At 42.6% G+C, this 61,783-nt stretch overlaps 2 protein-coding genes and 1 long non-coding RNA gene across 5 annotated transcripts in view; 1 reads left to right on the top strand and 2 right to left on the bottom strand.

Moving 5' to 3' along the window:
* Positions 1–6,430: 6,430 nt before the first annotated feature.
* On the bottom strand, positions 6,431–14,900 carry LOC125467096 (apoptosis-enhancing nuclease-like). The gene is made up of 4 exons (XM_048562517.1): positions 14,791–14,900; positions 12,683–13,486; positions 10,225–10,425; positions 6,431–6,634 (listed from the first exon to the last, which is right to left on the bottom strand). Exons 2-4 carry the CDS (start codon positions 13,454–13,456, stop codon positions 6,431–6,433), a joined length of 1,179 nt encoding a protein of 392 aa, XP_048418474.1. The 5' UTR covers positions 13,457–13,486; positions 14,791–14,900.
* Positions 14,901–15,433: 533 nt separating this feature from the next.
* Positions 15,434–48,735, top strand: LOC125467120 (kelch-like protein 25). 3 transcript variants are annotated; one of them, XM_048562551.2, is made up of 3 exons: positions 15,434–15,531; positions 39,613–41,628; positions 47,933–48,735. In XM_048562551.2, the coding sequence occupies exon 2, from the start codon at positions 39,652–39,654 to the stop codon at positions 41,581–41,583; it is 1,932 nt and encodes a 643-aa protein (XP_048418508.2). In that variant the 5' UTR covers positions 15,434–15,531; positions 39,613–39,651; the 3' UTR covers positions 41,584–41,628; positions 47,933–48,735. The 3 variants fall into 3 exon arrangements, with proteins under 3 accessions (XP_048418508.2, XP_048418506.2, XP_048418509.2); XM_048562549.2 differs by lacking the exon at positions 15,434–15,531 and adding an exon at positions 22,925–23,035; XM_048562552.2 differs by lacking the exon at positions 15,434–15,531 and adding an exon at positions 39,446–39,514.
* A 7,340-nt stretch (positions 48,736–56,075) lies between these two features.
* Positions 56,076–61,783, bottom strand: part of LOC125467114 (uncharacterized) — an 8,690-nt gene continuing 2,982 nt past the window's right edge. The window contains exons 2-3 of the long non-coding RNA XR_007250573.1: positions 59,928–59,977; positions 56,076–56,524 (exon numbers count right to left, since the gene is read on the bottom strand). This is a non-coding gene — a long non-coding RNA (uncharacterized LOC125467114). The remainder of the gene's footprint in view (positions 56,525–59,927; positions 59,978–61,783) is intronic.

The following is a 61,783-nucleotide window of genomic DNA, read 5'->3' as shown; positions in this document are numbered from 1 at the left end:
ATGAGTGCTAGCAATTCTTAGAAACCAAACCACGTAAGTGTAGCCAGGCATGGTGTTAGTTTCATCCACCTGGATAATGTGGTTATACTTACATTGGTTGGAATAAGTTCTAAACTGGTTTTGCATGTCTTCAACTTAAAGTAATAACCTAAAGAAAACAGAGTAGTCTATGCTACAATTAAGTTTGAATGCTTTTTTAAAAAAAAATTAGTATTTTAATGATAGCAGGAACTGCCGATGCTGGAGAATCTGAGATAACGTTGTCTGAAGCTGGATTTACACAGCAGGCCAAGCAGCAGGAAAGCTGACGTTTTGGGCCCAGACCCTTCTTCAGAAGTGGGGGAAGGGAAGGGGATTCTGAAATAAATACGAAGAGTGGGGGAGGCAGATAGAAGATGGGTAAAAGGAGAAGATAGGTGAAGAGGAGACAGACAAGTCAAAGAGCTGGCGTCACAGCCAGTGAAGGTGAATGTAGCTGGGGAGTTAGGGAGGAGATAGGACAGTCCAGGGAGGATGGATAGATCAAGGAGGTGGGAGGAGTTTAGTGGGTAGGAGATGGGAGGAATGGTTAGGGAGGTAGGGATTAGGTGGGCTGGTTTTGGGATACGGTCTGGGGAGGGGAGATTTTGAAGCTTGTGAAGTCCACATTGATACCATTGGGCTGCAGGGTTCCCAAGTGAAATGTGAGAAGCTGTTCCTGCAGCTTTCAGGTGGCATTAGTATAGCAATGCTGGAGGCCCAGGAGGACATGTTGCCCAAAAGAGGGGGAGTTGAAGTGGTTTGCAACTCTGAGGTGTAGTTGTTTGTTGCAAACAGAGCGTAGGTGTTCCACAAAGTGGTCCCAAAGCTTCCGCTTGGTTTCCCCAATATAGAGGAGGCCACAACGAGAACAGTGGATACAGTATACTACAGTAGCAGATGTGCAGGTGAACATCTGTTTGATGTGGAAGGTCTTCTTGGGGCCTGGGATGGGGGTGAGGGACGAGGTGTAGGGGCAGGTCTAGCACTTCCTGCGGTTGCAGGGAAAAGTGCCGGGGGTGGTGGAGCCAGAGGGGAGTGTGGAGCGGACAAGGGAGTCATGGAAAGAGTAGTCGCTCCGGAAAGCAGATAAAAGGGTGGGGAGGGAAAACTGTCTTTGGTAGTGGGGTCAGATTGCAGAAGGCAGAAGTGTGGGAGGATGATGGGTTGGATTCGGAGTTTGGAGGGGTGGTACGTGAGGACGAGGGGGATTCTGTTTTGGTTGTTATTGTGGATAGGGGTGTGAGGGATGAGTTGCAGGAAATGTGAGAGACATGTTCGAGGGCATTTTTGACCACTGTGGAGGGGAAGTTGCGGTCCTTGAAAAACTAGGACATCTGGGATGTCCGGGAGTGGAATGCCTCATCTCGGAAGCTGATGCAGCGGAGGCAAAGGAATTGGGAATAGGGGATGGCCTTTTTGCAGGAAGGTGAGTGAGAGGAGGTATATTCTAGGTAGCTGTGGGAGTTGGTAGGCTTGAAATGGATCAGTTTCCAGGTGTATGCCAGAGATGGAGACAGAGAGGTCCAGCGAGGAGAGAGGGGTATCAGAGATGGCCCAGATGAACTTAAGGTTGGGGTGAAAGGTGTTGGTGAAGTGAATGAACTGGCTGAGCTCCTCATGGAAGCATCAGGCGGCGCTGCCGAAACAGTCATCAATGTAACAGATGAAGAGGTAGGGGATAGGGTCAGTATAGGTATGGAAGAGGAATTGTTCCACGTATCCTACAGAGGCAGGCATAGCTTGGGCCCATGTGGGTACCCACGGTCACCCCGCTTTGTCTGTAGAAAATGGGAGGAATTGAAAGAGAAGTTGTTGAGGGTGAGGATGAGTTTGGCAAGGCGGATGAGGGTGTTAGTGGAGGAGGACTGGTCAGGCCTGCTGAACAGGAAGTAGTGGAGGGCCTTTAGGCCATTTGTGTGGGGAATGCAAGTGTATAGGGACTGGGTGTCCATGATAAAGATGGAGTGTTGGGGACCAGGGAATTGGAAGTTTTGAAGGTGGTGGAGGGCGTGGGTCGTGTCACAGATGTAGGTAGGGAGTTCTTGGACCAAGGGGGAGAAAATGGAGTCGAGATAGGTGGAGATAAGTTCGGTGGGGCAGGAGCAGGTAGAGACAATGCGTTTGCCAGGGCAGTCAGGTTTGTGGATTTTGGGAAGGAGATACAAACAGGCGGTGTGGAGTTGGGGAATGATGAGGTTAGAGGTTGTGGGTGGGAGATCACCTGAGGTGATGAGGTTGTGGATAGTTTGGGAGATGATGATTTGGTGCTGGGGGGTGGGATCATGATCAAGGGGGCGGTAGGAGCAGGTGTCAGAGAGCTGGCATCTAGGCTCGGCGATGTAGAGGTTAGTGCGCCATACTACAACTGCGCCTCCCTTGTCCGTGGGTTTTATGGTGAGGTTGGGATTGAAGCAGAGGGAGTGGAGTGCTGCACGTTCTGTGGGGGAAGAAGTTGAGGCGATTGATGTCTCAATGGCAATTAGAGATGGAGGTAGAGGGAGGGTAGGAGGCCTTGGGGTGGTGTCCAAGAGGAGGGGTTGTGTTGGTGGGAGAAGGGGTCAGTAGGGGGAGGGTTAGGCTCACGGTTAAAGAAGTAAGCGCAGCGGCAGAGGAAAAACTGTTTAATGTCCAAACGTGAGCGGTATTCGATGTTTGGGTAGGGAGGGACAGAGGTTAGCCCTTTACTGAGGACTGACCATTTATCCTCAGTGAGGGGGTGGTCGGGGGGGGGGGGGGAGGTTGCGGACGGTGAAGACTCAGCAGGGCTGGGTTCTACATAGTCTCCTCTGGAGCTGCTGGCTGTGGAGGTGGTGGGCGGAGCGACGTCAGCGGTGGGCAGAGCGACATAGGCCGGTAAATCTTTGACGTTGGTGGCAGCGGCGTCCTCAATGTCTGTGTTGTCGGCCTCGGAAACGGAGACGGCGGCTTCGGCAGCAGCGACGACGGCGCAGGCTGTACCGGGAGGGGCATACCGGGCGCCGGCAGATGTGACGCCATCCATGGGAACCATTGGTGCTCCGAATGGCAGCAAGCACATGGTGGGGGAAGGTCCTGGGTAGGCACCGGTAAGTTTAAAGTACTTTCGGTTTTTCGTGTCCAATAAAGCAGAGTAGAATTGAGAGTTCAGGTTGTGGATCTTACGAAGAATAAAAAAAACAGAAGAGGTCATTTGCAGGTCTGGGAGAGGGAGGCTCTGAGCTGGGGCAGGTTTAATTGTAGTATCTGGAGATGCCAGCACATTGCAGCAAGTGTATGTTTCGGGAGTCGCAGGGAGAAATGCTTTTGAAGGATATCAATGCTCGTCGCAGTTGGGGCCAAATTGGGAAGGCTTAAATGTAGACTGTAGTCCGTTGGGGATGATCCGGTTCCATAGGCAGGTACTCAGAAAGGCAATGTGGCTGTAGTACCTGTTTTGTTTTCAGGGAGTGGTCCCGCAGTTTCAGGGCCAAAGACATTACAAAGAGGGTTGCAGCGGGAGAGAGATCCAGAGGTCTTTCTGGAGGGAGGAGGGTAACTTTAAGATGGGCATCCTTAGAAGAGGCTTCGCAGTGGGGTTAAAATTGTTACAGAGACAGTAGGAACTGCCGATGCTGGAGAATCTCAGATAACAAGGTGTGGAGCTGGATGAACACAGCAGGTCAAGCAGCATCAGAGGAGCAGGGAAGTCACCATTTTGGGTCGAGGCCCTTCTTCAGAAATGGGGGAGGGGAAGGGGATTCTGAAATAAATACGAAGAGAAGGGGAGGCGGATAGAAATGGATAAAGGAGAAGGTAGGTGGAGAGGAGACAGACAAGTCAAGGGGGGGGGGGGGGGCGGGTAGGGGGTTTAGAGCCAGTAAAGGTGAATGTAGGTGGGGAGTTAGGGAAGGGATAGGTTGGTTCAGGGAGGATGGACAGGTCACGGAGTCAGGATGAAGTTAGTGGGTAGGAGATGGGGGTGAGGCCTGAGGTGGGAGGAATGGTTAGGGAGGCAGGGACTAGCTGGGTTGGTGTTTGGATGTGGTCGGGGAGGGGAGATTTTGAAGCTTGTGAAGTCCACATAGGAATCCTGCAGCCCAAGGGTATCAAAGCGAAATATGAGATGCTGTTCCTGCAGCTTTCAGGTGGCATCATTGTGGGAATGCCAGAATAGTATTTCATAGATGCTTTCATAAACTTAGCAGGTCCCAAACTGCCTCATGGTCACTGAAGCACTTCTGAAGTGTTGTAATGAGGAAGTGCACCAACTAGTTTCTGAATAGCAAGCAGCAATGTGTAACACACAGTATTAGACAGGGCACCAAAAATATAGCGCCATAGGACCTTGAAATCTCTGGAGCAGGACTATGTCTGTCACCTGAATGTGGGCAGTTAAGAATACTACTGCCCGATGTACCATAGACATCCCAAAGGAAGCTTTGCATTTTCACTTCTCTCTGCACTACTTTAAAACTCTTTACATTCAGTGAGTTATTTTGATAATCAATTGCTGTGTTCTGACAAGTAATGGCAGCCACTGTGTGCACAAGAAGAAGCTATATGACAAATTGCCAGTTAATTAATTTGCTTTTCCTCTCTTCTCCCGTTCCTCAGCATGTTTTTTTCCAGAACACAAAATTTAGCCAAGATACTGGATGAAAACTCCTCCCTCCGTCCCTTCTTACCCCCACCCCTGTTCTTTTTCAAATACTGCAACAGGATCTTTAACATTCTTCTGAGGCAGACAGGCTCCAACTAAAAAGAGGTGCCTCTGAGCACGTGACTTTCTCAATAAAGGGGTGTCGCAATAAATGGGATGGCACAAGAGTGGTTAGAGTGACCAGAAGAGGAATCTCTGTTCCTGTGTGACAGGTTCTCAGCATGAGTCTGTCCCTTCAGAAAATATGAAGATTTTTGGGACATGGGAAGGGACAAAGAGAGATTGTTTCTGGCCAGATGGTTTGGGTCTTATTTACATTACAAACTCAAACTAAGTGAGAGAGCACGCCTTCACACAGTTGCATTTCTCCCCCTCCCGAGCAAAAGGGGTGAGCAAGCACACACACACACACAGCTTTCAGACAAGTTTTTAAGCTGAAAAATTACTTAAGTAGGGTAGCAGTGATATTATATCTGTTAGTTTTCACGTATTTTGAAACCCTTTGCAGCCAATAAACAAGACAGTGAAACTAAAACATAGAATATACATGTCTATGAACCTGTAGACAGTTAAGAGAAAATATAAGTTGAATTCAAGGCAAAGTAGTTTAAAGAAGGAAATGAAGAAACTGGGATTATCAAACTCTAATGATGAGCTAATAACGAAGCCAAGCAGTTTCCAGTTGACTGAAATGCCCATTGTTAATCCACAACACAGTGGCATTAAAGTGCAGTTAAAAAAGTATCAAACAAAGCCAATTTCCACACCCTCCAAAACCAGCAGATCCTCATCCATTGTGTTAGTTTAACATTTACTGAAGCAACTGGACCAGTACACTTACTGCTTTCTGCATCATGCTTTTAGTCTGAATTATACTGTTAAGACAGCCTCGAAGTAGACATTTTGTATAGAACTCCTCTCATATGAGATCATCAAAGGGGAATAATACCCACAAACCACTGCCCCAATGATGTCACAGGGGGAGGAGCAAACAATCTGCCTCCATTCAAACTGCTTATATTGAAAGGAATTGCAGAGTGGAGAATGATGACGCCGTGTTTCTGTTTTGCATTGATACACTCTCAGCACCACAGAGGTCAAAAGGGAAGGACGAATTTAGAAGACACACATTAAAAGTAGAAAATAAGGTATCATTTTGGGCAAACATACAGGGCTTAAACTTATTTAAAAATTTAAACAACAAGACAAGTGTAAAATAATTGGCAGCATTGGCCTGGTTGGATGAGGGGAAAGTGTGGCTACAAAATGCAAGATTCCTCAACTGCGCCCAACTATTTACCTCAGGAATTACCACAGGACAGAGAAAAATATTTCTCCCTTCCCCGTACAACAGCCTCCTTTCTTTGAGCAATTTTATAGTTGCCCACCATGCACAGCATTGGGACTGTACTAGGTCTGAATTTTTATCTAGGTCTCAGGGACGTAAGACTAGGACACAATGTGACATCCATTCTCCTTTATTATGTTCACACACCCTAGGTGGCGGACAACACCGTTTTGCATAGCACTGAGCCACAAATTACAGGAAGTTCCGATGAAGAACTCCAGACATAAGCTGAATTAGCGAATCTCAGTCTGTGACCATTAGCCATTGCATTGGTAAAGATCACAGCGGTGTGGGAGAACTAACCATGTGTGGCATTAGTTAGCAGCTACAAAGACTTGAGAACAAAGAAACCAAGGGAATGCATTCATGACCTCAAGTGTTTAAACTGCCGCAAAGCTTCATCTTTGCTGGTGATTTCTATAGCTGAAGAATACATGCTCACATCATTTACTGTCCTTCTGAAGATCAGTGGGCCAGTATTGGTCATCCATATATCGACTGATTTCAGAGTTTGTTTCAGAAGCCACTTCTTCATTTGCCATCGACAACTGATCGCACAGTTTTTGTTCCCACTGGCTCTCCACTCGTTGATACAACTCCATCGAGGTGCAGGCATCCTCAACAGAACAGTGCCCATCTCTACCAATCTGCCACAACAAGAACAAATAAGACCATAAGACATAGGAGAGGAAGTAAGGCCATTTGGCCCATTGAGTCCACTCCGCCATTTAATCAAGACTGATGGGCATTTCAACTCCACTTCCCTGCAACCCTAGATTCCTTCTGAGATCAAGAATTTGGATGTGAGTTTGCTCGCTGAGCTGGAAGGTTAGTTTTCAAATGTTTTGTCACCATTCTAGGTGACATCATCTGTGAGCCTCCGACGAAGCGTTGGTGTTATGTCCCGCTTTCTATTTATCTGGTTAGGTTTCCTTGGGTTGGTGATGTCATTTCCTGTGGCATCACCAACCCAAGGAAACCTAACCAGATAAATAGAAAGCGGGACATAACACCAACGCTTCGTCGGAGGCTCACTGATGATGTCACCTAGAATGGTGACGAAACATCTGAAAACTAACCTTCCAGCTCAGCGAGCAAACTCACATCCAGAACCTCAACCTGAGCTACAAATCTTCTCAAAACTCGCTATCAAGAATTTGTTGATCTCTGCCTTGAAGGCATCTAACGTCCCGGCCTTCACTACACTCTGTGGCAATGAATTCCACAAGCCCACCACTGTCAGGCTGAAGAAATGTCTCCTCATTTCCGTTTTAAAAAATTTACCCCCTCTAATTCTAAGGATCTGCCCATGAGTCCTAGTCTCCCCACCTAATGGAAACAACTTCCCAGCATCCACCCTTTCTAAGCCATACATGATCTTGTAAGTTTCTATTAGATCTCCCCTCAACCTTCTAAACTCTAATGAATACAATCCCAGGATCCTTAGCCATTCATCGTATGTTAAACCTACCATTCCAGGGATCATCCGTGAGAATCTCCGCTGGACACGCTCTAGCGCCAGTATGTCCTTCCTGAGGTGTGGGGCCCAAAATTGGTCACAATATTCTAAATGAGGCCTAACTACAGCCTTATAAAGTCTCAGAAGCACATCACTGCTTTTATATTCCAACCCTCTTGAGATAAACAACAACATTTCATTTGCTTTCTTAATCACTGACTCTACCTGCAAATGGACCTTTACAGAATCCTGGACCAACACTCCCAGATCCCTTTGTACTTTTGCCTTATGAATTTTCTCACTGTTTAGAAAATAGTCCATGCCTGTATTCTTTCTTCCAAAGTGCAAAACCTCACAGTTGCTCACGTTGAATTTCATCAGCCATTTCCTGGACTACTCTCCTAAACTGTCTAAATCTTTCTGCAGCTTCCCCACCTCCTCAGTACTACCTGCCTGTCCACCTATCTTCGTATCATCGGCAAACTTCGCCAGAATGCCCCAGTCCCTTCATCCAGATCATTAACATATATAGCGAACAGCTGTAGCCCCAACACTGAACCCTGCGGGACACCACTTGTCACTGGTTGCCATTCCGAAAAATAGCCTTTTATCCCAACTCTCTGCTTCTGTCAGACAGCCAATCCTCAATCCAAGCTAGTAGCTCACATCGAACACCATGGACCCTCACCTAACTCAGCAGCCTCCCGTGAGGCACCTTATCAAAGGCCTTTTGGAAGTCTAGATAGATGACATCTACTGGGTTTCCCTGGTCTAACCTACTTGTTACCTCTTCAAAGAATTCTAACAGGTTTGTCAGGCACGATCCTCCCTTACTAACCTGACGCTGCACTTCCAAGAATTTAGAAATCTCATCCTCAACAATGAATTCTAGAATTTTACCAACAACTGAGGTTAGGCTAATTGGCCTATAATTTTCCAACTTTTGTCTTGATCCTTTCTTAAACAAGGGGGTTACAACAGCAATTTTCCAATCATCTGGGACTTTCCCAGACTCCAGTGACTTTTGAAAGATTACAACCAAAGCCTCTGCTATTTCCTCAGCCACCTCCCTCAGAACTCTAGGATGTAGCCCATCAGGGCCTGGAAATTTATCAATTTTTAGACCTTCCAGCTTTTCTAGCACTTTCTCTTTTGTAATGCCTACTATGCTCAACTCTGCACTCTGAGTCTCCTTAATGACAGCAAACCAAGGAGAAAATCATTTCCCTGACACCATTCCTAATAAAATCACCCACCTCTGTCCCCGAAGTCCCAACTGACAGAGCACAGATCCACAACTGCAAACAAAACCCACCATATACATTACCTTATCCAAGGGCTCAATTCACATACATAAGTTTTGAGAAGTGGCAGCAGGCACTTCAACTATGAGGGGCACCATGTAAAATCTTACACTGTTCTCACCAGACATACGCAACTCTACAGATACAAGCAGCAGGAATGGAAGCCCCCTTGGCTGACAGGCCCAGGTTTTAACTTGATCAGGAAGGGAGTCGGGGAAACATCCTGCAGAATTCATGGCTGAACGGATCCGATTTCCCAATGGAGCAAAAATGCAGATAGATTATCAACATGCTCTCTAATTTTCTTTCTGGCTGTAAAGGCCTCTGAAGTCTGCGCTTGGCAGCAACCTCCATAACCAGAAGCTACAACTGCGATTGGAGTGCTGGATGCCTATCGTGGAACTTTAGAACTGCTGCGCCTGTGTGTGCAACTGCGCAGATTAGAGGGAATCTTGCATGTTACGTAAGGCCAGTAAGTTCCCCGTGCATTCTGTCGATAACACTCGTCTCTGAGCTTGTAATGTGTTCGAGCCACCCTAGGAGCGAAATACAAAATCAAGGCCCACATTTCAGTGCAGTAGCAGAGATAATCCATGTCGGAGGTGATGGAATTTTATCAGTGGGTTTGGGAGCGAGGAAGAGAGTTGAGAAGTTAGAAGAAACTTTGTCTAGTTGTTGTGGTGGATGTACTATCTGGCAATTACATTTACCCAAATGCACTTCAACAGTAACCTGCCGTGAAAAGACCAAACTAAGATTTTGCAAGCACAACGTAAATGCAAGGTTTTGGTAAAGTCTTGACAAGACCATACCCAAAATCTTGGGCTCCTTAATTAAGGAAAGATATACTTATCATAGTAAGTGTGCAATGAAACTCATCCTTGGGAGTGTCCTATGAGGAGAGATCGAGAAGGCCTGTCCTGTATTCTCTAGAATTTAGAAGAATGAGAAGTGATCTAACTGAAGTATACAAAATTCTTACATGATTTAATAGGCTAGATGCTGGAAGCATGTTCCCCAGGCTGGAGGGATCTAGAACAAGGGGACACTATTTCAGAAGAGGTAGGCAATTCAGGATAAAGAGAAGAAGAATTTCTCCACTCAGAGGTGGTGAACCTTTAGAATTTTCTATCCTCAAAAGCCAGTGAAGTAATTCAGTAGACTCACTGAATCCCACCAAGATAAATAATGAACTTCTAAACTTTAAAGTCTTCAAGGAATGTGGGGTTACGGCAGGAAAATGATGCCAAGTTGGAAAATCAGCCATGACTGAGGGGCCAAATAGCCTATTCCCATTTCCAATATTCCTGTTGAATTGTGCAATCAATGCACATGCTGGGGGAGTATAGCTAAGGCAGAACCCAAGGTTTACTGCCACATGGATGTTGTGTGTGTTCCAGCTCTGATGCACCCTCAGTCCCACATTGTGGAACAGAACTCCCAGAGTAAACGTATAGTCAGTTCATATACTCACCTGGATGCTTTTACCCAAAAGTTGCTTCGCCAGATTCTTCAGGGATACGGATTCTCTTTCAGGAAAGCCAGCCTTCCGCTTCAACAATGGGATCTTACTCGTGTCCCTTACCAGAGATGTCGGATGAAAATACTTCAGTGCTTTAAAGTCATTGTGCAATGCGTGGCCCACAACAATTTTACCCTTCAGTATCTTCAAAATCTAAATGAAAGCACAGATTTAACATGTTTATTACCTTTCAGATTTACTAACCCTGCTTGCACCCCACCCCTGTCATGCACTATTCTAACTGAGCTCACGAAGACCCAAGACCAAAAGTAGGCCACTCAAATCCATTGAGTCTGTTCCACCATTAGATAACAATATGGCTGATTTGATAATCCTCAACTCTACTTTCCTGCCTTTCACCCCAGTACCCTCTGATTCACTCCCTCAGAGAAGAAATTCATCCTCATTGGTCTTAAATGGGTGATCCCTTACTCAGCGATTATCATGTGGAGGTGCCATGTTGGACTGGGGTGGACAAAGGCAGAATCATACAACACCAGGTTATAGTCTCAGCGCTGAAGAAGGAGCAGTGCTCCAAAAGCTGTGATTTCAAATAAACTTGTTGGACTATAACCTGGTGTGGTGTAACTTTGGATTTCAGCGATTACACACTTTTGTCTTGGATTGTCCCAAAAGCAGGAACGACATCTCCACATCTACTACGTCAAGTTCCCCTAAGAAGTTTGGGCACACGATGGCTATTCCTGCATTGTCACTAGGTGAAAAATCCTGGAATTCTCTATCTAATAACACTATAGGTGTCCTTTCACCACGCAGACAACAGTTCAAGACAGAGGCTGATCTTCCTAAGAGAGGGGGAATAAATAGATATTGAGAGTGACATCCCCCAGAATGAATGTGCTTTTAAATTGTATCCACGCAGATGTGTCATCAGACCTGGGCAAAACCCCTGCAGGCTGAAAATGCCCAGCCATAATCACGTCCTCTTCCTTCACCACAGCTGTACTCCAATTCTACCTCACATACAAGGGAAGTCACTATAAATGAGAGGTGATGGCTTGGTGGTATTATCGCTGTACTGTTAACCTTGAGACCCAGATAATGTTCTGGGGACCCAGGTTCGAATCCCACCATGGCAGATGATGAAATTTGAATTCAGTAAAATAATTGGAGTTAAAAATCTAATGATGACCAGGAATCCATTGTTGATTGTCAGGAAAAACCAATCTGGTTCATAACATACTTTAGGGAAGGCAACTGCCATACTTACCCAGTCTGGCCTACATGTGACTCCAGACTCACAGTAATGTGGTTGACTCTGAAGTTGGGATGGGCAATAAATGCTGCCGAGCCAGGGACATGCTCATCCCATTAATGAATAAAAGAAAATTACTCAAAATACAAAACCCCTCGAAACTTGCAAAGTGTTATGGTAGTACTGACACCAAATATAATTTTTCTTAATAAGATACAAGGTTTAATTGTTTTATGGGAGTGGTGTGTCTGCAGTTTGTCGGTTGCCTGTTAGTCACATTGGAGTAGGTTTATTGGTTTGACTAGAATAGGTACATTAAATCTGTTTTTTTGCTCTCTGCTCGTAGATGATGCTTGAGCTGGTGAATTTTTGCAACTTTTTTGTTTTTATTTCATATTTTGATAACAAGTTCTATTACATCATCAGATATGGTTGAACCAAACATTATTTCTGGCAGTTTTCTGGAATTGAATCAACTCTCAGAATCCGTGGGAACCTGCAATTCTCAAATGTTCTCCAGTTAAAGGAACCCCCTTTTCAAACATCAATTTCAATCCCCCTACCCTATAACATCTAAAGTACAAATCGTGAGCATCATAAAGATACGAAAATAGAGCACATACAGATCGTTTTAATAATGCTTCTGATTCAAATCCTTACTGTCAGATATCAGTGAACTGGATGTGTCTACTTCATACTGCAGGACCTACCCATCATGGCTGGAACAGTGATTACATGAAATACATTAGGGAAGTAACAGGGTGAGCAGCAGCATTTCTGTGATCACCGCTCACTGCTTCAGCTTTGATAACATGCCCCAGGGAACTGCAGGTCTGTAGACCCAGCAATTTACAGAGCTTACAAACAATGTGACAATGAGTAGATACTCTTGCACAGTAATGCTAATCAAGGGATAAAAATTGGTCAAGACACTGGGGTCAAGTTGGTCAAAAAAATAGTTAAGATACACCTCGTCCTCTGCAAAGTAGTGTTCTGGGATTCTCTGCATACAACCCCGCACCACAAAACTTAATCGGGATCTCGGTGTAATGTCTTACTTGAAAGACAGGTTGTCTTTCAGCACTGCATAAGGGATGTTAGGCCAGAGGGAGTGAGTGATGAATTCATTAATTCCAGACTAAGGGATAATGGGTATTAAGTGAATGCAACATTCAACATGTTTAATACACCCACCTCCCTCCGAGCAACATTGAACTCAATTGCGTTCACCATATGCCATTTTCGAATGCCACTCCAGCGGGTCCGATAATCCGTGATGGGTTGTTTAGGCTTCACATACTTGTCATAGATGACTAGGCCCTGATAGTTCACGATGCTACACCTGGCCATTTCATTAACACGCCCACAGGGGCCTGTTCCAACCATCTCACAGTCAATTGCCACATACTTGGCAGGATTACAGCAGATGGGTGACAGACTTGTCTGGCACAGGAGTGCAGCTTGTGGCAGCCCATAAAGGTCCTCAGGATTCAGCAGATTTCTCCTTTCTAAAGGACAAGTTTTATCACTCTGGTCCATGAACTTCGAAGAGCAAGTAGAGTGAACATCTCTCCATTCAGCTTCAGGCCATGGACTGGAAGCACCAATCAGATGGGACTGATCTCCATTCACATCAGAACCACCTGATCGCGTGGCATCTCCAGACTGTAGTGTATAGTTTGGGTTACTGATGCTCGGACAGCTTGTTTGGTTCAAAGGTCGCTGCTTCCTTTTCATGTGACCCTGCTTGAGAATCCCTTCCTTCTCCAGGAAAGCCTTCCTCTCCAGGAAACGCACATGCCTCCGGCTTGGTATCTTCTTGCGCTTGGTCTGGCCATCGGGGCTTGCAGCCACAGGTGAGCAGCAGAGGAACTGGTTTAACCTGGAAGATGCAGGGAGCAGCCTGAAGTCTGTGACTTCAGAAGAGGGTACAGCAGGGTCTACACGCATGCTAACTACACTTGGCATTCTTTAGTCCAAATGGAGACTTCTTGGAATCTGCAAAATCAACACAAGTCCCTTAAATTAAGTGGAGACTCCTAGTAATAACAAGTTATCAGTCCCCTGAGTTTAGAAGGAAACAGTCAATGCATATTAATGAATCTCAGCACAGGTAAGTTTAATATTTTTCATCATCAGGCTCTGCCAGATAGTGATTTAGACTTCACTAATTTGTTGCCAGAACTTTCACATTATTACCAGGCAAGAAGCTTAGGTTTCATTTGTGGATTTTAGTACATAGTCCACACTGACACATCAGTGAAGTACCGAGTGATAAATCGTCTGAAATACCTTCTTCAGCCCATCCCCCCAACCGCCTGTTCAGACAAAAGAATCATGTGGCATTATTTAAGGGCAGGGGACAGGAATATACACACTACTTATTATCTCTCAAACAATACAATCCAAAACATTAACTGGTCATTTCCCCCAGTGATTATTATGCAACTTTTTTGTACTCGTTCATGAGGTGTGGGTGTCATTGGCTAGACCAGTATCTGGCTGCCCAACCCAAACATTCCTCCAGAAGATAGTGGAAAGGCACTATCCAGATGTGTGCAAGTCATAGCTGAGCAGATGCATCCAAAATGCTGCTTACGAAGGAGGACTTAGGGTTTTGACTCAGCTCTGTTTGACAACATTTAAAATGTGAATCACAGCCGAGGGGCTGGCATTTACACACCATCTTTTTCAGAAACTGACGACAGTGCCGACGTTCTCGGCGCTGACACCCTGACAGTGCGGCACTCCTACACTGATCAGCAGAAAGCCATTCGGCCCCTTGGGACACTGCCATTATTTACTAAGATGCTGGTTGATCTGTGACCTATATCCATTGGCCCACATCCTTCAGTACGTTTGGGGGGGGGGGGGGGGAACAAAATCTATCACAGACATAAAATTAAAACCTGATGCAGCATCCAATGCCGTTTGTGGCAGAGAGTTGCGAACCTCTACCACCCTCAGGGTGTGGAAATACTTCACGAAATCTCTCCTCAAGGGTCTGGCCCCTGCTGTCAGGATATGCCCTCTCGAAAAGGAAGGGTCACTGGACCTGAAACGTTAACTCTGACGTCTCTTCACAGATGCTGCCAGACCTGCTGAGCATTTCCAGCAACTTGTTTTCAACTCCCTCTCGAAGATAATTTATTTCTACGTACCCTGTCATTTCTGTTAGTAACTGATTTATTTTTTTTCTTAATCCACGCTGTCATTTCCTGATCTTGATCAGATCATCCTCTAACCTTGTAAATTCAGGAGAGAGACAGGCCTCTGCTCCTAAATTAACCCTTGAGCCTTACCGTGCCTCCGGGACGAGGATTACGAACCGCGAGCCTTGAAGACTCGGTGGCGTACAGCAGGCCCCGCTGGTAGCCGGGAGCTCCCCCCGACCAAACATCCGGTGTCAACGCAAAGCCCCACACTCCCTCAAACGCCGCTCCACCGGCTCCGGCTTCTGCCACATGCTTTCCAGGCTCCGCCCGCTCATTGGTTTAAGGTCTCCACTCGCCGATTGGCCTCCTCCGACAAATCGAACGCCGATTGGCCGCGGTGCCACAGTCACTGCACGATGATTGGTTATCCCTCAACCCCGCCTTCCGATTGGACGCCGTGCCAAGGTTACTGAATGCTGACTGGTCTTCTTACTTACCCGCTGTGCCGCCGCAGCTGCATGCTGGTTGGTTAGCCCTCAATTTCGCGCTCCGATTGGTCTCCGTGCCGCGGCTACTGCGCACTGATTGGGTAGCACCCGATGCCGCTCTCTGATTGGACGCCGTGTCCCACACAGTTGATTGGTAAATGCATCTCAGCTCCGTGCACGACTAGTGAGGAGCCGTCACGCTCAATGCCTTCTGATTGGCTGAGCTGAATCTCCTGGATTCCCATTGGCTATTGTTCACCGTCGTCATCAGGTTCGTTACGTCAGGCGTGGATTTTTTTTCTGGTCCCTGTTGTCAGGGAGAGGGCGGAAAGGCCATCTCTCACTGCTCAATAGTCAGTCACATTGGTGTGGGTCTGGAGTCAAGTATTGGCCAGAGCAGGTAAGGGTGGCCGATTTCCTTCCCTAAAGCGCATTAGTGAACCAAGTGGGATTTACTTGACGGTGGTTTCACAGTCATCATTAAATTCTGAATTCCGGATCCCCTTTTATTTCATTCAACATCAGACGTGATGGGATTCGAACCCAGGACTCCAGAGCATTACCTTGATGTCTGGATTAACACTCTAGCGATAAGACCACAAGGTCATTAGCATCGTGGCTGCTCCATGACCGGTCTCGGTATAGCTGCCTTTGGCCAATATGCTTTAATATCTCTTTTGGGGGAATTTTTTTTTAAGTGTACAAAGGGGCAAGAGGGAAATCCGAGAGGCACCTGAGTTGCGCACAGCGCCGCCAGCGGCTGGAGGCCAAATGGGGTGGGGACGGGCTTTGGGGGTCACATGGAGGTGAGGGCAAGTTTGGGGGTCGGACCAATGGCAGCTTCAGTGTCAGGTAGGTGCTGAGAGTAGCCTTGAGGGTCAGGCCAGGGACACTGACTGTAAAGTCTTCGTCAGTCCCTCTGAGGTTGAGAGATCCACTCCAGAGTTGCAGGTCATGAGGTGATTCACAGCCCAGTGCTGGATCTGCATACCTTACCATGGCAGGGTCATCTGAGTGTTGAAGAAGCTGGCAGGATGCTTGGATTTTAACATGCTTCCTCCACCGTTTGGGCTTGTCGGAAACATTCAAGATCTTAAACACTTTCTTGAATGCTTCTCCCACTGGAGTGAGAGAGTTCCATGGAGCTGCCATTGTTTAGTTCAGAAGAAGGGTCATGTCAGACTCCAAATAGTAAATCTTGTTTCTGTCTCAACAGATAATGCCCTAGATCTGCCGAGTTTCTCCAGGATTTTCCATTTTTATTGCAGATTTACAACAGCTAAAGTATTTTGCTTTTATTTTGTAGAGATGCTCATTTAGAGACCTGGCACTGTAACAAGTTTGTGATTCACTGACAAAAACATCAAGCAGACTGCAGTCTTTTGTACCTGAATTGCTGATTGAAACTCTGTTAACATTGATTTCTGCTCCAAAAAAAGTTTGAATTTATAAGACCATAAGAAATAGGAATAGGACTAAGCTGTTAAGCCTATCAAGCCTGGTCCACCATTCAGTTGAACCGTGGCTCATCCAACACTCCTCATGTCCATTTTCCTGCCCTTTCCTCATAATCCTACTGATCTGTCGGCTTAATAGTTGATAGCTGTCTTCAGCAAGGTGTTCCAAAGACCCTCAACCCTCTTAAGTGAAGAAATTCTTCGTCATATCGGTAATAAATTGGCATCTATTAATTTTGAGACTATGCCCATTTATCTTAGACTCTGCTATAAGTGGAAACATCCTCTCAACATTTACCCTGTCAAAAAGATTTACAAAAACAGGATGTTACTGGGACTGGAGGTTTTGAGTTTTGAGAAGGAGCGGATGGATAGAATAGGAGTTTTATTTTCCTGGATCATAGGAGGTTGAGAGGTGACCTTATAGTGGTTATAAAATCATGGTGAAGAGCAAAGGTCTTTACTCCAGGGAAGAGGAGTTCAAAAGTAGACGGCATAATTTTAAGGTGAGAGGAGAAAGATTTAAAAGGGACTTGAGGGGCAACTTTTTCACACAGTGTGGTTCAAATCCCGAACTGTCATGAAGAGATAGATGCAGGTGCAGTTACAGCATTTAAAAGACATTTAGACAGGAACATGAATGGGAAAGGTTTAGAGGGATATGGGCCAAATGCAGGTAAATAGTACAAGTTTAGTTTGGGAAATGTAGTCGACGTGGACAAGTCAGACCAAAGGGTCTGTTTCTGTACTGTATGACTCCATAAAATTCCCTTTATTTCCCACAACAACGGAAGTAGTCCATTCAGCCTCTGAACACGCTCTGCTATGCAGTTGGATTTGTGTTGACCTGTGTGTCAACCTAATTTACTGCAATTTGATTCACATCTCTTACTGCAACAATCCAGGTACATTTTTATTTACTTCTCAAACGTCTGTGTGCCTATTGCTTAAAACCAGTTCATATGAAGCAGTGGGACGCTAAAGATTTTGGACAGTAGATGTCACCATTGTACAGCTGGTACTGTAGATTTTTCAGTTTTTCACATTCTACCCTTTCTATTCACACATTCTGCAACACACACACACACACATAAAAACATACAGTTCTTAATATTTTTCATTTCCCCTTGCGGTCTTGACGTTACAATTTTTGACAATTGCCTGGCTACATGGTTTAAGATGGGGTGTACATCGGGTCCAATAAACAGCTAGAGGGGATTAAAAACAGTTAGAGAAAGAAGTAATACTTGGAAATGAATGTACTGATCACTTTGGAGCTCCATTTTAATGTGTGCAAGGTGAGTCAGACCACCATATATCATTTGCAAATTTTACTAGTTTTCTCTTCTACAGGGCTGGCTGTGCTCAGACTGGGAAGCCATGTTTTCTGTTTCTGCCCCTGCCTGGCTACATTTGATGCATTGGTCTGCCAACACTTTTTTTTAAAAAGTGCATTAACTTGCATTGAAATAACACATTTAATGCTGTACAGCAAAATGTGTCAAACCGCTTCTCAGGTGTGCTATCAAATGGCATTCGACGTTGTGTCACATGTTAGGATAGGGAGCAATAGTTTTGTTAAAGAGGCGGGTTTCAAAGGGTGTTTGAAAAGCAAAGAAAGATGTGGGTTTGTGGAAAGGTTGAGGGAGGGAACCCAATGATTAGGGCCTAAGACATTCTCACCAATCATGAATGGATGGAAATCAGAGATGTGCAAGAGGGTCAAAACTGGAGGAATGCAGGCACCTCAAGACAACTGAAAATTCCCCCGATTAAATATTGCAAAATCTGAAGCATTGTTTTCAGCTCTTGCTGCAAAATCCATTCCCTGATTAGTGATTTGATCCTTTCTCAGGTGTGAGATTCAGTCCCTCTATTCACCAAACAAACAATTAAAACCTGAAAAATACAACAGGTCAAGGAAATCTGCTGAGGAAAAGAAGAGTTAATGTTTGAAGCCTGAGATGGTCCCAGATGTGAGATGTTAACTCTCTTTCCCTCTGCAGATGCTGTCTGACCCACTGAGCTGTTCCAGGTTTTGTGTTCGAGTCCCTCAGTTTTTTTCTCTTTGCATGCATGATAGGCTAAATGGTATCTTCTGCATTGTAATAACTCAGTGATTCTGTGATGAAAAGCACCATCTAAATATTTCCTAATCAATCTGTGGAGATGCTTTTAGTATACACCTCTGGAACAGGTGGGGCTTAAACCCAGGTATTCTGATACAGGGGTAAGGACATTTCACTGTGTCATGAGAGCCCTCCTTGTGAGTGGCACCACATCAATGAAAGTTTTTAAACTTGTTTCAGTGGACTGATGTTGAATTGCCAATTGAAAGTGACAAATTTAGCACAGACTTGGTGGTCTTTTTGTTTGAGATGGCTCAGATACTCACTGCTTTTGTTAGCCTGAGCTTGTTTCTTTTCCCTCCCCCTGTAGAATTCCAACATCAGAGGTATCCCTTTCATCAGTACAGATACAAATATGTTTTGGTCTACACTCAACACTGATTAAAAGTCTAACTTATTTTTCTCACACCCTCTATAAATTCCCTGGACGTTGACTTCTTAATTTAACCTTTTGCAACCTATGATATTTTATAAAAGGCACGCAACACCTTTTAACACCTGTAATGAGTTTTCCTTTGCTTTGTGAGTAATAGGGTTGGGTCCCTTTATATGAGACATCACCACGGGTCTAATTGTAGATTGCTTTCAACACAGTTGAAATAGTGTATAATTACTGTCATTTGGGATTCAGAACAGATAGAAATGAAATTTCAGTGACTCGTAAATTTAAAATATGATTCTATGCAGTCAGAGGGTCCCTGGGGTTCAGGCGTAGTAGTTATCCCAATTTACAATTGAAGCAAGACCACACCATCTTCCTTTTTATGAGTGGAAATTGAACATATGAAATGATCAAACCATCCTTTTTGCATATTAACCATAAACATTTCATACAGTTTTAAAATTGATACCTTTCTTTATGAAAGTATAATTCAGTCTAGCATTCAAAGTTCCAAAACAGCATGGATGTCAGCGAAGAGAAATTAAAAAGAATTACTTAAAACAAAGTATAAATTACTGATTTGGACTCTGCCAGAGGGCTCGGTTTCTGGTGCAGAGCCTTAAGATTAGACCCTCAGATCCAGCATTGAACAGACACATGCTATCTACCTGTATTCTTGAAGCCTTTAATTTCCATTCAGATTTGATCACTCCAGTTTACTAATTCAATGTAATTTTGAAGAACAGAGCCTGCACAGTCCCTACTGCACCAGCATGTCAGCCTAGACATTTGTGCCCAGGTATCTGGGACACATCTTGAAGCATTCTTTTGACTCAAGGCAAAAGTAACTGGTACCCCAAACTCACAGCTGATGAACTAATGTAAAATATTCCAAACATTGGAAATCTGAATTGAAAATGCCAAAAATACTCTGGGACAGGCAGTAGGATGGAGAGAGAAACAGGGTTAATATTTCACATCAGTGATGAAAACTAACCCACCTGAAGTGTTAACTGACTTTCTTGGAAAGTGGGATTTTTCAACACGCACGCCATTTATAGCCCATCCTAAGTTGCTGATGAAAATGTGAACATAAACCATGTTATTGAACCACTGCTGTCTATGTCCTGAAGATACTTCTGCAAATCTGAGAGTTGGGGAATTCCACAATATAGACACAGTAGTCACAAAGGAACAGGAAGTATGCTGTGTAACTGTAAACAAACCAAAATCCCAACATACATCAGTCCCTTCAGGAACACAAAAGAAAAAGTGGGAGATGGCGGATTGTAACATGGAAACTAGAAGCAAGAGAAAGCCATTCAATTTGATCATGGCTGATCCTTCATTCAATTGCTATATTCCTAAACTCTGCCCATTCACCTTAATGTCTTTAAAATCTAAAAATCTAACTCTTGTGCACCAAATGGAAAATGTTTACAATGAGAAACCCAGACTGACATTTCAGTGCAGTATTGAGGGAGTGCTGCATTGTGTTTGAGGACCATTCTTTGGATGAAACATTGCTGAGGCCTTAGCTCCTAGTGCACATGAATGTGAAAGATCCCGTGTCACTATTTTGGAAGAAAACAGGGTGTGCTCCCCAGTGTCCTGCCAATACTTATTCCTCAGTCAGTATCACAGAAAAATCTTATCTGGATGTTAACATGTTACTGTTTGTATGAGTTTTCTGTGTGAATTTGTAATTGTAAATTGGTTTTTGCAATTTCTGCATGATGTCAGTCTTCGAAAATAAGGCCCCTTTAACAAAAAAACGCTCCAAAGTTGGTTGAGAGCAGGCAATGCTCATTGGACTTTTATTTAAGAGTTGAAATCTCCACTTCCAACTTTATTTTGATTTAGCTGCTTCTGTCTTTCTCCTTTGATGGTCTACATTGCCCTAAACAGGCTTTGCATGTAAATTAATCAGTTGGAAAACACAAGTGATTTACTGCTGGTGGGTTAACACATGGGAAAATATAGCGAGCGATTCAGTGATAGGCAAGAAAAAGTTCACTTGTATATGAGAGTGCTTCTGGATATATAAAGAAAGAAAAAGAGTTGAAATCTTCATTGCGCATGTTGGGCTTTGCGTGTAATTTGATTGGTTAGAAATAGGTGATATATTGATGGTGGATAATAGAGGAAAAGTACCATGGATGATTTGGTGGTGGGGAAAAAAATGCTGAATTCTTCCCCACTGGGGTCTTGGCTTCTGGACAGGTAAAGTAGGGAAAGTTGTATTTGTACTAAGCTTTGCATTTACAATCAAGCCCTTTTGCTTCACCTGTATCAACATATGGATATTGACTTGTTAAACACATAGCAATGCTGACTACACTTCATACCCTACTCTGAGAAACTCCTTATTCGTGAACCTCCAAGAATCTGTGATTCCATGTTGGACCTGCCAAGTCACCTGAGCACACACAAATCATGATGCCCAGCAGATATGGGACTCACTTCAAGTGATATATCTGGTGGCAGAATCTAGGGAACAAAGAGACATAATCTTAAAATAAGAATGTGGCCATTCAGGAATAAATTAATTGAGGGGATGGTGAGAGTATGCTATGAGGAAAGATTAAATTGACAGGCCCTTTATTCTGTTACGTTTAGAAGGATGAAAAGTGATCTTCATTCAAAGTTATTACAGGATTCTGTTATATTTGAAGTTAATTTAAATCTGCACCAGTGCTCACGATTTCATACTTGGAGTGAAGCTGAGTCTGCATCTCACCACGTGGTAAATTCTCCACCATCTTCTTTTAGACTGAGTAGATACTTATTCTTAATTTGATGGAGAAAAACGTTTCCCAATCCACCTAGAAGAGGCTCTTGCATTGAACAAGAACTAGCTTAGAGCATAATAAGCAACTAATAACGAGTTACATTGATATGACAGACGTTGTTACAGAGACTACAAAGTTGTACGAAGATCTTAAGCTGTTCTTCCCACAAGTCCATTTGGCATCACATTAGTAGGTGGGCTTATATCACCTCTCTGATTTAACCCTTTTATCAGACCCTATACAATGGGCTCAACAACGTAAATGCAGTATTTTTCCTCTGACTGTTAAGTCTAGAATCAAGGGTCACAGTCTCAGAAAAAGGGACATGACATTTTGGACGGAGTTGAAAGGGAATTCTTTTACTCAGAGGTCAATCTTTGAAATGAGTTGCCACTGGAATTGTGGAGGATCAGCTATCAAGTATGTTCGAGACAAGATGTGTGGATTTTTGGAGAAAAATAATGGCAGTGCATTTTGTGCAGGAAAGTGTTGAAGCTGATCAGCCATGAATATTGAATGGTGGAGTGGACTTAAGCAGCTGAATGGCCTACTTCTCTTGATTGTTGTGTTTTAAGTAGAGAAACAGAATAGACCAGACAGCCCATGAAATAACTTTTTTCATGCAAAGTTAGTTAAAATCTAAAACAGTCCCATCCTCAGGATGTGAATGTTAAAGATCAAACTGAATACTGAAAGATGGAATTTTTTAAGAAGTAAAATTATTGAGGTACATGGATTAAATAGAAAGCCAGGTATGGATCAATCGTGGACGACTTGTGCAGCCAAGCAGCCTTGTAAGGTGATTGGCCTCCCCGTTTCCACAACCACTTCCTAGATTCACTTGAAACTTAGTATCAGAGATAATCATCCAGCCTCACATCTTGTTGTCTTGATCACTTGAAACTTGTCGAGTGCCCGCCTTCTCGAGCCCGCAATGGGTAATTTCCCAACTGTCAATCACACTCTAGCTTTGAGGATTGGTCAGATTCACCGTCGATCAATGTTTCTCTGCTCCGCCCTGCCTTTGTTGACAGGCGAGGCCCAGCCCAACAGTCAGTTTCAGTCTTTCCCCTCAATTGTACCCGTTCGCTTTTAGAAAGATACATTTCGATGGGACTCCTGCACTGAATACTCAGCCCCAGCCGTAAGTAGCAGTTTTAACAGAAAACAAGAAGAGTATTTAAAACCTGTGCATTTTATTTTAAATCAAGGCGAATCAAGATTTTTTGTGGAGGGGTGGAACCAATCCCCGTCAGTTACCTCGCTGTACTCGGATGGGCGACCGGAGATTTTTGACCCTGAGGCTGTGGTTTCAGATTTATTATTTAATCTTATGGCACCAGCAACTAAAATTAGATTTATGGGTTTATTTAGAGTGTAGGGACGGAATGTGCAGGGATTGAACACGGTGATTTTCTTTGTTTATTTTTAAATCATTTGACGTTTCTTACCCCGATACTGCCTTTTGATCATTCAAGTCTTGTCCATATGATTTAATATTGATGTGGTCTTGGTTACTGGGGAAAAGTGAAGTTACTGCTGTTTTGGAAGAGCTAGGATTATGGCAATCGAAAATAAATATTCCCATTTTTGCAAAACAGCTATGTAACCGCCAAAATGGGTGTGTTTGAGAAATGTACGATATAAACGACGGGGAAGGTGTCATTCCGCCGGGGGCCTATCATTATTGCTTCAGTGACGATTTACTTATCTCCGACTGCTTGGTCAGGAGGTCGGAGCCGAAATAGTTACTGAAATTTCGTTCATAATACCTATGGTGTGAACTCCGGTGGACATTGCATGTATCTTTTACACACACGACCCCAGGGTGGATGCAGAAAAGATGTTACCCCCGGTGGGAGAGACCAGAACCGGGGAGATAGTGTTTTTTTAAAAACCCTCCCATTTAACATGAAGTTGAGGTATTCTGCCCCCTCATTAGTCTTGAAATTCTCTTCCCCATGAAGCAGTAAAACCATTGTTACTGAAGTTATTCAAAGCAGAGTTAGATTTTTGATAGGGGCAAACAGAACGGGAAAGTTGCGACCGCAACCGGACCTGCCGTGATCTTTACCGATGGTCGAGCAGGCTAGAGGAGCTGAATAGCCTTCGCCTTTTCTTATTTTATACGTATGTGCGTACGAATCGTTGAGGATGGGAATGCCAGTCATGGTTGAATAGCATGTTGAAAATCAGATTTTTCGACTCCTGTGTGAAGAGTGAGAAACCAGGCTGTGGTTGTGGAAGGGTTGTCACTAACTGAAAACCTACTGCAGTGCCATCAGTATCTCCAGGATAGGAGAACAGTAGACACCCACCGAATGTTGTGGCTTCACCAGAAAAAAACTTTCAGAACTCCTTGAAAAGGGTTTCATCTCCGTCGTCCAATCCTTGGGGATATTAGTTAATCTCTAATATAGCCCGAGTAGATTGAGGATTTATTTATTATTTTTCAATTAAGCAGGTTAGTGAGTTCCAGGGGATCAGCTAATTTTCTGTACTTTTTAAAAAGTATGTCGAGAACTCTTCACAGTCCGACTGTTCACTGGTTGAGTCAACGATAGGCTGACGTTCCGTGGAATAGAATCAGAACGCAGATTTGACCTTTAGTGCCCCCTGCTGGTTCTGCGAATGTGCAGTTAACTTGATTTTCCTTCCTATATCCATTCACGTTTTCATTCCATAGATATTTAGACAAATCTACAGAGAGGCCACTCTGCCCACTGTGTGCTCCAGAGGAAAGCTTAATCCCACTTTGCAGCAGCTGGAATGTATGGCCGGAAATTGTGGGTTTCAGAAAATGAAGATTTTATGAAGAAAGGTCTAGGCCTGAAACGTCAGCCGTCCTGCACCTCTGAATGCTGCTTGGCATGCTGTGTTCATCCAGCTCCACACCTTCTTATCTCAGTATCTCCAGAATGTGCAGCAACTACTATCTCTAAAAAGTGAATATATTGCTTTTGCTCTTTGACAATGTTTTTTCTTTGGCAAATGTTCCCTCTCCATCTGGCTCCACTGGCACTTTCTGGCCTCTGACGTTTCACGTAGATTGTCACGCTTTATTTTATTTGGAATCCAGGACAGTGAGTGTGAACACATTATCTGGTCATATTGGCATCTGCAAAAACAATTTATACAGTGCCTTTGATGAAATGAGACATCCCAAGGCTCTTCACAGGTCAATTATAAAACAAAGCAACACTAATAAAACATAGCATTATGAAGTAAGGGGAAGCAGTCACATGGTTGAAATCGCTGGACTGGCAATCCAGAACACCAGGCCAATGTTCTGGTGCCACCAGCTCCCATTTCATAATAGGCGGTGAAATTTGAATTCGGTAAATTCTGAATTAAAGAGATGGGCTGTTTGACTATTAACTATCTTTTGGGCAATAAATTTTGTCCCAGCTGGTGATGCCCACATCCCATGAACGAATATTCAAACAACAGAATTAGGAACCTTAAGGGAATAGTAGGTCAGATGGCTGAAAGCTTGGTCAAATTCTTAAGAATGGCCTTAAAGAAGGAAGGTAGAGAGATGGAGAAGTAAAATAAGGGAATTCTTGAGCATGGGATTTAAGCAACTTAAGTTGCAACCCCCACTGGTGGAGTGATTTAAAATTTGGAATTTGCACAAAGCCAGAATTAAGTGAGTGCTGACACCCCAGAGTCTTGAGGCTGGAAGAGATGGGGAGGGGAGATACTGGGTTTCAGCAGTCAGGAGTGTGCAGTTTAAAAGCAAGACCAAGACTAATTCTGGCACTGCCTGATCTCTGCATAGCACACATTCCAGCAAGTTTCCTATGTATGGAATGAAAACCGTGGCTTACATTTTGTGTTTCTCAGTAAATTGAGGATAATCAAAGTTACAATAGTAGCATGTTTACCATTATTGAATTGGGTTGACTTGGTACATCTGCTAACTGTAGCTGGTATGTTGGCTCAGGATTGCACTTGATAATGTTTAAATCAGCAGTATTTTAATTAATCAATCACTTAAGTTTAATAAATTAAGAGCGGTGAGATTCATGAAATCATACAGAATAGAAAAGGCCTTTTGGCCCATGTGGTCTTTAATTTTTTTAATTTCAAATATATTCTTTATTCATAAAAAAAACTTTGTGCATATATACAGTCATAAATGTGGTTCGGTTCTGTGCAGTAACATGTCAAGGAAGGAAACAAATACTGGAGTTTGACTCTAGTCAAAAACCAAAGACCTCTTACAGATACAAGACTATATTTACATACATTAATGCAAAAGCTACACTTGACCTAATTTTCAGCATTATGCCCACAGCTTTGAAAGTTATATTTACAATGCTCATCCAAGTACTTTTCAAAGATTGTGATAATGTGGGTGCAGATCATTCCATTGATATTAGTTCAAATTTGCACTTTGTTCCTGATGGTAATCTTGGATGAATAACAGGCTAAGCTTATTGTAACCAATAACATTGTTTGAAATATTACAAAGGGCCCTCATCATTATCTTAAGATGTTGATTGAATTGTAATTCACTTTGCAAGTTAAATCTAATCTTTCTGTAGATAATAGTTTTTACCCTCTGGAGGGACCACCTTGGATGCTTATAGGTTTAACAAAAGATGGTCTTGATTTTACCCTTCAACTCCTGGCAAGTCCACAGAAAGTTCAAAATCAGGAGTTTGCTAATTTTGTTAGTTCCCAGCGTGTCCGTTGCTGAAATACTGCCCTAAAGATTGTGTGCATTTTGAGGGAGTGCAGAGGCAGATGCATTTTTTGATCAGGATCATATTTAACAAAAACCACAATCAGCAAATAACACAGTCAACTACTAATGTAGCAAAGAAATTCTTGGTGGGAAGAATTTGAAAAGTGAACAAGTACTGTGAGGGAAAATGGCCAAAAGCAAAATTAAATAACTGGACTTCATAGAATTTTGAAGTTGGGGAGATGACAGAGTTTACGGGATATGATGACTGAATGTTGAGATACTAATTGTGTATAGGAAAAGGAGAAGGTCATTCATTCATTATATGTTCTTCTGCCATTCAGCTGGATCAGAACTAATTTGTATCCTAATTCAATCTAGAGCCTCAGTTCTAGATCTCATGGTGCCCTTGCCGAACAAAAATCTACCAATCTGTTTCGAAACTTTAAATCTAACTAGCCTGGATAGCTATTTAAGGAGGGAGCCCCAGACTTTCACTATCTTTTGTGTGAAGAAGTATTTCTTACATCACCCAAAACAACTGTATGTCCTCTTGTATTGGAAATATCCCACAAGAGGAAATAGTCTGTATCAAACCTGCCATTTTTTCCCCCAAAATCACCCTAAATGTCTCAACTAACAGAATGGGGAAATGGAAACCATGAAAACATTCAAGATAGAAGGAGTAGGTCACTTGCCCATTGAACCTGCTCCACCACCCCAGGTAGATGGTGGATGATTTTCTACCTCAGTGTCATTTTCCTTCATTTCCCACAATATCCTTTGATTATGTTCAAGACAGACATCAATGATTGAACTTGCATAATCCTTTGGAGAAAAGAATTCCAAAGATTTCATATCCTCCGAATGAAGAAATTTCTCTTCATCTAAGTCCTAAATGGCCTACAATTTTCTTTTATTCATTGGGATTTAGGTGATACTGGCTGGAGCAACGTTTACTGCCCATCTCTAATTGCCTTTGTGAAAGCGACAGTGAGCTACCGCCTTTGGACTGTTGCAGTCCTGGGGTTTAGGAAAACCCACAGTGTTGTTAAAAAAGGATTTCCAGGATTTTGACTCAACAAACATGTAGGGAGAGCGATATAGTTCCAACTTAAGATGTTTTGTGACTTGGAACTGATCTTGCAGGCAGTGGTATTCACGTGCACGTGCTACTCTTATCCACCTAAATGGTAGAGGCTACAGGTTTGGAAGGGTCTGTTGAAGAAGCTATTAGTGGTTTGCTGAGACTGCGTCCCTGGTTCTAGAATCTTTCAACTAGGATAAAAATCCTGCTTGGCTCAACAGGATTGGTGCAGTGTAAGAATATTTTCTCTTTCAGTAAGATTACTGCTCAGTCTTCAACTATAGACCATACAGGCCCAGACTTCTCATTGGACAATCCTATCATGCCTGGAATCTTTTGAGGTAAGTGTAGTTGGACAGAAGTTGCCAACAGAGGAGCAGGTTACGAATGCAGTCTGTCTCTCAGGATAGATAATGTTCAACTCATAGAATATTTAGAACAGGCAGGAGGGGAGAGTTTGAATTTGAATAATGTCAGATTGTGTACACATATGACACTGATCACCCACCAAGTCCTATGGTTCTTTTTATGGTCCTCTTGACAGTAGACACCTCTTTGCCTTCACAAAGTGGACCCAGCTCGGAAGGGTTTTCGATGACTAGTTGACTTGTATGCCATGGTGCCAGATGTAGAAGGAAGAGCTTGGATGCCAACAGTCTATTTTTTTCTTGGTTCAGTGGGATATCCCCATCACAAACATACAAGATTGGCTGGTTGCACATCAGGGTGGGTCTTCGATAATGACAAAGTTACAGTGTTCTCCTTGGATGACAGAAAGAGATGAGATGATCTACTAGAGTTTGCAAGATGAGTGAGAGGTTTTGGTGAAATAGACAAAGAATATCCTGAATGGTTTTGAGAAGAAAGGATGTGAAAAATGTTTTTTTTTCCTTGCGGGTGAGTCCAGAAGTGAGACTGCTGATTTAAGGGTCCTAATAAATTACGGGTCACCTTTTTAGGACAGCTAAGAATTTTTTCTGTTGGAGGCTATTGGGAATTCAGAACTCTGACTTGACAGTGGAGACTACAGTTAAGGCAGATTCTGTTAGGCAAGGGAATCAAAATTTATTGGAGGTAGACAAAATGTAGAATTCAAAGTACAAAATGATGAGCCACCATCTTATTGATTGGAAGATGCTTGAGTGGCTAAATGATCTACCTCTGCTCCTAATTCATCTGTATGTATGTTTATAAATCTATTCTCTTTGTGAAGTGATAAAATGGATACAAAATCATTGTCAAAATTTTATAGGGGAAAGAAAGGAATATATTTTCATTAATTTTCTTGGGAACCAGAACACTAATTGTAAAGGTGATGGAAGATGATTTCAGAAGTAATTTTAAAACCAAGTTGGATAAGCAACCTAGTTATGACCCAATGTGAAGATCAGCACAGGCAGATCGGTGTGCTTGGGCTATTACTGTGAGTATGTTTCCACAATATCACTTTAATGTGAACACTTGGCTTAATTTAAAAAGCAAATGAGACCTCTGTGCCTGAAATTAAAAACAAGTCACCTGCTACAAGTTGGCAAAACTATCCTATGAGATGAGAGAAACAGTGTCTCATTACATATCCCTTGGCCAAGTCCATTGGGCCTAAGTTGCTCAACTTAATCCTTTGAAAGTGCAAGTCACTGTATAACAGTCACGCAGAGCTCCTATTTTTATGCCATTGCATCTCTTCCCTACCCAATCTCTGACTTTTGCTAAGGGTGTCAGTAAGGTGGGGCACTTTGGAGCCTGCATTATTGCACAGAAAAAGGTGAGATGAGGTTGAGAGCCGAGGAGGATTGAAGTGTTGGTATCTGAAACATGCTGCCATTCTGTCGTGGACTAAACTTTCCCGTGATGGGACAGCCAGCCAATTAGGATACTTGTTTTGCAAAGTTAACTCTTACCCACCTGAGTAAACCAGGAGCTCAGAAGTATCAGTGCGAGTTAATTTTGACATGATAAATGATTGGCATTTTTGGCTGGAAAGGTTGATTCTGTTGATGCAGTCAGTTTCCCGTATGGTGAACCTGTGTACACTTTTAAATTAGTGGGGCAAACTAGGCAGAAATCTGAAGTGAAGTTCTACTTCAATATTTTGTGGGATTATACAGCAATACATAAGTGGGTTTAGCAGGACTTTATAAACAAAAACTGTCCTGAATTCTCAGTCTTTCTTCTGACCCCCACACTGGGATCTAATTTTGGCGTCAAGTCCAAAAGGCTATATCTCATCAGCATCACTCAGAAGGTAAATGTCAACAAGCATCTAATTCAGGAAACAAACACCTAATATCAATCAGTAGGAATCCTAAACGACTCTGTCTGTGCCAGTCTGTCTTTTGTACAGTACAAGTTCAATTATCTCACTCCAAGTATTGTGCCAGCTGAAATTAGTTGATCCAGAGATTGAACATACACTTTATGCCCTGGACATTGCTACTCAATTCGGGCCTGTTGTATCTCCTCAATTTTAATTGCCCCACCATATTTACAGTTGCCTAACTCCTAAGCACTGAAATTTTCTCCCTAAACAGCTCTTTTAAGACCTATTTCTTTGAACAGTATTTTGCATTAATATCATTTTATGTGGCTCACTATCCAAATCAGTTTGATTTTGCTCTGCGAAATGTCTTGGAGATTTACAGCTGTAGTGCAGGATATAGCCGAGTCATGGGGAAGAGAAATTTGAAATATCAGATGGGGACATTTCCCTGCAGCAAGTATCTCGCATTACTTGACTATCAAGACTACATTGGAGGCAGGTATAGGAGGTATATTTCCTGTGCAACACTCTGGTATTGTTATCAAAAAAAAAGGTTGCAAAAACAAAGAAGCTTTGTTCCAGTGCTTAATGATGTAGGTTATTTCCAATGAGAGCTCGAACCTGCTGGATATTTTACTTATGTTAAGTGCATCGATAACCTCAGACCATTTCTTTCAGTGACTGACGTTCAGGGCTGGTGCAATGCTATGGGATTCTGACCTTGAGGATATTTTATTCCTTGATTATTATATTAAAACACAGCCATCCTCCTTGCAAGGCCATCGGTGATTAGTCAAAGTGAATGTGTTGTAATGAACTGAATCAAGCTGAAGCTCTGTGTGCTTGATGCGTGCTTGCTAAAAAGGAGGGTTGACAAAACATTCAATTATCTGTATAATATTTTGAAACAACCAGGTCAGAGCTACTCAGGTTCTCAGAGTGTTTTTGTTTCCTAAAGGGTTTTTTATTCAAACAACTATAAAGCCAAGAAGAGTTTAAAAATTTGAAAGAATGGGACAGGTAGGTAGAGACAGTTGATAGTTGAGATGTCAAGAACAAGAGCTAAAATTAAATGTTAAAAGATGCAGAAAAGGCAGCGAGCAAAAATGTTTTACAAATAAAATTCCTGAGTGTGTGGACTTCATTTCCAGCATTAGTGGCTGACGCACGTTAACACTGAAGACTGGATGGGATATGTAGAAATATAAAGTTGGTAGAGGCAATTGGAGCGATTTGTTTAGACAGTAAATGCTGACCATGGATTTAAATTGACCAAATAACTGGTTTCCATGTTTTGATTTCTATGAATTAAAACTTCTGAAAACAAAACCTTTCATGAATTGTGCACTTCGAGGTGAGGAATGTTAGGAAATGGAACATGAATTCCTCCTTTCCCTGCTTTTGCCTACAGCGATCTGCTATCTAGATGAAGACTTCATGCTCTTCACCTCTGCATTGTGCCATTTACCTACTAAGAAAACCTGTCGTGCTGCAGGAAGTTCAGATATAAAACCAACACACAGCAGGGAAGGCTCTGATTTGACCACTGAATGACAATATCTAAACAAAGTCTAATAGTGATCCATGATCATCTTTATCATGCTATGCTGGACTTCTGGGATTTTTCTGGACTGACTGGGTACTTAACACCCATAAACAAGCATTGAGACCCATAATATATTTACTAAGCACAAACCAATACTGGTAACAAGCATGCAATTTGGGAGAATAGATTCCAGATGCACAGTGTGGAAAAACTAGCACGATAACATGTATAAGTAAACTCAATCTCTTTAGCGTGAACTCACATCTCCACGACAAGTGGACACTCCTCTGATCTTCTCAGTTATGCCGTGTACTGATACCTACAAACTTCCAAATTTTCCCAACTCTGTGGTACCTGCACCTTCCTTAAGGAGCACATTTGCCTTAAAGTCAAGACAGTTGTCAAGTTCAAGTCCAGCTTCAAAAATCAAGCAAATGCAGAAGTGAAAAAGTTCAAATGTCTGTTGGACAACATGATTACTCTGCCTCTTCCAAGGGATGTTAAAAGATCCCAAAGCATAGGTTGGAGAAGAGCAAGGAGTTAGTCCAATGCTCTTCCCTTCACTAACATAATTGATCATTGATCACACTGCTGCTTGTGAAATCTTGCCTTCTCTTTTTAAACAAAATAGGTATCATGCTTGCCTACACTCGATGCATTTCATTGTAGGTGAAGTGTTTCGAGATGTTTGAGTGATATGACGAGAAACTACAGAATTCATGATATTATCAGGTATCCAATCATTGATTTTAAATGCTTTGCAGTTTTATAATTGCCCAAATCTAGCAACATAGTTACCCAGTGATCCAGTGTCTGGTTCTGTTTTGAAATCTCTGCATTAAAAGTTAGACTTCTCAGTCTGCATAGGCCTCATTTGCATTTAACCTACGAAAGGGGTAACTGTAGAGTGACAGCTGCCTGCAGTAGTATTTTGCCAATTAGCTCCACTTCAGGCAAGTGAAAACAAAAGTGTACATTGATTAGGACAGGGTTTGATGATCTCCACCCGCCTCCCAGCCACATTTAAGCATATCTGAAAAATTCCTAAAATAAAAACTATTAGGAGCCTCAGAAAGAATATTTAGTTGTTCTAAATCCCAGATACTTGGTAAACTGTCAAGCGTATCTGATAGAGTGTATAATGTACATACAAAATTTCAGTACATGTATTTTATTTATTATCAAATTGAAAGGAAATTCAAAAATGAAATAGACCTAACCCTGAATTGTTTGACTTTTCTAACTATGAAATTTTTTCATTTAATGCCTAAACCAAATTAACTTAAAAATAAGAACTTAGTGCTTGCTGTAAATACTCAGCAAGTCTGGAAGCATCTGTGGTAATTGAAACAAAATATGCCACTTTAATTCTGACTAAAAATGTTTAGTGTTTCTCTCACCCCAAATGCTGCTAGGTTTTCCAGCACTTTGCATTCTTATTTCCGATATCCAGCATTTGCAATATTCTGTTTGCATTTTAAATATTGACTTTGATCTAAGTATCTCAAATTAATTTATATAGCTTGTGATAAAAAGTTGGCATTTCGTAGCACTTCCTGAATAATTTATTATGAGTTAAATTAACAGCAGTAATGGTCACAACCATAAAATCTATTCCACAAACCTAAGGCATTATCAATAGTCATAATGACTACATAACTCAAACAGATTTACTTACAGCACAATCATGTTTATCATCAATTATTAGCCTGTAGTCCCCACAATGAAGAAAACGACAACTTTTCATGACTTAATTTATCTTTAGGCTTTGTTTCATGTTAATGCAATCAAACTGGAAAAGGCTAGGGGCAGCAGGTGAGAATTTCATGAACTGTAAGTGGCTCCGAAACTGCAGACTGCTGACCCCTGAAAGACTAGGAAGAATTTTACAGTTCCTTTTCTAGTTTTAGTCCTAGAATTCCTAGAATGAGCACAGACCCATGTTGAGCAAAGCAAAACACTGACCAAAATTAGGTTTCACAAGCCCATGCCAGTTTTCAGCGCCCCCCCCCCCACTGTTTAATCTGGAGCCACGTTATAGTTATTTTCTTTTATCTGTATCTGGGGAATTTTATGTCAAAAGTGCAATGATTGATTGGGCAGAAGTGGATGCAATTATGATATAACTATTGCTTCTATGCTTCAAGCTAGAGTGAGAGAAGAAATCCTACTAGTTATTATGTCGCTTATGGCCATGCAGTGAGAGCAACTGCAACTAATGGGCACAGCAACTCCAATTACTTGCCTGCATGGTATCTATATTCTGACAGGTCAGTTTGGTGGTAATGCTATCTTCCACATCTAATTGCTTTGAAGAGCCTGCTCTTTATTGCCGTCCCTCTGTGTCTGCTGGTTCTGAGATGGCGTCTACAAGTCCTAGAAACTAGTTTGCTCCAAGTATTCTGTCTGCAATCTGTTGAAGCTCTCTTGTGCATTATAGATGTTGGTGTAAATTATTCATTCCATATGGTTCCTTAATGCGATGTAATTTGGTTCAGAAAAATCATTTAACAATATGTGATCTGTGCTTTAACAGAGCTGGGAAGTTCTCATGCCTCATCACCAGCCACATCTCTCTGAAGTACATGGTGCTTTACTTATTGAGATTAGCAAACTCCAAAAGACTGGGGATTAAAAAGATAAACTACTCTCACAGCTCCGTATCTTGCTTAGAGCTGCATTTATCTCCAGGACAATTGGAATTAGAATCAGCAACACAAACTGCACTCTCATTTCTTGGGAGAAAAATTAAGAGGCAATTCCAATGTCAAGAGTCTGTAAGCAAGAAAAGATGCTGCACATGGATGGAGGACACTTCAGAATAATCAGTGCCTGGTGATTTTATTTGTGTAAAATATCCCCTTGTGGAAATGTGATAACAGGCTGAAAGCATGATATCTACAAAGCCTGACCTTGGAGGCTTTGTCAAATTTACATTGGAACTGTCAGTGTCAAGGCTGGTGAAAGCTGAATGACCACTGGCCAGTTAAACTAATATTGGAACTGCTGCTGAATTGACCTACGTTGGTTACACTGTGAATAAATTCTAATTAACATTGCCATTCAATCACAAACAAGTGCGTATTCCACTGATGTTCTGATTTGTCTTGCTACTTGACATCAATTTTCTGACATGTTGGCCTCGGAGCAAATATTTAGTATCTTTGCCTGGATTTAATCTCCTGCTAGTAGTCATGGGGGAAGGTTGGTGACATATTTTCAGATTCTTTGCTGGCTTCATCTGTAAAATGCCCATCAATTTATCAGGTGTGATGTTGGGGAAAATTCACTACTTTAACTTCAAATAACATGGGAAGTATTTCCTGAAAGGTGGAGATCCAATCAACCAATTATCACTTCCCAGCCCCATAATTTCATTATTGTGGTATTTTTGAAAGTATGATTACATAGTGTAGAGGCTGAAGAATTTTTGTCTGAGCAGAGTGTTTGGAATTTTCTTCTCAGTGCTGTGGCAGGGGTTTTGCACGTTTATTAAGGCAGAAGTAGATTCTTGACTAATGAGGGGGGTCATGATTATCAGAAAGTTAGTCAAGAATACAAAATTGATGGCTCAATAGGATCAACCATGATGTTACTGGATGCCTAAGGGCCTAAAGCTAGTAAATTGTTCGTTCATATATGGATTAAAGATGTTTGATAGCTGGAAAACAACTTTACCCTATCACAGCTCATCTTGTGTTGCATTTCCAGTGAGACTTAAAAGCTCTCAAACGTTACACTACTAAAGGAATATTTACTGCACTGTTAAGCTTGTGATCTGGATTTGAGTTTAACAGATCAAAAATACATTGGTGCATTTTTCAAATGATCTTGTGACCCTTAGGCTGGTGTACAAAGGATGGATAAAATTTCAACATTTTCTTTACTTCGCACAGACATTTAATGACATCTTCAGGAAATGGTGTGGGTATAGATGATAGATGTTGTCAACATTAGGTTTGGCGCTCATCAAATCTAGGGGCTAGAACAAACATTAATGGAATCCTCCAGTATGGAAAGAATAACAACAAATGGTAATGTGGCAATGTAGGTTAGCAAAAGTGTTCCATTCAGACATGATGCAGCAACTTTTATTAATTGTCATCTCCTAGTTAGACAATCCTCCACTGACATCTTTTTTAATTGTTCTCTACATTTTGAGTGAGAAAATTCCTGTCTGTTAAGGCAATAGAGCAGAAATTTAGGAGAAGTAGTACCTCACAAAGCTCAAGCATTTTCACTTAACACCCACAACCAATTTATTCCCTTTAACTACGAAATTCTGCACGTGTCTTTCATGTTCGTGTTTTATTGTTGTCATTATTTGATGGAATGTATTTTCTTCAGCTCTAGTCACCCTTCTTGTGACGTTTAATCCTGGACTTGAATTCTGGCACTGTGCACTCTGCATAGTTCTGTCTGAACAAAAATCCTAGAATTTGTCTGGCTTGTCTTGGGAGGAAATTGTTGGGATAAGATTATATACTAAAGAATGGAGCAGAAACTATTTTGGTGTCAGATGAAGTGTGAATTCACAATAAAGAAATTCCTCCTCTTGGCTTTCACTAAAATACTTTGAGTTAGATATCTGCCAATTCTTGGTGTGTTATATGCCAAAGATCAGTAAATTGTTTGGAATTTTATTTTGAATATCCCAATGTTCAGCAGAGTAGCTAAGCTTGCAAGATTCTTGGGAATGAAACACAAGTTTCCTCCCATCAACTACTTCAAGGGAACAGGATGAAATCTGTATTCATCAGGTGAATGCAAAGGTGGAAAACTTTGTTGTGAGCCTACTTTATGCTCAATACAAAAGGAGGAGATACATATGATAGACAACATTCAATAGAGGTACATCAGTTTGGCTGTGTTGATGACAACTTGTCTCCTGGGTCAGGAATTGTGGGTCTCAGGTCATGTATTGATAAGCTGAGGATGCAAAATGATACTAAGGTTGTTGGAGAGGTCATTCCCATTGACAAGACTCCATATCAATCAACTCAAAAGCAGTTGTGTCACCACCACAAATCATTTAAAAAATAACAAAGCCCCAAATATTCATGTTGACTTTTTTTAAATAAAAAAACTACAGCATTAAAAAGTTTGGAGTATCCCTAAATGGGATCCCTCCCTTTAACACGAACCAGCAAGCAAAGACTTGTTTGTTGCACTGCTGTTCCAAGATGCTGCTGATGCAGAATTGTTTACCTATCTCATAGTTATGGTATTTGATTCATTAGTTGAGGAACTTTTGAAAGCTTTTCAAAGTGGTAGATTTCCATCATTGACAAAAGCATTTCTTTTTAAATTGAGTTTGAGTTAGGGAAACTGTAAAAATACAAAATTGCCATCACCCTGTGGCTTCTTGCATAACAGTCCTGCAAACAAGGGATGGTTACTGGACTGAGATAGTAGGAACTGCAGATACTGGAGAATCTGAGATAACAAGGTGTAGAGCTGGATGAACACAGCAGGCCAAGCAGCATCATAGGAGCAGGAAGGCTGATGTTTCGGGCCTAGACCCTTCGTTCATCCAGCTCTACACCTTATCTCTTTATCGTAGTTACTGGACTGTCTAGCCATCAAACAAGTATTGGTAAGGAAGTGTATTCCATTGAGCATGGATGTATCTTTAGAAGAGACAGCATTTGTCCAAATATTATGCTGAATTCAGAATTTTTCTTAATTAGTTAGCAAGCTGATACCAGGCTATATTGTGGCTTGTGCCACAATATGATCCCTCTTAAAACACTGAAGGATTTATCATCTAAGTTTTACACAATGTTGCTAGGGTAGTGAAGTAAATTTAATATTGTATTTGCATTCAATTCAAATCAGATTATTGACTGTACTGAATTTTGCTGACAGGGGCTTTGACTTGAGTGTTCACCATTTCTTTGAACTGTGGAAAATGCCCTATAGGTATTTTACATTCTGATAATGGGGAGCCAAATCTCCTTTTGGGATAAGTCTGGTTGCAGGTCAGTGTTGTGATTGGCCACATCTTTAAATTTGACTCCAATACAATCTGAAAATACAACAAAATGAAAGATAATAAGCAGTTTAAGATTTCATATGGAACCCTTCAACAGATTTCCAAACTGTTCTCATTCCTTTCTGAAGCTCATGAGTCTGTTTTTTGTTATCTTTCTCTCTCTCTGTCTGTCTCTGGTCTTATAGGTATTATCATGGCCGTTCCTTGGGTGAGTGGAATCAAGGTACATGAGCAGGTTTTTCAGCTGTGATCTGCAAAACACTAATTAGTTTTGCCTATACTTGACGTCCACAAATAGGCCTATCAGCAACACAAGCCAACATAATGCATGCCTCACAACACTAAGCACCCAAGTTTGATTCCACCTTCAGGCACCTGTCACTGGAATTTGCACATTCTCCCCATGTCTGTTGGGATTTTCTCCCACAATCTAAAGATGTGCAGCTCAGTGGTAATAAGCCATACGAAATGCAGGGTTACTGGAATGTTCTTCAGAAAGTCAGCGTGGATCTGATAGGCCAAACAACCTTCTTTCACCGTCGGGATTCTATGATACTGTCCGGTGAATAGATTTGATAACCATGGAAGCAAACCTCAACGCGAGCGAGCACCTTTTTGTGGGTGGGGTCGGGGAGGAAAGTGGAGACAGAATGTGTCCAGTTTTGACTCAGTTGTTGCTTGGTCTTTGTGGTGTCTGTATTACAGTAGAAAGTAATACAAACACAATAACTACTGGTATTTGAAAAGGTGGAGCTGTTTTGAGAAAATTAAAGGCCAGGTCCCAACAGCAGCACTGTTGCATGATGGTGTGTTTACATTTCTCCCATCTGAACTATCCTTTGCATTTCTACCACAGCCCTTAAACATTAAGTGGCTTTGAGGTGTGCTAAACAATTAGAATCACTGTCTCAAAATCCTGAAACATGTTTTATCCACAATCAAATTTTTGTGAGATGTGGGCATCACTGACAAGTTCAGCTTTTTTTTTCCTTATCTCTAATTCTCCTTCAACTGAGGTTTTTCTCAAAGACTAGTTAAGTCAATTACATTGTTGAGCCTGGAATCCCATTTAGGTCAGACAAGGAGGCTTTGCTTCCTTAAAAAAGACATTTGAGAACCAAATGTTTCTTGTCTTTCCACAATTCCGCCACTCATTTGCCTCTCTGGACACAACTCTTCACTTGTTCCAGACTAGACTCTTGTTCACTTCCCAACCTGCCTGGCATCTAGATCCACCTCTAAGACCCAACTCCTCCCCACACCCCCCCCAACCATTTGACCCAACACCCACTTTCTCCACCCCGCCATACCCCAAGAAGCAGCATTCACATAGCCCCCTATTTCATACAACCTCAGTTATATACTTATCATTTGACAACAGCTGCCTGTGATGCAGGACTTTCAAATATCACAACACCAGCTAACTGTTTTTAAAAGGTACCTAGGTTTACCTTCATGTCCTCACTGAAAAAGAGCCATTAGCAGGATAGTACAAATCTGCATTTTTGATGGGATCCCCGATTGGAATGACCTGGCACAAATATGGACACCTCTCACTTGGTTTAAAAAAAGGGATGGCAATGATAACCTGTGTGAGACCACCAATCCCGGAACATACATTTTCTTTGGAATGTGAGACAGTCCTGTTGGACAGGAACAAAATCAAACGTTACTGGAGAAACTTAGCAGGCCAATCAGCATCTGTGTCGAGAAAGCAGAGTTAATGTTTTAGGTCCACTAACCTTTCTTCAGAACCTAAATGGATATTGACTTATTCCCTGCTCAAGGATGCTGCCAGACGTGGAATTTCTCCTGTGTTTAATTTTCAGATCTCACTGTGCGTTTATCGTTAGAGCATCCTGCTGACATTTGAAGCGAGTGTTCAAAAAGGCATGAGGGGCAGTTTTTTTTCAAAACTGGGTGGTTCGTGTGGAATGAACTTCCTGAGGAAGTGGTACAGTTACAACGTCAAAAGGATATTTGGCTTGGTACATGTCTAGGATAGGTTGGAAGAGATATGGGCCAGGAGCAGGCAGGGACTGGTAGGGCTGAAGGGTCTGTTTTCGCACTTTGACTGCGAATGGAAGCATCTGATTGAAACCCCCTAGATGATGTCTGTCTTCCCCTTTGTGTTTTGCAGATTAAGCCTGCAGGAGGAGGAGGGAACGACCGACCGACCATGAGTGAGCAGCAGAGCCCGAGCGGTGATAATACCTCCCTGTTCCACAAGGCCTCGCACCCGGAGAGCGTCCTGGCCCAACTCGACAGCCTGCGGAGGCAGCGCCTTTTCACCGACGTGACCCTGCGAGCCGGCCGCCGCTCCTTCCTCTGCCACCGGGCAGTGCTGGCTGCCTGCAGCCGCTACTTCGCGGCTATGTTCGGCGGAGGCCTGCGGGAGAGCGGCGAGCGGGAGGTGGACCTGCGGGCCAGCGTGCACCCCGAGGCGCTGGAGCCTTTGCTCGACTACGCGTACACGGCGCGGCTGGCCCTCAGCGACGCTAACGCCGAGCGGCTGCTGCAGGCCGGCGACATGCTGCAGTTCCCCGACGTCCGCGACGCCGCCGCCGCTTTCCTGGAACGCCGGCTGCGACCCTCCAACTGCCTGCGCCTGCTGCTGCTCTCCGACGCGCACCAGTGCCGCCGCCTGAGACAGCGGGCCCGCGCCGTCTGCCTCGCCCACTTCCAACGCCTGGCCTCCGGCGAAGAGTTTTGCCGATTGCCGGAGGCCACGCTGGCTGAGCTGCTGGCCAGCGACGAGCTGGAGGCCGAGGACGAGCGGGCCGTCCACTTGGCCGTCGTACACTGGGCTCGTCACCGACCGCCCGGTGAGGGCCGGCGGCGCCTGTCCGGCCCTTTGCGGCACGTCCGCCTCGCCCTGCTTCCCGCTCCTTACCTTGAGGCCTGGGCGAAGGCCGAGCGTCTCCTGGACGACGACCCGATCGGCCGCGCACTGGTGGACGAGGCGCGCCGCTACCAGCGCGAGGGGGCGGGGTCTGCGTGCACGGTTATGCCGCCGTGCGCGCGTCCCAGGCGCGCGGGGCACACGCTGCTGATTCTGGGCGGTCCCACCTTCTTGTGCGACCAGGTGTACGAGCTAGAGCAGGGGGAGGGGCCTTGGGAGTGGCAGGGCCGAGTGGAGGGCTATTTTGAGAGCAGTCCGGTGGGGGAGGGGCACCAAGGGGTGAGGGAACTGCGCCGCCAGGACTGGGGAACTGGGCGCCGGAAGAGTTTGGAGCAAGACCTGGGGTGGCGTGGGGAGGAAGCGGAGGAGGGACGGGACCTTCGGGAGGGGAGGGGGCGCATTGTCGCCAAGGCGCGCCTGCCCAGCCCCCGCAAGGAGTTCAGCGCCTGCGCACTGGGGCGTCGCGTGTTTCTTATTGGGGGTCGGGGCCCCGAGAATGGGGTCTCGCGAGACGTCTGGGTCTATGACGCGGCGGCCGGCCATTGGTCCAAAGTGGCGCCAATGTTGGTTGCTCGTTTCGGTCATGGCTCGGCTGAGCTGCGGGGAGGTGTCTTCGTGCTCGGAGGCCACGGCTCGGCTTGGGTACCGGGCTCGGCTCCTCTCGCGCAGGTGGAGCGTTACGAGCCGTCCACCAACACCTGGACCGCCATGGCTCCTCTCCCGGATGGCGTCAGCAACGCGGCGGTGGTGAGCGCTCAGTTACGGTTGTACGTCTTCGGCGGCGGCGCCTCGAGTCTCCCGGCTGCCGAGCGTCGGTCGCGGGTGCAGCGTTACGAGCCGCTGGAGGACCGCTGGGCCGTGCCGGCCGTCTGCCCACAGCCTTGGCGCTACACGGCCGCCGCCGCCCTGGGCAGCCAGATCTTCATCATGGGCGGCGACACGGAGTTCACGGCGGCCTCGGCCTACCGCTTCGACTGTGACACCAACCAGTGGACACGGGTGGGCGACATGACGGCCAAGCGCATGAGCTGCCACGCCGTGGCCTCGGGAAACAAGCTCTACGTGGTGGGCGGCTACTTCGGCACACAGCGCTGTAAGACCCTGGACTGCTACGACCCGACCTCAGACACTTGGAGCAGCATTACCACCGTGCCGTACTCGCTCATTCCCACTGCCTTTGTCAGTACCTGGAAGCAGTTCCCTGACTGATGCTCATCACTTCTCACCGTAACCCAGAGTGGAAGGAAAATCTCGGTGAGTGTCAGATAGGAGGAAGACTTGGATTTCTGTTGCCCAAATGAGGGGCATATTGCCGAAACTTTTCATTTTGCACTCTATCAGGACATCATGCAAGATTGCCAAATCTCAAACGGCTGCAATTTATACTTGAGGAGGAAAGGGTGATGTTTCATTTGAAACTTGTTTCCAATTAATGTGTTCATAGGGAGGACTTGAGCATTGACCATATTGACTGCAGAATCAGTCAGCACTCACTTCCTGATTGAGTTTGACATTCTTCTCTTTCATCTTGATGAGTGCAAAACTAAACGCCAGGGCAACATTTGTCTATTTCCCTCTGTGTTCAAATTTTGTACGAAAAACAACTTGTCTTTATTATGTCTCACAAGCACAGGGTGCCCCAAAGCACTTCAGAGTCAATTCTTTTCTGATGCCTAATCTGCCAATTTGCCCTTAATAAACCCCTATAGACCACAATCCGACAACAACCAGAGAGTTTTTTCTGTGATGTTGATTGTGGGATCAGTATTAGTAGGGACGCCAGGTATAGCATCCCCTGCTCTTCATATTTATGCTATGGAATGATTCACCTAGTAAGAAATAGGGAGGAGTAAATTACTTGAACCCTTCAAGTTAGCTGTTTCTTTCAGTGCAGTCATGGCTGATCTTTTATATTCCACTTTCCCACTGTTTCTTTTCATATCCCTGAGAGTGATGGTGCATTGTTCACAGCCCACTAATATTCCTTCCCATATTGCCTAAACAATGGACCCATAATCTGAGATCACCCAGGAAAAGCAACCACTCTTGCTACCCTGCTGGAATGTCTTTCTGAATTTTGTATATTTAAGTGAGGTACTTTCTCAAGGGCAATTAGGGATGGGTAATAAATATTTTTGTGCCTTTTGTAGCAAAGGGGCCACTCAACAGCTACCTGTGGCTGAGTTTCTCTACTTGCCAAACATCTGTCTGCCAAAGACTGTCAGAAAGGGACCCATTGGAATGATTGAAAGCCATCAGTGGCTAACTCAATGTAGTCTGGTGATTGAATCTCCACTCTTAAGCTGTGATTCTTCTTGTACCACATTACACAGTGCATGCACCCTGTGCACCAGTGACTGGGTTTTAGGTGATGAGGATATTAACTGCACATATAACTAGAACACAAGGAGAAAGAACGTTTCAAGAGTGATCGTTCATTTTGTTTTGAGGGTCAGATAAGCTTCTGAAAATTATCGTGTGTGGGTTAGCATGGTTAGTGCACAGTCCTAAATGAGTTGAATTGATCCCTGTTCAATTCACTCCTGCTCCTCTGCTGCCTGGCCTGCTGTCTTCTTCCAGCTCCGCACTGTTAGCACTGACTCCAGCATCGACAGTTCTTACTATCTCCCACTCTTGTCACTAGATGATTTTCAGAACCCTGTTGAATTGTTGGCTTGTCAAGTTGGTCTCCCCACAACAAACATGATTTGCTTTTGTTTTGTTAAGGGTACAAGCCTTGATGGATATTATCTACCAGATAAGTCACTTAATATTTGTGCCTGCCCTTATTAAGCAAGCATTGTTTTGGATATGGGAAGGAGGTAGTGGGATTTATTAAGCTGACCCCACACCTGTGATTTCTGACTAAATAATTTTCCCATTTAGTTTTGATTGCTGTGATCTGTTGAGTCACCTAATCTCAACTGTGTGGGACAATAACAAAACTAATTTGTTTTTAGATACAAAAACAAAGTTGCTGGAAAAGCACAGCAGGTCTGACAGCATCTGTAAAGAAGAAAACAGTTAACATTTCAGGTCCAGTGACCCTTCCTCAGAACTGATGATGGCTGGGAAAACATCAGTTTAAATGCAGAAAATGTGGGTGGTGTAGGTAGTAAATGATAGGATAGAGCCCAAAGAGAGAGAAAGACAGATGATTAGATAGATGATTAACTGGTCACAGTTTCTTGTTACTGAGCAAACAAACAGTCATTGCTGCTGGACAGTAACTTGTATGTAAATGTTATGGCATTCGAGAAGGGCATTTGGAAAAATCTAGCATAATCAAGCAGAATCAACATGCTTTCAAAAAAGAAATCATGGTTAACAAATTGATTTGGAGTATTTACAAGTGCTCTGGATGAATGGGATGTGGTGGATATGCTGAACATAGATTTCTAAAAGGCTTTTGATAAGGCAGCATTTCAAAGGTTATTGTGCAAAGTAAAACCCCATGGGGTAAGGGTTCACATATACCGCATGAATAGTGATTGTTTTCTGTTAGCTAACCAGATTGGTCATTAACAGCCCATCATCTGGTTGGTAAATTGCAATGACTGGTGAGCCACAGGAAGCAGTGCTGAGGTTTCAACTTTTATATAAAAGGTCTTGGATGAAGTGACTGAATGTCGTTGCTAAATTTGCAAATGAGACAAAGTAATATCAGTTTTGAAGAGAACAAAGTGATAAAAGTACAATGGAAACTCAGCTGATCTGGCAATATCTTTAGAGAGCGAAACAGTTCGTGTCTCGCAACTCTTCAAAGCACTGACTCTTATTTTTTTCTTGACAGGTTCTGCCAAACCTGTTGGGTTTCTCCAAGTCTGTTTTTTTGGTTCTTGAGCATCATAATACTTTTACAAAAAAGGATATAAATAGGTTGAGAGTTTGTAAAGATCTGGCAAACAAGTATAATGTGGAAAATTGTGAAATTTCCCATTTTGGTAGGAAGAGTAGAATTGAAGCATATGATCTAAATGGTGAGAGATTGCAGGGCTGTGAGGTGCATGATTACAGCCAGAGCCTTCTGCATAAATCACACAAGGTATAGCAAGTAATTGGGAAAACAAAAATAAAAAGTTATTGATTATTGCAAAGTAAATTGAATACCAAAGTAGTGAGAGGAATTAAATACTAAAGAAGCAAGGATATATTTCTGCTATACAGGGCACTGGGATGAGGCACAACTGCAGTACTATTAACAGTATTGGTCTCCTTATTGAAAGAATAGAAATCCAACGTGTCCAGGTTGTTTATATCAGCTCAAACTTAGAAGTGGGTGGGTAACTTGACCGAAACGCAAGATCTTGTGGGATCTTGACAAGGTGGATGTCAAAAGAATGAATGCTGTAATCTGCCAGTCCAAAACCAGGGTCACTGTTTGTTTCTTTTTTTTTTAGAAAAAGACACCTATTTAAAACATAAATGATAATTTTTTTCTTGTGTGGGGAGCCTTTGAAACTTTTCTTCGAGTTGGTGGAAGGAGTGGCTTTAAATATTATGGCACAGACTCTTGCAAAGCAAGGAGGTGAAAAGTTATCAGGGATAGGCACGGACTTGGAATGATCAGATTAGCTTAGTAGTTTATTCCTGCTCTTACTTCATATGTGTATGCTTGAGGACAATATTGCTGAGTGATGCTGTCACCAATCATGCCCTAAAGATGCCCCTGTAGTTGTGGCCGAGTGGTTAAGGTGGTGGACTTACTGGGGTTTCCCTGTGCAGGTTCAAATCCTGTCAACTACATTTCCTCAACCTTAGGGTGGCATGGTGGCTCAGCGGTTAGTACTACTGCCTCTCCGCACCAGGGACCTGGGTTCGATTCCACCCTCGGATGACTCTGTGTGGAGTTTGCATAATCTCCCTGTGTCTGCATGAGTTTCCTCCGGATTCTCCGGTTTCCTCCCACAGTCCAAAGATGTGCAGGCTAGGTGGATTGGCCATGCTAAATTGCCCATTGTGTTCAGGGATGAGTAGATTAGGTGGGTTATAGGGGATGGGTCTGGGCAGGATGTACTGGGGGTTGGTGTGGACTTGTTGGGCCAAAGGGCCTGTTTCCGTAGCACAGGTATTCTATGATCTAATCAAATGGTTGGCTATAACTTGCTGAAGTATGGTCACAAATAAATTATTAGAACGATGCTAGCATCTGTGAAACATTATCTCACTAAACAGGCAATCTGTTTAGTGTAGTATTAAGTCTGGATTCTGTGGGGACCTTTTTCAATTTTGGTATCAAACCTCCACACCAGACTGCTGTTCCTTTTCTATTAGGATCCACTATAAAACCACAAGGTTGCATTAAATAACATCCCAAAAACAAGGGAATTTTTAACTGTGGTTAACTGTTGCACTTGTAGGAAATGGACTATACCAGATCATACTAGTAGAAATATAGCTGTATTTAGATTATTTTATGTATTCTTAGTCATTATAAAACTAACAAATCCCCTCTAAAGTATGCACACTGTTTTAATTTTGGAACAATTTCATGGATGAGCTTGTAAAATAGACTCTGTTACATGGTAACTTGCTAAGAATTGGATTGATATTTCCCTAGTCTTATTTAGTTAGGATACTTGCAAGTGACTGCTATACAGCCAAACATTGCACCTTCTCCTGCACAGAATGATTGCACAGATAGCCATGAGAAAATTACATTTTTGTAATTTTTACTTTATGGAATATTTTCCAGGACATAGTAGAAATTGAGATTTTTCATCATTTATACATCTTTTAGCTTTGCCTGCATTAATTTACAGAAGAGGAAAGAAAACAATGCACATAAGGGAGTGGGGCTGAGGCAATGCAGGATGACTGACGTGACTAAACCGATGAATTTTGGGGAATTTTTGTTCAGTGATTTGAAGTGAGTGATCCAGAGAGGACAGTCAAAGCAACCAAAGCTTCTGCCCAAGTGTAGGGATGAAAGAACAGAGGAGGCACATTGAGGATAATGAGAACAAGTAGAGGCTACTTTATTTGTACATCTCACCTGCAGGATTCACCTCTATTCTGACAGTGCAACACTGAACTATCAAGTTAGGCTGTAGCTTTTGAGTTGCAATTGTTACCAAGTTGTGCCAAGATACAAATCATTGCACCACCCAATTTCACAGAGCTCCCTTTGAAATAACTCTGGTATGAACAGAGGACTGTCGTATTCCTGTGTTTGTGTCTTAAGCCAGGAAAGCTTACTGTGGTTGAGTTAACAATACCATTCAGGAGATCTTTTGTTCACTCAGAAAGACTTCTTTGTATTTTTCATGTTATCTGTTGACTCGTTATCCAAAAAAACCAGAAAGGGCAGTGTTTGGGTTCTGAGCCAGGTGAAAGGGAGAGCTATTAAATGGCAGTATCCGTGAGAGGTGCAATTAGATCCTCTAAATAACTAAAAGAATGGCTAATTGAGACAGGAAGGGAGGTTCCTCCTATGAAACTAATCAGCTTTTTAGGCTAGTCAAACAGATTTATTGTCTTCAGCTTTGGTTTCATTTGGTAAGAAGTGAAATGAAGAGGTATTTTACTTTGCTTTGGTCTCTGCTTTCCTTTGCTCATGTTTCTCAGTGATCGTAGTAGTCAGTTAATTTGCCAAGCATTGGGACACGATGCAGAGATGGCAAGAACTGCAGATGCTGGATTCAGAGATAACAATGTGGAGCTGGAGGAACACAGTAAATGAGGCAGCATCCAAGGAGCAGGAAAATTGATGTTTGGGGTCGAAACCATTCTTCAGAAAGAAGTGGTTTGGTCCAGCCCTGTTACACTGACTTGCAACAGCAATCATTCGATAGCAAACTAGAACAGGAATTTTGGGCAACATGACTATTGTCATTGTCTCTAGAAATCTATTTATGTAGGTTTTCTATCTATATGTTGGTAAAATGCCTTGTTAGTGACATCCGGTTCCAAAAGTTCTGAATATACTCAAGTCCAACATTTGAGGAGAAACTAAAATAGGGCATGTTTCAAGTTCAATATGACTTCAGAACAGAAGGGAGTTTGAACGGGTTTGGGTTTTTGTATTTAAACTAAAACAAATTGCTGGCAAAGCTAGTGTCTGGCTTCATCTATGGAGAGAAATCAGTTAACATTTCAGGTCGCGTGACTCTTCCTCAGAATTGTTCTGGGTTGGTGGAGGCAGCGGGGTGGGGGAGGTGTAGGAATGGACAGGAGTGATTAAATGACAAAGCCATGATGGAGTTAAAGGCAAAAGGGGTGGTGGTGGTCGTAGTCGTAGTAAAGGGAAATAATTGTCTACAGCAAGTATAACTGATGAAATAATTAGATACTTTTTCCAAAAGTAAAAATGAAAAGGAAGATACAGACTTCTAAATAGTGATTAAAAATAAAATCTGAATGGGGCCAGTGATTAAGATGTGAAATTGGTTAACTTGGCACTGAGCTCAAAGATAGTAAAATAACTCTTCTAAATCTGTTGCATCTTGTTTAGTTCGAAAAATTCATCATTTTTTTTCATTTCTTTGTTCCAAGTCATGCACTGATCTGGTTGCAGTCATACATTTAACATAGACCTTTCTTCTGTTTTATCCATAAGGTACTTTCACACTAAGTTGCCATGGACCATCCTTCCCAGGATCCTGGACAAAGGCTTTCCTCTGTCTAGAGGATTGTACCACGGAGCAGCAGACTGCGAAACCTGTGCCAAGCTGGCTAATGAGCTTCACTGTCATTGTGATCATAACTGGGAGTTTGAAAGATGTCATACAGAAGCTTGACGAAAGCACAGGAGGAGATTGATTGTGTTTGTGGGGACACTAGTGAGATCCATTAAATTGACAATATTCTGACAGCTTTGGAATTTGCTTGATGCTGCTGTTGGTAACATTAGTTAAGCTGATTGTATAAATAATGCTGTTTTTCAAGGAACCTGTTCATTTGCATTGAGTCACTTATCGTTTAGTGAATTTTTTTTATTATTGGAAAGAAAACTAGATCTCCCCAAGAGAACTTGGCAAGTTCCTTTGAACATTTTAGGAAAACAAGTTACGCACAACTTTGTTAGGAGCAGCTATATCAGAAATTAATCTTTTGAAACGCCTTTTTCAAAATCAGGTCAGAATTTCTGTAGAATAAGGAATGCTATAATAGTTTCTGTATATTGGATAAATTTTCAGTAACAAATAAAATTTAAAGAAAATGAATTAAAATTGATGTCTCATAATATGAACTGTAAAGGAGAGAAGGGGAAGTGCACTTTGCTGGAAAGAATTGTTAAAACATGGAATCTGTCGCCACAAGGATTGATTAAAGACAATTTGTATGTTTGCAATTGATAATCCATTTTACCACATGTTCAAGGATAAGTTTTTGATAATAAATATTTTTCATTTTATTTTTCATTGATTAATCCTGATGTGCATTTCTTCTAATTATCCTATGAATAAAATTGGTCATTTTCACAATTGTGACAATTTATGGAATAGTGGGGCTTGATTTCCAATGCATTCTTTCCATCAGGGTTGTGGCACCAATCAAATAGTTAATTTGGGAGAAAATGTTTTTGTCATTTTTCACAAAACGCAGCTTTTGTTAGACAGGCTAATATTTTCTAGCCTTCCCTAATTGCCCTTGAAAAGTTGGCGGTGAGCTACATTCATGAAATGTTACAGTCCATTTGGTGTAGGTGAATCCTGTTGATAAAAAGGAAATTTCAAGATTTTGAAGAAAGTAACAGTGAAGAAATGACAAGGTAGATCCCTGGAATTATCTGTTTTCTGGAGAGAAATTTACAGGTGGTGGTGTTCCCAATGTACCTGCTGCCCTTGTCTTTTCAGGTGGTAGAAATCATGGGTTTGGAAGCTGTTTTTCAAAGTTGTATTTGGCTGCCGTACATCTTGCCAATGGTAGACACCAATTCCATTATGCATTGGTGATGGAAGGAGTGAATGTTTCAGGTGGTGCATTGGGAGCCAATCTAGCAGGTTGCTTTGTGAGATAACCGGGTGTAGAGCTGGATGAGCGCAGCGGGCCGAGCAGCGTCATGGGAGCAGGAAGGTTGATGTTTCAGGCCACAACCCTTCATGGGGGAGGGGAAGGGGGTTCTGAAATAAATAGGGAGAGAGGGGGAGGCGGATAGAAGATGCATAGAGGAGAAGATAGGTGGAGAGGAGACAAACAAGTCAAAGAGGCGGGGATGGAGCCAGTAAAGGTGAGTGTAGGTGGGGAGGAGATAGGTCAGTCCAGGGAGGATGGACAGGTCAAGGGGGCAGGATGAGGTTAGTAGGTAGGCTTTGTGAGTGTTTTTTGAGCCGCATTCATCAGGGGAGTGGAAAGTGTTCTAATACAATTCAGATTTGTGTCTTCTGGATGATAGGCAGACTTTGGGAGTCAAGTTACTCACCACGGAATTACTAGCTTCCTTACACAAAGAATGGTAAAACTGTGCAATGTGCTACCATAAGGAAGATGAATTTAAGGGAAACTATAAAAGAACAATAAAAGAAATTAAAAGAGGCTTCAGAAGAGATTGCTGAAGAAGGGTCTAGACCCGAAACATCAGCTTTCCTGCCCGTGTGATGCTGCTTGGCTGCTGTGTTCATCCAGCTCTACGCCTTGTTTTCTTAGATTCTCCAGCATCTGCAGTTCCTACTATTTCAGAAGAGATTTACTAGGATGTTACCGGGTATGGAAGGTTTGAGTTATAAAGAAATACTAGATAAGCTGGGGTTTTCTTCACTGGACGATAGGAGGTTTAGAGGTGACATTAGGGAAGCATAAAATAATGAGGGCTATAGATAAGGTTAATGGCGGTTGCTTCATTTCCTAGGATGGGGGATTTCAAGACAGGGGACACATTTTTAAGTTGAGTGGAGAGAGATTTAAAAAAGACATGGGGGTCAAATGTTTTACACAATGTGGTTCATGAGTGGAATGAACTTCCTGAGTAAGTGGTGGATGTGGGGACAATCTCAATGTTTAAGAGACATTTGGATAAGTACATGAAAAGGAAAGGTTGGAAGATATATGAGCCAGGAGCAAGCAGATGGGACTTGTTTATTTTGGGATTATGTCAGTATGGACTGGTTGGACTGAAAGGTCTGTTTCCATGTTGTATGACTCTGTGACAAGTGAGTCACAGCCTAGGAGAGTAAATTCATCGGGAAAATGCCTGGGGCAGTGACTTGCTACAAAAGAGCCCAGATCCTGGAATTAATCTATAGTGTTTGAGCCTTGTGCCTCAGTCACACCTAGCAAGGTTCCATTCCCAGGATTGTCACTTTTTACTGTTCTGGTTCAACTAATTTGATCCACACAACTGCAATTCCTTATGCATAACAATAATTGCAATTCAAAGTCCCTCCAAAAACCACAGTTTTCAAGGAGAGATGAAAAATCATTCAGATCAATTTGGGGTGGGATATCTGGAAAGCCGTACAAGTTAGGATCCTCTCTGCATAAAGATTCTCAGTGAGATTGACCGAGAACCTATCTTATGCAAGTTTGTACATCTTGCACAATAGTGAGGCTGGAGCAGAACTGCAGTTGTTGTTTTGCCACATAACATTGCTGATGTGTACTGAACATTTGAACATATGATCAATTGTAATAGATATTTGTTGTTGGGAAGGAAAGCCATATCATCCTCTTTGTTCTCTCCCACACTCTCTTTCTCTCCCCTTATTGGATTACTTCACTTCCTTCCATAAGATGTAAGACGTGTTCCCAGTCATATTAGGTAACCATCAGTCACTTTTGTTTCAATGTGATAAACTGCAGCATGTGCTGAAGCTGAAGGTTGACTTTTTTTTCGCATCATTGTTACCAACACCATAAGCTTTCTAGCCAAAGTTGAGGAATATATATTTGGTACCACAGGCTGGAAATCTGCATCTGTTAATAGTACTGAAAAATATAAAACAATGAATCAGCATGAGCAAATTTACTGGTGGTGAGCTCTCTTCATGAACGACTGCTATGTGTATAACTTTGGTACGTGTGAAGTTACAAAAGGAATTCCTAGATTTTGATTTAACCCCAGTGAGGGAACAGTGATACAGTGACATGTCAAAACTGTGGCTTTTTGTGAATGTAGGCAATAAGGTTAGTAAGTTTGCAGGTGACACCAAAATTGGTGGTGGTGTGGGTAGCAAAGAAGATCACCTCAGAGTACAATGGGACCTTTATCAGACAGGCCAAGGAGTGCCAGATGGAATTTGATCTAGATAAATGTGAGGTGCTACTTTTTTTTTACTAGGGCAAATCAGCACAGGACTTGTACACTTCATTGTAAGGCCTTGGGGTGCATTACCAAACAGAGATGAAGCACAGCTTCATACTTCCTTGAAAGTGGAGTCTCAGGTGGGCAGGGTAGTGAATAAGGCATATGGTACGCTTGCCTGTGTCAGTCAGTGGATTGAGTATAGGAGTTGGGAGGTCATGTTGCAGCTGTACAGGACATTGGTTAGATTTTTTTTAGAATACTGTTTTCATTTCTGGTCTCCCTGCAGTAGGAAAGATTGTTGTGAAACTTGAAGGGTTCAGAGAGGGTTTGAACTATAGGGAGAGGCTGAATAGGCTGGGACTATTTTCCCTGGAGCATCGGAAGCAGAGGGCTGACCTTATAGAGGTTTGTAAAATCATGAGTAGCGTGGATAGGATGAATAGCCAAGATTTTTTTTTCCCCCCAGGATAGAGGTGTCCCAGACTATGGGACATGGATTTAAGGTGAACAGGGGAAGATATAAAAGAAACTTGAGGGATAACTTTTTCACGCAGAGGGTGGTGCATGTGTGGTAAAGGTGAGTACAATTACAGTATTTAAAAGGCATTTGAATGGGTGCATGAATAGGAAGGGTTTAGAGGGATACGGACCAAGTACTGGCAAACGGGACTAGATTAAGGTTGACATACTTGCCGAGCTGTGTTGTTTTTGTTCAGACGTTTCGTCACCATGCCATGTGTCATCATCAGTGGAGCCTCCAATGAAGCGATATTATTTTACTCCACTTGGAATTTATACAGACTGGTCCGTTATGGTGAGTACTGTCATTTTCAGTTTTGATCTGTACGGGTTTGTATATGGGGCCCAATCTCTTTATTTGTTGATTTTAAGAACCGTGCCTCGAATTCCCCTGCGTGTCTGTGTTTGGCTTTAGCTACTACGGTTACTTTGTCCTAGACAAAGCCTAACACAGACATGCATGGGAATTCCTAAAGGCGTGGTTCTCCACCCATACTTCAATCAACAGAGAATTGGACTCCATATACAAACTTGTACAGATCAAAACTCGAAATGGCAGTACTCACCATAAGGGACCGGACAGTATAAATTTCAAGTGGAGTAGAATAACACCGCTTCATCGGAGGCTCTGCTGATGATGTCACCTAGCATGGTGACAAAAAGTCTGAACAAAAACAAGCTAGCTCAGCGAGCAAGTCAACAACATCCCTCACAACCTGAACTACAGATCTTTGCCAAAACTTTAAAGGGACTAGATATCGGAGTTGGACCAAAGAATCTCTTTTTGTGCTGTACATCTGACTATGGAAGGGTCTTGCATTTGGTGGTGTTCACGTACATCTATTGCCTTTATCCTTCAAGTAGTGGAGATCTTGGGCTTTCAAGGAGCTTTGAATTGCTGAAGTGTGGTACACCCTATTGCCACTGTGCAACGGATGCAGAGGAAGTGGACGTTTACATGTGTATCTATGTGGAAATGTGATAATAAGATCTGAGCAAAGTGTGATATCATCTGTCAAATCACCTGCCGATGCTCTCACATGAAGAGTTGGCATTTGACTCCGATACTGGGCCTCATGCCAATGGGAATCAAAGACTTCAAAAGAACATTAAGGGGTAAAATTGGATTTCCAGCAATCCATTTCACACTGATTGACAGTCTGTGGTATGAAGAGTCTTCTCTCTGCAATACTTGCAATGCTACTTGAATTAGGTTGGGCCCAGGAACTACTCCATGTTGCATAACCATGCCTCATAAGCACTAGTTAATGTAGCCACTTAAAAGCTCATCTCAAATTTAATTTCAATGTTGCAGAGCAGAATTATTTCTGGATTTAGCGGTTTGTTCAGTGTGACTATCTGTTGATGCATATGCTGTACACTGCATATATAAATATTACCACTGGGACAAAATTGCACTTTGAAGAAGCTGGCCAGTGTTGAAGGAAACCCCATCTGTCAGGCAGAATGCTCATCACATTTAATAAGCTAAATGACAAGGACCTCGTTTATCTCAGGCTCTGATTAGAAAGATGAGTGTATATATATTTGTGGTTACTCCTCAGTACTATCTTGCAAGTGATTCAAATGCAATAAATTACTTCAAATGGAGGTGATAATTATAATTCTATGTAAGGGAAGGACCCACCAATGAAAGGGTAATCACAGGTTGATTTGCTTTTGATGTATTAGCCAACAAAATTGAAAGCTAAAGAATACAAAGTGGCAAAGAACATTGGGACACTAGAAGACTGGGAAATATTTAAATGTCAACAGAAAGCCTCAAAAAAAAGCTATAAAGAAAAGTAAGATTGAGAGTAAACTAACATGGAATATTAAGAAGCAAATGTTTCTACAAATATATAAAACAAAAAGAGTGACTAAGGTAAACATTGATCTTTTAGAGGATGAGAAGGGGGATTTAATAGTGGGAAATGAGGAAATAGCCAAAATACCGAACAGGTATTTTGTGTCAGTCTTCACAGTGAAGGACATGAATAACATGCTACTACTTCATGACAAGACCAAGGTAGGTGACGGTCTAGTCATGATCATTATAACGAGGAAGGCTTAGGCAAGCTAATGGAGGCCAAAGGTGGACAAGTCTCCTGGCCCTGATAGAATGCATGCCAGACTACTAAAAGAGATAGTGGGAGAGAGAGTAAATACACTCCTGGCAATTTTCTAAAATTTGCTGGACTCTGGGGCAGCTCCAGCAGGTTGAAAAATAGCAAATGTGACACCACTGTTTTTAAAAGAAGGTAGACAAAAGATGGAGAACTATAGGCCAGTTAGGTTAACTTCTGTAGCAGGGAAAATGCTTGAATCTATCTTTAGGGAAGAAATAGCAAGACCTCTAGATAGAAATTGTCCCATTGGGAAAACGCAGCATGGATTCATGAAAGGCAGGTCATGCTGAACTAACTTAATGAAATTCTATGAAGACAGTACGGACAATGGAGTCCCAGTAGATGTGGTGTATCTGGATTTCCAAAAGACTTTTGACAAGGTGCCACACAAAAGGCTGTTGCATAAGATAAATATGCACAGTGTTATGGGCAATGTATTAGCATAGATGGAGGATTGGTTAACTAACAGGAAGCAACAAGTGGGGATGAAAAAGTGCTTTCCTGTTTTGTGATTAGTGACGAGTGATGTGCCTCAGGGATCAATGTTAGGACCACCACTGTTTACAATTTACGTGGATGGTTTGGAATTGGGGGACCACACTTTGTGTCAAAGTTTGCAGATGACACCAAGATGATTGGGTAGAGCAAAGTCTACAAAGGATTTTGAAAGTTTGCAGAGGGATATAGATAGTTTAAGTGAGTGGGCAAAGGTCTGGCAGATGGAGTACAATGTTGATAAATGTGAATTCATCCATTTTGGTAGTAATAACAGTAAAAAACACTATTATTTGAACGGTAAAAAAGTGAAGCATGCTGCTGTGCAGAGGGACCTGGGTGTCCTTGTGCATGAATTGCAGAAGGTTGGTTTGCGGGTACAACGGGTAATTGAGAAGGCAAATGGAATTTGCCTTCTTTGCTGGAGGAATTGAGTTTAAGAGTGGGAAGTTTATGTTGTAGTTGTATAGGGTGCTGGTGAACCCACACCTGGAGTATTGTGTGCCGTTTTCATCTCCTTACTTGAGAAAGGATGTACTGGCACTGGAGGGGGTACAGAGGAGATTCACTACCTTGATTCCGGAGTTGAGGGTTGTCTTATGAGGAGAAACTGAGTAGACTGGAATTTAAAAGAATGAGGGTTGATCTTCTAGAAACGTATAGAACTATGAAGTGAATAGATAAACAAACAGAGAGGTTGTTTCTGCTGGCAGGTGAAACTATAACATGGGCATAGCCTCAAAATTAGGGGGAGCGGATTTAGGGCTGAATTGGGGAGGAATGTCTTCACCCAAAGGGTTGTGAATCTGTGGAATTTCCTGCTAGTGAAGTAGTTAAAGCTTCCTTGTTGAAGGTTTTTAAAGTTAAGATAGTTTTTTTTAACAGTAAAGCAATTGAGGGTTTAGTGAGAGAGTGAGTAAGTGGAACTGAGGCCATGAAAAGATCAGTCATGATATTATTGAATGGCGGAGCAGGCTCAAAGGGTGAGATGGCTCACTCCTGCTCCCGGTTCTTATTTTCTATAATACACTGGAAAACCTTCCTGTCCCTGTTTCAATAGTGCCTAAATTAATGCACAGTTTGTACAAATGTTAAAACAAGAAATAGCTGTGATGGTCCCTCAGTTGAAAAAAAGCCTTGTCAATGCAATCAAAGTTCAAATAATGGCTGATTGAATGAAGAACTAAAGGATTACTGGTAGATATACTACAGTTGGATGCAAAGACAGGATTATGAGAATAGGTTGCACAAATTTGACACACACTCTTAAGTATAGGTAAAAGTTAAGTCATCATTGTCGTACTCGACCTCAGGGCAGCTGTTTTTATTAGAGGGTGGCAACTGACGGTAGTTTGACATGAGAGTTACTGCACCTTCGGCAAAGGGTGAGTCTGAGAAGATTAGTTCTTCATGATAATCTCAGCCAGTGCAGGAATTGAATACACACTGTTGCTGTCATTCTGCATTGTGAGCCAGCCATCCAGCTGAGTGTGGAAATGATTTGATTGCGATGTTTAAAATGTTAAAAGGATTTGATAGAATAGAGGCAAACTGCTTTAGCCTGTTGGTTGGTTCAGGAACAAAGGGACATACTCTTGAAAAAATAGCATGCAGTCATTCAAGAGCAGAACATTTCTTCACAGAGAAGACAATAGAAGCCTGGAGCTGTTAGGCTATTCGGGGTTTACACAGCAAAGGTGGATGGAATTTTGTTCGATGATGATACCAAGGGATACAGAGCGAAGACAGACAAATAAAGTTGAGGTGCAGTTTAGCCAAGAGCTAACTGAGAAGCAGGCAGAGTGGTTTACTCATAATTTTCCTAGAAGAGAAACAAAAGGAAAATAATTGGTAATGATAAACTAAGTATGGCCATCAAGAAACCTCCCCAGTTGCACAGGTTTCTTAAAATGCAGTGTTAAACTAATATTCTCCTGGTTGCTTAATTGATAGATCCACTGTAGACCAAAGTTCCTAAACCTGTGCTGTACTCCAGGTTCGGATGCTACTACTCACCTGTGTGTTCTGGGGAACAGAGAGAGGACTGCAGAAAACTGTTTTATTCTTTAAGTTAACAATCAACCTGGCTTGTGATAGCTGAGTAACTCAGCCACTGGCATCAGGTGCCATGGGCAGGTTGGCTGCCAGTGTCTCCTACAGAATAGAGCAACAGAATGTGCTAGCATCTTCAGCGCAAGTAGCGGTGCCATCTACCTAAGGGCAGTTCCTCTGCTCATTTTTTCCTCTGTTGCCTGGTGTTGTGCTCACCTCCTTAGTTGCTCAAAGATGACTCCCAGTTTCAATTTCATGTAGTCTACCATCATACTTTCCTTTCTCCTTCGTCTCCATTCCTGTAATCTACTATCCATCACTTCAATTCTCATGTCTTAGAATACAACCATCCAATCTTGTTGCCTTTTCTTCATGATGTTCACTATTTTTCCTTCTCAATTATCTTGATAATCTTTTCATAGCTGTTGATAGACTCCGAGTTATCTGCTCCAAACTATTCCAGAATAACTTTTTACAAATTTATAATCATTGCTGTTTTTCATGTTCTGGATTTTGAACTACTGAAATGAGACATTGCAATCTCATCAGACCGTAAGGCGTAGAAGCAGAAATTAGGCTATTCAGGCCCATTGAGTCTGCTCCGTTATTCAATCATGGCTGATAAGTTCCTTGACCCCATTCTCCCACTTTCTCCCCATAACCCTTGATCCCCTTGATAATCAACAAACCTATCTATCTTAGTCTTAAATGTACTCAATGACCTGGCCTCCACAGCCTTCTGTGGCAGTGAATTCCATAGATTCACCACTCTGGCTGAAGAAGTTTCTCCATCTCTGTTCTAAAAGGTCTTCTCTTTACTCTAAGGTTGTGTCTTCTCTCCTACAAATGGAAACATCTTCCCAACATCCAATCTGTCCAGGCCATTCAGTATTCTGTAAGTTTAAATTAGATACCCCCTCATCCTTCTAAATTCCAATGAGTACAGTCCCAGAATCCTCAAACGTTACTCATATGTTAAGCTTCTTATTCCTGGGACCATTCTCGTGAACCTCCTCGGAACCTCAAAATAATTCTAGCAGAGTTGTCAGGCATGACCTCCCGTTGATGAAACCATGCTGACTTTGCCCTATTTTACTCTACACTTACAAATATTCAGAAATCTCATCCCTTACAATGGACTCTAAAACCTTATCCATGACCAACGTTAGGCTAATTGGCCTGTAATTTTCCGTCTTTTGCCTAACTCCCTTTATCAACTGTGGAGTCATGTTAGCAATTTTACAGTCCTCTGGGACCCTTCCTAACTCTAGCGATTCCTGAAAAATCACCAACGCTTCCACTATCTCTTCAGCTATCTCCTTTAGGTTGCTGGGGTACAGTCCATCTGCTCCAGGTTATTTATCCACCTTCAGGCCAATCAGTTTTACTAGCACTTTCTCCTTGCTGATGGCCACCATACTCAGCTCTGCCCCCTGGCTCTCTTGAATTTTTGGGAAATTACTCATGTCTTGCACAGTGAAGACTGATGCAAAGTAATTATTCAGTTCCTCAGCCATTTCCTTGTTACCCACTACCATCTCTCCACTGTCATTTTCCAGTGGTCGAATGTCCACTTTCGCCCCTCTTTTGCCCATTATGAATCTAAAGAAATGCTTACTGTCTTCATTTATATTACTGGCTAACTTACCCTCATATTTAATCTTCTCCCTCCTTATTTATTTTTTTGTTGCCCTCTGTTGGTGTTTGTAAGCTTCACAGGCCTCTGGTTTCCCACTGCCCTTCACCACATTATATGCTTTCTCTTTTGCTTTTATGCTATTCCTGATGTCCTTTGTCAGCCATGGTTGCCTCATCCTCCCTGTACCGCGCTTCTTTTTCCTAGGGATGAATTTTTGCTGTGTCTCCTGAATTACTCTGAGAAACTCTGGCTATTGCTGTTCTACTGTCTTTCCTGCTAGGCTCCTCTTCCACTCAATTCTGCCCAGCTCCTCCCTCATCCCTCTGTAGTCACCTTTATTCAGCTGTAATACTGTTACCTCTGATTCTATCTACTCCCTCTCAAATTGCAGAGTAAATTCTATCATCTTATGATGACTGCCTCCTAACGGTTTCTTTACTTTAAGCTCCCTTATCAAGCTTGCCTCATTGCACAACACTAAATCCAGGATTGCCTGTTCGCTGTGGGCTCCACTACCAACATGATTTTCCCAGTCCACCTGCATACTGACATCCCCCATGATCACTGCGACTTTGTCTTTCTTACACCCCTTTTCTATCTCCTGGCCTATCTTGTGCCCCAGCTCCTGATTACTGTTTGGAGGCCTGTACACAACCCCAGCTGTGGTTTTTTTTACCTTTTGTGGTTCCTCAATTCTACCCACACAGATTCTACACCATCTGACCCTACTTTGTTTCTTCCTATTGATTTAATTTAATTTCTCACTAATAAGGCAACCCCACCCCCTCGGCCCACCTGGCTATCTGCTCGATAATATGTATATCCTTGGAGATTCACTTCCCAATCCTGATCCCCGTGTAGCCACGTCTCCGTGATGCCTACCACATCATACCTGCCAGTTTCAATCTGCGCCACAAGCTCTTTTATCTTAATCCTTACACTGTGTGCATTCAGATATAACAGCTTCAGTCCTGTATTAACCTTCCCTCTTCTCATTGTCATTCATTTTTCCAGTGTTTGATTGCAAGCCCTTTCCAAACACTCTATCCTATTTGTGTATGTTCTGGAGACTTTAATAGCCTCTCCTGAGTTCTCCTTCCCTGTCATTTCTTTCATATTTTTCCATGTGGTTGGATTCACCACTACAGATGTTAATCGGCTGCTTTGATTCCCACTGAGGCAAGTTTCACCATTCCCTGCCCCCCTCACTTTCCAGTTTAAAGTCCTGTTGACCAGCCTATTTACCCTTTTCGCTAGAACATTGGTCCCAGCTCGGTTCAGGTGGAGACCATCCCAATGGTACAGATCCCTCCTGTTCCAATACTGATGCCAGTGCCCCATGAAAAGGAACCCCTCTTTCCTGCACCACTGTTTTAGCCACGTGTTTACTTCCTTTATTCTCATGTCCCTACACCAATTAGCACATGGCTCGGGCAGTAATCTGGATATTATAACCCTTAAGGACCTGTTCTTTAATTTGGTTCCTCACTCCTGATAATCCCTGACCACTGCCAGAATATATGATTTTACTTACCCAGCAGTCCCCTCACGCTATCCAACTCCTGCCGCTCAGTCTTCTCAGACCTTCAAAACAATAGGAACAAATATTTGAATAAAGAGTATTTATTTTGGGAAACACGGCATTTTTAAACAAATTATTGCCAGCAGCACTTTATTTTAATTGCTGGAGCTCATTATGGGAGATAATAGCATTTTTAGATTTGGAATGCTTTAAGTTCCCTTGTCAAATGACATTGAATGTTAACAGCTAATTGTTTTTCATAACTTTCATTTGAAAAAAAGTGTTCTCCTCTTAATTACTGACACCCCACTTATTTTAAAATCCCCTTTTCTTATCTCCTATCATAAGAATTAATTTCGTCACATACCGTATAAATTCCTTGTAACATTTTGGTGAAATTGTCCTGCTTTAGGAAGTATCTGAACAGCCTGATGGAATATTCCCCACTTGCCCAGATGAATGCATCTTCTATGATGCTCAAGTTTGACACCGTCTATGTAGCCTGCTTGATTGGCACTCCATCCAGAAGCATCCACTCCTTCCACCATCATGCTGCAGTGTGTACCATCCACAGGGATGCACTGCAGAAATTCACCAAAGATCATCAGACAGCACCTTTCAAACTCACGACCACTTCTATCTAGAAGGACAAGGGCATCAGATGCATGGGAACACCACCAGCTCCAAGCTCCCAACCATCCTGATCTGGAAATATATTGCTGTTCCATCACTGTCGCCAGGTCAAAATCCTGAAATTCCCTCCCTAACAGCATTGTGGGTCAACCCACAGCAGGTGGACTGCAGCGGTTCAAGAAAGCAACTCACCACCACATTCTCAAGGGCAACGAGGGATGGGCAAAAAGTGCTGGCCCAGCCAGCAATGCCCACGTCCCACAAACGAGTAGAAAAAATAAATTCACTTGACTGGGACACTTAACTGCAACATTCAACATTCACTCCCTTTGATGCACAGTGTATCATCTACTGAATGCACTGCAATAATTCACCTTCAGCAGTGTCTTCCAAACCTGTGACATTTACAGCTTAGAAGGACAGGGCAGCGGATGCATGGGAACATCACCACATGCATGTTCCCCTGCAAGTCTTTCACACATTCCACACTTGGAAATATATTTCTGTTTCTTCTTTGTCAACGGGGTATTGTCCTGGAACAGCCTTCGTAATATCATTGTGGATGTCCCAATACCACAAAAACTGTAGCAATTCAGAATAGTGGCTCACCTTCTCAAAGACAATTTGGGGTAAGCATTAAATCCTGGTCTGGTTAATAAAGTCACAATCTCATGAATGAGTGTTTAAAAAAATTTAAGTTATGCATCACATCATGATTACCCTCAGGTTTGGAGTAATTATCAGTCATGGCACAGATCTAACTCAAACCCCTGTCATCCATTTCAACCGTGCAATAACACCTTGTTTTTATATAGCACCATGCATGAAACATTCCAAGTTGCTTCACAGGATATAGTGCTGCCCAATATCTGAGGCTGAACCAGTCTACTCTCAATACAAATGTACTCTTTGAATTCAGTTCCTGGCTCCAACATCGACTAGATATTCAGAAGATGCACACATCACTGCTACAGCCCACATCCACCTATGGTAGCATTATCCATCTCAGTTCATCTGCTACTGAAAATCTTCTTCGTAAGTCTACACTCAAGATTTTGTTTTGTATGGCACAATGTTCCTGTACCTATCTTTCATGTACTGTGGGAAATGCTTTGAGATATTTTGTACAAACATGACACTTAGACATCACTGGTTGGGCTGTCATGTATTGCCCATCCTTAACTGCCCCAGAGAAATTGCTGGCGACTTGCATTCTTGAACTGCTGCGGTCTTGG

This window comes from Stegostoma tigrinum, chromosome 33, assembly GCF_030684315.1.
Source record: "Stegostoma tigrinum isolate sSteTig4 chromosome 33, sSteTig4.hap1, whole genome shotgun sequence".
NCBI lineage: Eukaryota > Metazoa > Chordata > Chondrichthyes > Orectolobiformes > Stegostomatidae > Stegostoma > Stegostoma tigrinum.
The sequence above is the reverse complement of the archived record's forward strand: the minus strand, read 5'-3'. Positions and strand labels throughout refer to the sequence as shown.

Excerpts from the sequence above, each read along its gene's own strand:
- LOC125467096 (XM_048562517.1), bottom strand. The coding sequence starts at position 13,456 with ATGCCAAGTGTAGTTAGCATGCGTGTAGACCCTGCTGTACCCTCTTCT. Across the intron at positions 10,426-12,682 it reads TCAATGTTGCTCGGAGGGAG|ATTTTGAAGATACTGAAGGG; the intron begins GTGGGTGTATTA and ends GCTTTCATTTAG. Across the intron at positions 6,635-10,224 it reads TTTTGGGTAAAAGCATCCAG|ATTGGTAGAGATGGGCACTG; the intron begins GTGAGTATATGA and ends TTGTTGTGGCAG.
- LOC125467120 (XM_048562551.2), top strand. The coding sequence starts at position 39,652 with ATGAGTGAGCAGCAGAGCCCGAGCGGTGATAATACCTCCCTGTTCCAC.